Source organism: Loxodonta africana, chromosome 25, assembly GCF_030014295.1.
Source record: "Loxodonta africana isolate mLoxAfr1 chromosome 25, mLoxAfr1.hap2, whole genome shotgun sequence".
Lineage (NCBI taxonomy): Eukaryota > Metazoa > Chordata > Mammalia > Proboscidea > Elephantidae > Loxodonta > Loxodonta africana.
The window spans coordinates 9,460,076-9,532,164 of NC_087366.1; the positions used below are offsets into that span (position 1 = coordinate 9,460,076).

The 72,089-nt window shown below is 37.9% G+C and overlaps 1 long non-coding RNA gene and 1 pseudogene across 2 annotated transcripts; both read left to right on the forward strand.

Moving 5' to 3' along the window:
- Positions 1 to 19,550: 19,550 nt before the first annotated feature.
- LOC111750920 (uncharacterized) lies at positions 19,551 to 41,698 on the forward strand. Of its 2 annotated transcripts, none has more exons than XR_002785969.2 (3): positions 19,551 to 21,608; positions 34,254 to 34,388; positions 37,493 to 39,333. It is a non-coding gene; the product is annotated as an uncharacterized LOC111750920 (long non-coding RNA). The 2 variants fall into 2 exon arrangements; XR_010319369.1 differs by lacking the exon at positions 19,551 to 21,608 and adding an exon at positions 40,383 to 41,698 and having other exon boundaries at positions 29,894 to 34,388; positions 37,493 to 37,652.
- Positions 41,699 to 50,129: 8,431 nt separating this feature from the next.
- Positions 50,130 to 60,637, forward strand: LOC135228649 (elongin-A-like; annotated as a pseudogene).
- The last annotated feature ends 11,452 nt before the right edge of the window (positions 60,638 to 72,089 follow it).

A 72,089-nucleotide genomic window follows, 5' to 3' on the forward strand; every position in this document is an offset into this window, starting at 1 on the left:
AGCTCCCATACATGCAAAATTGAGACCAGTGCTTTGCTTCAGTCATTCAGGCAGCCCACAGACAGGCTAGAATAGACACACACAATAATTTGCTAATAAGGTCTGCTCTACTTCTAGATCCGGAGACCAGGATCCCTCTCTGGAAGCGTGTGCTGGTACTGCTTTAACACTGCCACACCAGGCCTAGGAAAGGGTGAGGTGTGGGGGGGTAGAAAACCAAAGTTTTCCAATGTTTATGTGTTCTCCTTTTTCTTTCTTTTTATTCAGCTTCTGCTTAGTTCTGGAAGCCTTTCACTGGTTTCTAGAATTTTGGCACTATTGATACTGCCAGTTTCTACTTGGGATTTTTTTTTTTTTTTTGGAGTTTTTGTGACAAAATAAGAGCATGCTGTTGTTTATAGTGCCATCTTGCTCTGAATTTTACAATATATATATTTGTTAAGCCGTTTTGACAGTCTTTGTTGGATAGTCACTTTAGCTTTCAAGGTAACCCTGCTTTTAATGTTTTCTTATTTCATATTGGTACTGACTCTAATTTCCCCTGCATTTGTTGTGATTATTTGTTAGACTGTCTTAAGGTAGAAGTGGTCTTTGCAGTGTTTTCAAGTGGTGATTTTAGTTTATTTCAAATTAATTCTCACTTAACTGCATGTGATCTAAAACATGTTATCTATGACATCAGCATAAGTGCATTAATCTTTTAAAACATACTTTAAAATATACCTTATCCAAAATCTACTTGATTTTGAATGGAAGAGTACTCCAAATATTTATTCCATCATACTGCCAAATGTATAGATATCTTCTTTCCACTTCTAGTTGTGTGACTCAGGAAAACATACTTACGCTTCACTTTACTCATGTCTGAAATAGATAAAATAATAAAAATAAGATCTACCTCATAGGGTTGTTATAATTATTAAATAATTTGCTATATGCAAATTTCTTACTTTTAGAGCATAGATATACTCCATTTTGTATCTTACGGGATCAGTTATTACAAAAAAATTAAGAGGAAATGGCCTTGTCTATGGATTTTGAAAACAGTTTCTTATTGCTATAGTTATTCCTCTATCTACAAGCACTCACTGTAAATTCAGTTCAGAGCTGAAGCTTACGAAAGCATAGCTCTTCTTCAAGGCATGATCTTCAAAAGACCTACCGGAGCTCATTATGAGTATGAATGCTTTTTTCTATACTCTTTGCCCCCACTCCCTCAGGATACTCTACTGGTTGTGGATTTTGTAGATCACTTTGGGTTATGACTGGTAGAAAATATTTAGACAAGTGACTAAAAATGACTACTTTGCTCTTCCAGATAACTTATTTTATGTTATTAATGTATTTTTTTAAATGTTAAATACTTCCTAACATTCCTAATAACTGGGTTTTCCATTTAAGTTCTTCATGTTTATTTATCCATTGGGTGTCAGAAGCATAACCTCTGTGTCTTTATCATTTTGATGATTTACTTGATTTTTAACCTAAGGGATGGAAACTCTATGATTTTATGAGGATGCTAGAATTAAATTGTCTCCCACAAAGTCCCCACAGGTATGAGATACAAGATTCACTTGGGGGCTCTATTGTAGGAGTATCCATTGTTTTGTCCTGTAACAGATAGAACCAGACTAATTGGGATTAAAATGCCTGCCACCATTGTGATAGATAATTATCAAAAACACACTTCCAAAATAAAATATATAAAAGAATATTGAATAACAAAAAGAAAGTTGATGAAACCCTAACACTTTTACAAAATTAAATAAGATAGCTTTTTTAATCACGAACTTCTGTCTCTGTACAATTAAATTAAAAATCAGCAAAAAAAAACCTCTATTAATGTCAAAGACTTAAATATTTTTCAGAAGTCATTTATCTTTTATATTTACTACCTGTTATTATCAGGTTTTATAATATTCCTATTAATTAAATATTTTAATTATATAAAAACCATTTAAAAAAAAAAATCACCATTAAGTCAATTCTGACTCATAATGACCCTATAGGACAGAGTAGAACTGCTCCATGAGTTTCTAAGGCTTTGTAATCTTTATGGAAGCAGACTACTATATTTTTCTCCTACACAGCAGCTGGTGGGTTGGAACCACCAATCTTTCTGTTAGCAACCAAGTGCTTAACCACTGCAACACCAGGACTCCTTTTATGTCATATATTAAATATGAATGCTCAAATAATAAGAGTACTCCTTTAACACTAACATTATACTGAATATTGAGTGACCATTTACAATGACTCAGAAGAAATTTGTGCATATGGACATTAACAAACATCAAATATTATTTTATTCTAGTTGGGGTTATACCACTATGGGAATATAATGCTCAAGTAAAACACCAAATGAAAAACAGGAAATTAAACTACTGTTTTATTGAATATAGAGGATTTTACAAATCTCTAAACTTAAAAAAATGCATTTCATTTAATGTTAGTATGATATGTTTTTCCATTTATGTAGGTCTCTTTTGGTGTCTCTCAGTAGTGTTCCATAGTTTTCTTTGTGTAGTTTTACTTTCCTGGTTAGGTGTATTCCTAAGTGTTTTACCCTTTTATGGGCTATTATAAATGATATTGTTTTCCTGATTTCCTTTTTGAAGTTTTCTTTGTTGGTATATAGGAATCCAACTGATTTTTGTGTGTTGATCTTGTATCCTGCTACCCTGCTGAATCAATTTGTTCCCGTATTTTCCTTATGAAATCTTTGGAGTTCTATATGTATGGTATCATATCATCTGCAAATAGGGATAGTTTTGCTTCTTCCTTTCCAGTTTGGATGCCCTTTGTTTTTCTTGCCTTGTTTTTCTAGCTAGGATTTCCAGCGCAATGTTAAATAGAAGTGGTGTTAAAGGCATGCTAACCTTGTTCCTGTTATCAGGCAGAATGCTTTCAGCCTTTCTCCACTAAGAATAATGTCAGATACCCTTTATTATGTTGAGGAATATCCCTTCTATTCTGATTTTATTGAGAGTTTTTATCAGGAATGGGTGTTGGACTTTATCAAATGCCTTTTCTCCGTTGATTGAGATGATCTTATGACTCTTTTCTCTTGTTCTATTTATGTGGTGGATTATGTTGGTTAATTTCCTAAGGTTGAGCCATCCTGGTATGAATTTCACTTGGCTGTGGGGTATTATTTTTTCGATATGATTCTGAGTTCTATTAGCTAGAAACTTTACATCTATACTCATGAGATATATTGGTCTGTAATTTTATATATATATGGCAACCCTGGCAGCATAGTGGTTAAGTGCTATGGCTGTTAACCAAGAAGTCAGCAGTTAGAATCCACCAGGTGCTCCTCGGAAACTCAAAGGGCCAGTTCTTCTCTGTCCTATAGGGTCGCTGAAAGTTGGAATCAACTTGACGACAGTGAGCTTGGTTTTTGGTTATATATATATATATTTGGTGGTGTCTTTGCCTGGCTTTAGTATCAGGGTTTTGTTGGCTTTATAGACTGAAGTTGGGAATACTCCTTCCTTTTCTATGCTCTGACATAGTTTGAGCAGTACTGGTATAAGCTCTTCTCTGAATGTTTGGTACAATTCTCCAGTGAAACTATTCAAGTCAGGGCTTTTTTTTTTTTTTTTTTTGGTTGGGAGTTTTTATTACCATTTCAGCCTCTTCCCTTGTTATGGGCCTGTTCAGATTTTTTACCTCAGTTTGTGTTAGTCTAGGTAGGTAGTGTGTTTCTAGAAATTTATCCATTTCCATTTCCCCTGGACTCTAATATTTGTTGGAGTACATTTTTTCATAGCATTCTGTTACAATCCTTTTTATTTCAGTTGGGTATGTTTTAATGTCTCTCATCACATATTTTACTTGGGTTACTTTCCTGTTTTCCTTTTGTGAGTTTGGCTAATGATTTGTCCATTTTGTTGATCTTTTCGAAGAAACAACTTCTGGTCTTGTTGATTCTTTCTATTGTTTTTCTGTTCTCTATTTCATTTATTTCTGCTCTCATCTTTATTATTTCCTTCCTTCTGGTGACTGTGGGGTTCTTGTTCTTTTTTTTCATTTGTTCAAGTTGTAGGGCTAATGTTTTGATTTCAGCCTGTTCTTCTTTTCTAGTGTATGCATTTATTTCTAAGAATTGACCTCTGAGCCCTGCCTTGGCTGTGTCCCAAAAGTTTTGGTATGATGTGTTTTCATTCCCATTTGATTCTAGGAATTTTTTTTATTCCTTCTTTGATTTCTCCTATATCTCAGTTGTTTTTAGGCAAGGTGTTATTCAGTTTCCACTTCTTTGATTTTCTTTCCCTTGCTTTTCTAGTTATTGATTTCTACTTGTATGGCAGTGTGATCAGAAAGAATGCTCTGTATGATTTCGATGTTTTGGATTTAATTGACAGTTGCTTTTTGGCCAAAAGTGTGGTCTATTCTGGAGAGTGTTCCATGTGTGTTGGAAAAGAATGTATACTTCCTGCTGTTGGGTGGAGTGTTCTATATAAGTCTATGAGGTCGAGTTGGTTGATTTTGGCCTTTAGAGCTTCTGTGTCTTTGTTGAATTTCTTTCTAGATACTCTACCCTTCACCAAGGGTCATGTTCTGAAGACTCCTACTATTATTGCGACCCCGACAATTTAGTGCTCTAAGAGTTTGTTTTATGTATTTTTGAGCCTCGTTGTTGGAGTGCATAGATATTTATTAGAGTTGTCTTCTTTGTGGCTTGTCCATTTACTCATTATATAATATCCTTCCTTGTCTTTATGGTCGATTTTGCCTTAAAGTCTATTTTATCTGAAATTGGTATTGCCACTTCTATCTATTTTTTCGTTATTGTGCGCTGTTTATATTTTTTTCCATCCTTTGATTTTTAATATTTGTAAGCCTTTGTGTCTGTTCTGTTCTATTTTGTTTTTTTCCATTGTGCCATTCTCTGTCTCTTTGCAGGTATATTTGAGCCATTTACAATCAGTGTCATTATTGATCAGTATGAGTTTATTGCTGTCATGTTGTTGTGTTTTTTTTTTTTGTGGTAATGAGTTTTTCCTTGTTCCTCTTAATCTCCACTGCTGTGTTTGTTTTGTTTGTGAATTTTCTTTTCTTTTGTTATTCTAGATTTTGTGTTTACTGAGTCTTTAACTTTTTTCTTTTTTATTCTGATAAGCAGGTTTGTTAACAATCTATGAGGTTGCCTTGAAATCTACCCTTATCTTCCTAAGTTTGAAAAAATCTTCTATTACTTGATAATGTCTTGACTTCCTCTCTACTTGAAAGTTCTATACCTACATCATTTTTCCCCTTTTCATTATTTTGACTTTGTTGTCAAAATAAAACAGACTGATGTCTCTGTTTCCCTGTTCTAAGTCTTTTAGCTTTTTTTATTTTTAAGAGGTCTTTACCTGGGTTGTTATCTGGCTGATGCTGTCCTGCATCCTAGACTCCAGTTGTTGTCTTCTGATGTTGGTTCTTTAACTGACTGATTGCCAATGAGTCGACTCTGACTTGTAGCAACCCTATAGGACAGAGTAGAATTGCCCCATAGGGTTTCCAAGGAGTGACTGGTGGATTTCAGCTACCAATATTTTGGTTAGCAGCTGAGCTCTTAACCAGTGTGCCACCAGGTATCGTCTCTAGCTGAAGGTCCCCCTTTAATATTTCTTGTAAGCTTAGTTTGTTTTGTATGAATTTCTTAGTTTCTATTTCTGTGGAAAAGTCCTAATTTCACCATCGTATTTGAGAGGGTGGATTTTTTTATTGCAGGATATATTATTCTTGGTTGGCATTTCTTTTTTTATTTCAATGTTTTTATATATGTCACCACTTTAACTTCTTTTTTAAAAATAATTTTTATTGTGATTTAAGTGAAAGTCACAAATCAAATCAGTCTCTCACACAAAAACCCATATACACCTTGCTACACACTCCCAATTACTTTCCCACTAATGAGACAGCCCGCTCTCTTCCTCCACTCTCTCTTTTTGTGTCCATTTTGCCATCTTCTAACCCTATCCACCCTCTCATCTCCCCTCCAGGCAGGAGATGCCAACATAGTCTCAAGTGTTCACCTGATCCAAGAAGCTCACTCCTCACCAGCATCCCTCACCAACCCATTGTCCAGTCCAATCCATGTCTGAAGAGTTGGCTTTGGGAATGGTTCCTGTCCCAGGCCAATAGAAGGTCTGGGGGCCATGACCACCAGGGTCCTTCCAGTCTCCGTCAGACCATTAAGTCTGGTCTTACGAGAATTTGGGGTCTGCATCCCACTGCTCTCCTACTCCCTCAGGGGTTCTCTGTTGTGTTCCCTGTCAGGGCAGTCATTGGTTGTAGCTGGGCACCATCTAGTTCTTCTGGTCTCAGGTTGATGTAGTCGCTGGTTCACGTGGCCTTTTCTGTCTCTTGGGCTCATAATCGCCTTGTGTCCTTGGTGTTCTTCATTCTCCTTTGATCCAGGTGGGTCGCGACCAATTGATGCATCTTAGATGGCTATTGCTAGCATTTAAGACCCCAGACGCCACTCTTCCAAGTGGGATGCAGAATGTTTTCTTAGTAGATTTTATTATGCCAATTGACTTAGATGTCCCCTGAAACCATGGTCCCCAGACCGCTGCCCCTGCTATGCTGGCCTTCAAAGCATTCAGTTTATTCAGGAAACTTCTTTTTTTTTTTGGTTTAGACCAATTGTGCTGACTTCCTCTGTATTGTGTGCTGTCTTTCCCTTCATCTAAAGTAGTTCTTATCTACTATCTAATTAGTGAATGCCCTCTCCCACCGTTCCTCCCTCCCCCCTCTCGTAACCACAAAAGAATGTTATCTTCTCAGTTTAAACTATTTCTCAAGTTCTTATAATAGTGGTCTTATACAATATTTGTCCTTTTGCAACTGACTAATTTCACTCAGCATAATGCCTTCCAGGTTCCTCCATGTTATGAAATGTTTTACAGATTCCTCACTGTTTTTTATCAATGAGTAGTATTCCATTGTGTGAATATACCATAATTTATTTATCCATTCATCAGTTGATGGGCACCTTGGTTGCTTCCAGCTTTTTGCTCTTGTAAACAGTGCTGCAGTGAACATGGGTGTGCATATATCTGTTCATGTAAAGGCTCTTATTTCTCTAGGATATATTCCAAGGAGTGGGATTGCTGGATCGTATGGCAGTTCTATTTCTAGCTTTTTAAGGGAGCGCCAAATTGAATTCCAAAGTGGTTGTACAATTTGACATTCCCACCAGCAGTGTAGAAGTGTTCCAATCTCTCCACAGCCTCTCCAACATTTATTCTTTTGTGTTTTTTGGATTAATGTCAGCCTTGTTTTTTTTTTTTTTTTTGGAGTGAGATGAAATCTCATTGTAGTTTTGATCTGCATTTCTCTAATGGCTAACGATCGTGAACATTTCCTCATATATCTGTTAGCTACCTGAATGTCTTCTTTAGTGAAGTGTCTATTCATATCTTTTGTCCGTTTTTTAATTGGATTATTTGTCTTTTTGCAGTTGAGTTTTTGCAGTATCATGTAGATTTTAGAGATCAGGCACTGATCAGAAATGTCACAGCTAAAAGCTTTTTCCCAGTCTAGGTAGTCTTTTTACTGTTTTGGTGAAGTTGTTGGATGAGCATAGGTGTTTGATTTTTAGGAGCTCCCAGCTATCTAGTTTCTCTTCTACATTCTTTATAATGTTTTGTGGACTGTTTATGCCATGTATTAGGGCTCCTAACGTTGTCCCTATTTTTCCTTTCACAATCTTCATCGTTTCAGATTTTATATTTAGGTCTTTGATCCATTTTGAGTTAGTTTTTGTGCATGGAGTGAGGTATGGTTCTTGTTTCATTTTTTGCAGATGGATATCCAGTTATGCCAGCAGCATTTGTTAAAAAGACTGTCTTTTCCCCATTCAACTGTTTTGGAACCTTTGTCAAATATCAATTGCTCATATGAGGATGCATTGATGTCTGGATTCTCAATTCTGTTCCATTGGTCCATGTATCTGTTGTTGTACCAGTACCAGGCTGTTTTGTCTCCTGTGGTGGTATAATAGGTTCTAAAATCAGAGAAAGTAAGGCCTCCCACTCTAGTCTTCTTTTTCAGTAATGCCTTATTTATCCAGGGCCTCTTTCCCTTCCCTATGAAATTGGTGATTTGTTTCTCCATCTCATTAAAGAATGTCGTTGGGAGTTGGATAGGAATTGCATTAAATGTATAGGTTTCTTTTGGTAGAATAGGCATTTTTATAATGTTAAGTCTTCCTATCCACTAGCAAGGTATGTTCTTCCACTTATGTAAGTCTCTTTTGGTTTCTTGCAGAAGTGTACTGTAGTTTCCAATCACCTTCTTGCCTGAGTAGTTTCTGTCGAATAATCAGAGCTTGGACTTATTGGTTCTCCTTTTTATGCGATTTGTCATTTTTTCTCTATCTGCTCTCAAGATTCTTTCTTTGTGTTTGATTTTGGCAAGTGTGATTATGCTACATCTTTATGACTTTGTTTTGGGATGTATCTTATATGGGGTTCATTGAGCTTCTTGAATGGTCAGCTTTTCATGATATTTGGAAAGTTTGCTGCCAACAAATCTTCAACAATATTCTCTGTGTTTTCCATATTCTCCCCCATTCTGGAGCTGCAAACATGCACAAATTTTTGCTGTTGAGTGTGTTTCACATAATTCTTAGATTTTCTTCAGTTTTCTTTATTCTTTTCTCTGATTTTTCCTTAAACAAAGTGACATACATATATTTGTCTTCAGTCTCACTGATTATGTTTTCTATCATTTCAAATTTGCTCCTAAAACCTTCTATTGAGTTGTCCATTTCTGAAAATTTGTTGTTTATCTTTTGGATTTCTAGTTGCTGTTTTTGTCTGATTTCTAATTGTTTGTATATTTTGACACTGACAAGGACTTTTCTCCAGAGCCAGCACAGAAGGTCTTCCCCTAGAGCTGGCACCCTGAATTTGAAATTCTAGCCTATTAGGGTGTGAGAGAATAAATTTCTGTTTGTTAAATTCATGCACTTATGGTATTTCTGCTATAACAACACTAGATAACTAAGACAGAATTCGGTGCTGAGAGTGGGGTGCTACTTTAACAGATACCTAAAATGTGGAAGCAGGTTTGAAACTGAATGGATAGAGGCTGGAAAAGATTTGGAGTGCCTAATAGTAATTTTTTTTTTAATAGTAAATAGTAAAAAAAAAAAGAAAAAAAAAATTTTTAATAATAGTAAAAGTCTAGATTGCCTTGAAGAGATGGTTGATGGAATTATGGACATCAGACAATTCTGGTGAAGACTCAAAAGGAAATGAGGTGAGCTGTTACACTGATGATGGTGCAGATGGTGAGAAGGAGCATCAGAGAAACAGCAGCAGCAGAGAAACAGCAGCAGCAGAAAAACAGCAGCAGCAGAGTCAGGAGACCAAAGTGACACAGTGCTGGAGCTTCCTCATTGAGCAAGGAAGCTAAGTGCTTTTGCACAGGGGGCTTCATGGAGGAGTGCGGTGCCTCTGGGCAGTTATTGGTTGGGCTAGACTTGCCAACCCATGGAGTAAGACAGCTGAACGCCTTCTGGACAAAGTCTACTGATGGTGTGGAGTGCCTCCAGGCACTTATTGGTGGACCTGCAGAGCTTTGGGACACTCACTAACCCTAGCAGGAAAAATGTGAGCAGCAAGTTCTGGGGGCCTGAGAGCCCAAGAAACCAGGAAGAAGCTGAAGAGACAGGGAACACAGGAAGCCAGTCTGCCTCAGGCTCAAAGGGTATGGCCACAAGTTCTGGGGTCTCAAAGGGTGGAGCCATGGCCTCTGGTATTTATAAGGGTGGAGTCACCACTCAGGTGGACTAGAAGAATGGTGCCCCTAAAGCCGAGACAGCAGAGTTGCCATTCCAGTGGGCCTGGAAGGCAGAACTGGAGCCCAGAGCTGAGGGGCCTCCACTCAGAATTCTGAGAGTGTGACCAATACCTGGAGTCTGGAGGGCAGGGCCATTATATAAATGGTCTCAGAGAACAGATGATTATTTCCAAGCCTTGAGGGCTAATGTAATGTGTTCTGCTGACTTTCTTAATGCCTATTATCTCTTCTTTCACTTCAATATCTTCCATTTGTAATGGAAATGTGTAGCTTGTGCTTGTTCCACCATGGCACTTTGGAAGCAGATAACTTGTATTCTAGTTTTCACAGATGAAGAGGAATTTTTGGATTTTGGACTTGGAGTTGATTTAAGACATTTGCTATAATATTGTCTTAGTCATTTAGTGCTGCTACAACAGAAATACCACAAGTGGGTGGCTTTTACAAAGAGAAATTTATTCTATCACAGTCTAGTAGGCTAGAAGTCCAAATTCAGGGCATTAGCTGAAGGGGAAGCCTTTCTTTCTCTCTGTCAGCTCTGGAGGAAAGTTCTTGTCATAAATCTTCCATTGATCAAGGAGCTTATCCATGCAGGAACCTTGGATCCAAGGGAAGCACTCTGTTCCTGGTGCTGCTTTCTTGGTGGTATGAGATCCCCCACTTTCTGCCTGCCTCCTTTTCCTTGTATCTCTTGTAAGATAAAAGGTGGTGCAGCCCACACTCCAGACTGGGTCAGGGTTTTGACCTTAGTAAGGGGGTTACAATTCCACTCTAAGCCTCTTTAACATAAGATTACAATCACAAAATTGATACACACATTTTTGGAGGGACATAACTCAATCCATGACAGATATGATGGGATGAGAGCATTTTACATGTGGCAAGGACATGAATTTTAGGGGGCCAAATGGTGGAATGTCATGGATTGAATTGTGTCCCCCAAAAATATATGCATCAATCTGACTAGGCCATGATTCTGGTATTGTGTAATTGTCCACCATTTTGTCATCTGATGTGATTTTCCTAAGTGTTGTAAACACTTCCTCTATGATATTGATGAGATGGCATTTGCAGCAGGACTCAATCTACAAGATTGGATGGTGCCTTGAACCAATCCCTTTTTTTTTTAAATAATTTTTATTGAGCTTTAAGTGAACGTTTACAAATCAAGTCAGTCTGTCACATATAAGCTTATATACACCTTACTCCATACTCCCACTTACTCTCCGCCGAATGAGTCACCCCGCTCCCTCTTTCCAGTCTCTCCTTTCGTGACAATTTTGCCAGTTTCTAACCCTCTCTTACCTCCTATCTCCCCTCCAGACAGGAGTAGCCAACACAGTCTCAAGTGTCCACCTGATACAAGTAGCTCACTCTTCATCAGCATCTCTCTCCTACACATTGTCCAGTCCTTTCCATGTCTGATGAGTTGGATCTGGGAATGGTTCCTGTCCTGGGCCAACAGAATGTTTGGGGACCATGACCACTGGGATTCCTCTAGTCTCAGTCAGATCATTAAGTCTGGTCTTATTATGAGAATTTGGGGTCTGCATCCCACTGATCTCCTGCTCCCTCAGGGGTTCTCTGTTGTGCTCCCTATCAGGGCAGTCATCGGTTTTGGCCAGACACCATCTAGTTCTTCTGGTCTCAGGATGATGTAAGTCTCTGGTTCATGTGGCCCTTTCTGTCTCTTGGGCTCATAGTTATCGTGTGTCCTTGGTGTTCTTCATTCTCCTTTGCTCCAGGTGGCTTGAGACCAATTGATGCATCTTAGCTGGCCGCTTGTTAGCATTTAAGAACCCAGACACCACATTTCAAGGTGGGATGCAGAATGTTTTCATAATAGAATTATTTTGCCAATTGACTTAGAAGTCCCCTTAAGCCATAGACCCAAACCCCCGCCCTTGTTCCACTGACCTTTGAAGCATTCAGTTTATCCTGGAAGCTTCTTTGCTTTTGGTCCAGTCCACTTGAGCTGACCTTCCGTGTATTGAGCATTGTCCTTCCCTTCACCTAAAGTAGTTCTTATCTACTAACTAATCAGTAAATAACCCTCTCCCTCCCTCTCTCTCTCCCCTCCTCGTAACCACAAAAGTGTGTGTTCTTCTCAGTTTATACTATTTCTCAAGATCTTATAATAGTGGTCTTATACAATATTTGTCCTTTTGCCTCTGACTAATTTCACTCAGCATAATGCCTTCCACGTTCCTCCATGTTATGAAATGTTTTCACAGATTTGTCACGGTTCTTTATCAATGCCTAGTATTCCATTGTGTGAATATACCACAATTTATTTAACCATTCATCCATTGATGGAGACCTTGGTTGCTTCCAGCTTTTTGCTCTTGTAAACGGAGCTCCAATAAACATAAAAAAAATTGCATATATCTGTTCGCGGGAAGGCTCTTATTTCTCTAGGGTATATTCCGAGGAGTGGGATTTCTGGGTTGTATGGTAGTTCTATTTCTAACTTTTTAAGAAAACGCCAGATAGATTTCCAAAGTGGTTGTACCATTGTACATTCCCACCAGCAGTGTATGAGAGTTCCAATCTCTCCGCAGCCTCTCCAACATTTATTATTTTATGTTTTTTGGATTAATGCCAGCCCTGTTGGAGTGAGATGGAATCTCATCATAGTTTGAATTTGCATCTCTCTAATGGCTAATTTTAATGGCTAATGATCGAGAGCATTTTCCATGTATCTGTTAGCTGCCTGAATATCTTCTTTAGTGAACTGTGTGTTCATATCCTTTGCCCACTTCTTGATTGGGTTGTTTGTCTTTTTGTGGTTGAGTTTTAACAGAATCATATAGATTTTAGAGATCAGGCGCTGGTCGGAGATGTCATAGCTGAAAATTCTTTCCCAGTCTGTAGGTGGTCTTTTTACTCTTTTGGTGAAGTCTTTAGATGAGCATAGGTGTTTGATTTTTTAGGAGCTCCCAGTTATCTGGTTTCTCTTCATCATTTTTGGGAATGTTTTGTATTCTGTTTATGCCTTGTATTAGGGCTCTTAACGTTGTCCCTATTTTTTCTTCCATGATCTTTATCGTTTTAGTCTTTATGTTTAGGTCTTTGATCCACTTGGAGTTAGTTTTTGTGCATGGTGTGAGGTATGGGTCCTGTTTCATTTTTTTGCAAATGGATATCCAGTTATGCCAGCACCATTTGTTGAAAAGACTATCTTTTCCCCAATTAACTGACACTGGGCCTTTGTCAAATATCAACTGCTCATATGTGGATGGATTTATATCTGGTTTGTCAATTCTGTTCCATTGGTCTATGTGCCTGTTGTTGTACCAGAACCAGGCTGTTTTGACTACTGTGGCTGTATAATAGGTTCTGAAATCAGGTAGAGTGAGGCCTCCCACTGTCTTCTTCTTTTTCAGTAATGCTTTACTTATCCGAGGCTTCTTTCCCTTCCATATGAAGTTGGTGATTTGTTTCTCCATCACATTAAAAAATGTTATTGGAATTTGGATTGGAAGTGCATTGTATGTAAGATGGCTTTTGGTAGAATAGACATTTTTACTATGTTAAGTCTTCCTATCCATGAGCAAGGTATGTTTTTCTACTTGGGTAGGTCCTTTATAGTTTCTTGTAGTAGTACTTTGTAGTTTTCTTTATATAGATCTTTGGTAAGATTTATTTCTAAGTATTTTATCTTCTTGGGGGCTACTGTGAATGGTATTGATTTGGTTATTTCATCTTCAATGTTCTTTTTGTTGATATAGAGGAATCCAAGTGACTTTTGTTTGTTTATCTTGTAACCTGAGACTCTGCCAAACTCTTCTATTAGTTTCAGTAGTTTTCTGGAGGATTCCTTAGGGTTTTCTGTGTATAAGATCATGTCATCTGCAAATAGAGATAATTTGACTTCTTCCTTGCCAATCCGGATGCCCTTTATTTCTTTGTCTAGCCTAATTGCTCTGGCTAGGACCTCTAGCACAATGTTGAATAAGAGCAGTGATAAAGGGCATCCTTGTCTGGTTCCCGTTCTCAAGGGAAATGCTTTCAGGCTCTCTCCATTTAGAGTGATGTTGGCTCTTGGCTTTGTATAGATGCCCTTTGTTATGTTGAGGAATTTTCCGTCAATTCCTATTTTGCTGAGAGTTTTCATCATGAATGAGTGTTGTACTTTGTCAAATGCCTTTTCTGCATCAATTGATAAGATCCTGTGGTTTTTGTCTTTTGTTTTATTTATATGGTGGATTACATTAATGGTTTTTCTAATATTAAACTAGCCTTTCATACCTGGTATAAATCCCACTTGGTCATGGTGGATTATTTTTTTGATATGTTGTTGAATTCTATTGGCTAGAATTTTGTTGAGGATTTTTGCATCTATGTTCATGAGGGATATAGGTCTGTAATTTTCTTTTTTTTTTTTTTTTGATGTCTTTACGTGGTTTTGGTATCAGGGATATGGTGGCTTCATAGAACGAGTTAGGCAGTATTCCGTCATTTTCTATGCTTTGAAATACCTTTAGCAGTAGTGGTGTTAACTCTTCTCTGAAAGTTTGGTAGAACTCTGCATAAAGTCATCCGGGCCAGGGCTTTTTTTGTTGGGAGTTTTTTGATTACCGTTTCAATCTTTTTTTTTTTGTTATGGATCTATTTAGTTGTTCTACTTCTGATTGTGTTAGTTTAGGTAGGTAGTGTTTTTCTAGGATTTCATCTATTTCTTCAAGGTTTACAAATTTGTTAGAGTACAATTTATCATAATAATCTGATATGATTCTTTTAATTTCAGTTAGGTCTGTTGTGATGTGGCCCATCTCGTTTCTTATTCGGTTTAATTGTTTCCTTTCCTGTATTTCTTTAGTCAGTCTGGCCAATGGTTTATCAATTTTGTTAATTTTTTCAAAGAACCAGCTTTTGGCTTTGTTAATTCTTTCAATTGTTTTTCTGTTCTCTAATTCATTTAGTTCAGCTCTAATTTTTATTATTTGTTTTCTTCTGGTGCCTGATGGATTCATTTGTTGCTCACTTTGTATTTGTTCAAGTTGTAGGGACAGTTCTCTGATTTTGGCTCTTTCTTCTTTTTGTTGTGTGCATTTATCGATATAAATTGACCTCTGAGTACTGCTTTTGCTGTGTCTCAGAGGTTTTGATACGAAGTGTTTTCATTTTGTTGCATTCTATGAATTTTTTTATCCCCTCCTTAATGTCTTCTATAACCTAGTCTTTTTTCAGCAGGGTATTGTTCAGTTTCCAAGTATTTGATTTCTTTTCCCTAATTTTTCTGTTATTGATGTCCAGTTTTATGGCCTTATGGTCTGAGAAGATGCTTTGTAATATTTCTATGTTTTGGATTCTTCAAAGGTTTGTTTTATGACCTAATATGTGGTCTATTCTAGAGAATGTTCCATGTGTGCTAGAAAAAAAAGTATACTTTGCAGCAGGTGGGCAGAGTGTTCTGTATAAGTCTATGAGGTGAAGTTGGTTGATTGTAGCAATCAGGTCTTCTGTGTCTCTGTTGAGCTTCTTACTGGAAGTCCTGTCTTTCTCCGAAAGTGGTGTGTTGAAGTCTCCTACTATAATTGTGGAGGTGTCTATCTCACTTTTCGGTTCTGTTAAAGTTTGTTTTATGTATCTTGCAGCCCTGTCATTGGGTGCATAAATATTTAATATGGTTATGTCTTCCTGATCAATTGTCCCTTTTATCATTATTTAGTGTCCTTCTTTATCCTTTGTGGTGGATTTAACTTTAATGTCTATTTTGTCAGAAATTAATATTACTATTCCTTGTCTTTTTTTTCTTATTGTTTGCTTGATATATTTTTTTCCATCCTTTGAGTTTTAGTTTGTTTGTGTCTCTAAGTCTAAGGTGTGTCTCTTGTAGGCAGCATATAGACGGATTGTGTTTCTTTATCCAGTCTGAGACTCTCTGTCTGTTGGTGCTTTTAGTCCATTTACATTCCGCGTAAATATATATAAGTATGTGTTTAGTGCTGTCATTTTGATGCCTTTTTATGTGTGTTGTTGACAATTTCATTTTTCCACTTACTTTTTTGTGCTGAGACTTTTTTCTTTGTAAATTGTGTGTTCCTCATTTTCATAGTATTTGACTTTATGTTTGCTGAGTCATTATTTTTTTCTTGGTTTTTATTTTGAGTTATGGAGTTGTTATACCTCTTTGTGGCTACCTTAATATTTACCCCTATTTTTCTAAGTAAAAACCTAACTTGTATTGTCCTATATCGCCTTGTATCCCTCTCCATATGGCAGTTCTATGCCACCTGTATTTAGTCCGTCTTTTTGATTATTGTGATCTTTTACATATTGACTTCAATGATTCCCTGTTTTGAACGTTTTTTTCTTTTTAAAATTAATCTTAATTTGTTTTTGTGATTTCCCTATTTGAGTTGATATCAGGATGTTCTCTTCTATGACCTTGTGTTGTGCTGGTTATCTGATATTATTGGTTTTCTGACCAAACAATTTCCTTTAGTATTTCTTGTAGCTTTGATTTGGTTCTTGCAAATTCTCTAAGCTTGTGTTTATCTGTAAATGTTTTAATTTTGCCTTCATATTTGAGAGAGAGTTTTGCTGGATATATGATCCTTGGCTGGCAGTTTTTCTCCTTCAGTGCTCTATATATTTAATCCCATTGCCTTCTTGCCTGCAAGTTTCTGCTGAATAGTCTGAACTTATTCTTATTGATTATCCTTTGGGGGAGACCTTTCTTTTATCCCTGGCAGCTTTTAAAATTTTCTCTTTATCTTTGGTTTTGGCAAGTTTGATGATAATATGACTTGGTGATTTTCTTTTAGGATCAGTCTTAAATGGGGTTCGATGAGCATCTTGGATAGATAGATATCCTTTCGTCTTTCATGATGTCAGGGAAGTTTTCTGCCAACAGATCTTCAACTCTTCTCTCTGTGTTTTCTGTTATCCCTCCCTGTTCTGGGTCTCCAGTCACACTCAAGTTATTCTTCTTGATAGAGTCCCACATGATTCTTAGGGTTTCTTCATTTTTTTTTAATTCTTTTATCTATTTTTTTTTCAGCTATATTCGTGTCAATTCCCGTGGTCCTCCAGATCTCCCGCACTGCATTCTAAGTGCTTGAGTCTGCTCCTCTGACTTCCTATTGCATTGTCTAATTCTGTAATTTTATTGTTAATCTTTTGAATTTCTGAATACTGTCTCTCTGTGGATTCTTGCAACTTATTAATTTTTCCACTATGTTCTTGAATAATCTTTTCAAGTTTTTCAACCACTTTATCAGTGTGTTCCTTGGCTTTTTCTGTAGATTGCCTTATTTCATTTTTGAGGTCATCCCTGATGTCTTGAAGCATTCTGTAGGTTAGTTTTTTATATTCTGCATCTGGCAATTCCAGGATTGTATCTTCATTTGGGAAAGGTTTTGATTCTTTAGTTTGGTGAGTTGTAGAAGCAATCATGGTCTGCTTCTTTATGTGGTTTGATATCGACTGCTGTCTCCGAGCCATCACTACGATATTGTAGTGATTTATTCTATATTTGCTCACTGAGTCTTATCTTGTTTTGTTTTCTTTCAATATACGTAGATGGGCTACTAGGTTGCGCTGTCTTGATTGTTGTAGCCCTTGAATCACTTATGTCTCATTAACAGCTGGTTTGTGCTGTTACCAGATATATAAGCCTAAGAGTCCATTCACTATTCAAGAGTAGAATCTGATTTGGGGCCATCAATAGTGTGGTTGTGACTGTCACCCATCCACGTAGAGAAGTATTGGTGATAGTTGTGTGCACCAGATTCTAGTAGCAGCAGGGTTTCCCACTCTAGGGAGGGCAGGTTGCTGACAGGCTTCCCCCAAATGCCAGCGAGGTAGGTGTGTCTCTTTTGCTAAAGCACTTTTGTGGGTGGGCTCTGCAGCTGTACCTTAGGGCCCCAATGCAAGTACCTCTACTGATTGGTAGGTGTAACCCTCCTTAGACCCCTAAGGCAGGAGGCTAGGTGGTCTGGGGGGAGCTTCAGCCCTCAGTTCCCTGTTGTGGGTCAGTGAGGGCTCTGTTGAATAGGCAGAGATATCAGACCTGGGAAATTTGTGTTTCCAGTAATCCGCTTAAACAATTACAGTCAGATCCCTATTAGAAATGCCTTTGCATTATAATAGCCACCTTGTTCCCTGATCACATATGTTTGGCTGGAGCTGGTTCTGTGTTTTTTAGTCCTATTAGGGAAGGATTTTTGGTCCCTGGGTTTTTTGTAGCTGCTTCTCTCAGGCCAGGAGAATGGGTTAGGAAAAGATCAAAAAAAAAAAATAAATAAATAAAAAAAGGAAAGAAAAACTGCAGCACACTTCTCTCTCTGGCTCAGGAAATTTCAACATTAATGAAGCTGCCTGGGAACGGGAGGGGAGATTTCATATAAATAGGAGAGAGTAGCACCCTGAAATATAGACAAAGTTACTTATCTTGCTTAGGATAACTCTTTTATCTGAGATTCCTGAGGGGCTCATTGACCGTGTGTGCTTGCTGGGTAGAGATTGTCCCCGAGGGTCAGGCCCGCGTCCCATGCTTGCGCTGTCTCAGAAGCCATGGTCAGTTCCTCCGCTCCCAGTCCAAAGCCCAGCGCCAAGGTTCCCTGGCTGGGATGCCGCACTCCCGGCTCCAAAAACAGTCACTGCCTCCTGGTGACTTCTCCTCCTGTTAGCCGCGTTGCTGCGCAGCCTGCGTGCCCTGGCTGGGCTTCCCCCGAGGTCACTTCAGGGGGCTAGGGCTGCATCTCGTGTTTGCGCCATCTCGGCATGCCTTGCTCAGCTCCCCTGCACCTAGTCCAAAGTCCGGCGCCAAGGTTTCCTGACTGGGACGCTGGCTCCAGGCTCCAAAAACAGTCGCTGCTTCCTGTGGTTGTTCGTTCTCAGTCTCTGTCACTCAGGTCAACTCTTTATATCTGTGTTTGATGGTCAGGGTTCATAGATAGTCATGTATGTGATCGATTCACTTGTTTTTCCGAGTCTTTGTTGCAAGAGGGATCCAAGGTAGCTTCTATCTAGTTAGCCATCTTGACCCTGCCTCGAGCCAATCTTGATATGAAAGATATGAAAAAGAGGTGAGAAGAGAGACATAGGGAGTATAATTCATCCTTTGGACCCAGGGTTCCTATGCAGAGATGCTCCTAGGCCAAGGGAAGATTGTTGATGAGAAACTTTCTCTAGAGCCGACAGAAAGAAAGCCTTCCCCTGGAGCTGGTGCCCTGAATTTGGACTTCTAGCTTCCTAGACTGTGAGAGGATAAATTTCTGTTTGTTAAAGCCATCCACTTGTGGTATTTCTGTTATAGCAGCACTAGATAATGAAGATAGACTTTTTGTTCTTTTATTATTTTCCTGAATTCTTCTATTGCTTTTTCTGTGTTTTCCTTGATTTTCACTATGTTTTTGCTGGTTTTGTGTGTATTTTCCTTGTTCCCTTTCCTAATCCCTTGGAGAGACTGACATATCAGTCTTTTGAACTCCATATCATGCAGTTCCACTGCCTTTTCTTCTATCTTAAGGTTATCTGATTCTTTATTTTGGTCACTCCCTAGAGCCATCTTGTTCTGATTTTTGTATGTTTTATTCTCTTCATTTATTGATTGTGTGTTTCTTTCTGCCTTTTTTTTTTTTTAAACGGCAGGGTGGCTGGGTGGGCATGCTTTGCTGCTTGCTTGTCTGTGGGCATGATAGCTCTCAGCACTTTGTCCAGGTGGGCAGGGGAGCCGCAGGCAGGGTAAGCCCACTTCGATGTACACTGGTTTGGCTTGGTGGCTTAGGGTGGGCTGGGAGGGAGCTGTCTGCCTTCTGATGTTGGTCCAGCAGTGTAGGAGTGTTAAAAGCCCCTCACCTGATGGACAGGGGTATTGGACAGGGAGTGATACGGGCTTGCTTCCTGCCATTCAGCAGCTTGTTAAGTGGCAGGCAGGGAGGGGTGATACAGGTCCTTTGTGGCAGTAAGTCTGAGCACTGGGAACACTCTAGCTGTGGCAGTGCAGCAGGGGCTGGCAGGGTGATGTGGTGTGGTGGCATATGGCACTAGGTGGGTAGGAGAAAGATAAGAAAAGAGAGAAAGAAAAAAGGTGTGGTGTCTTCAGTAGCTGACATGTGGGGACATGGTGGTCCTGGGGGCCATTAGGAAAGGAGGTGCTGTGGTGTATGGGGGAGAAATAAAAGAAAGAAAGAAAAATTAAAAAAAAATAATAAGAAGGATAATGGCTGCCTGATGGGGTAAGTGGGTGGGCAGTTCAGACCTGGGGTAGCTGTGAGCCAGGGGACTGGTTACACTCTATCCGTGTTGGTGCTGTGGGAGCTAGTGGGAAGGGGGGGGGGGATGTGGCATATAGGGCTAGTTGAGAGGGAGAAATAAAAGAAAGAAAGAGAAAATAAGAAAAGAAAAACAGAAAAAAAGAAGTGGCAGCATGGTGAGGACCCATGAGTAGTGGTGGGTGGACCCAGAGGCTGGTGGAGGTGACATACAGGGCTACATCAGAGGGAGAAAAAAAGAAAAAATTGTGGCACAGCAAGATCTTGTGGATGGGGATGAGGCAGACCTGGGGCAGCATTCAGTCGGTACATCAGGGGCTCCCTAGCTGTGGTGGCATGGCAGGACCTGATAAGAAAGGGAGGAGGTGGCATATATGGATAGATGGGAGGGAGAAATTAAAGGAAGAAAGTAAAAAAAGGTGGCTCAATGGGGGCCAGCGAGTGGGTGGGTGGACAATGGGGACAGACAGGAAGGGAGAGGAGGTGACATACAGGGATAGTGAGAAGAAGAAAGAAAAGAAAAAGAAATGACTGCACAGTGGCAGCCAGTGGGTACCGGTGAGGTGGACCCAGTGCAGCAATAGGCCAGTGTGCGGTGGCTCTCTAGCCAGGTTACTGCAGTGGGAGTTTGCAGGAAGGAGGAATGATGGAGTATTGGGCTAGGTGGGAGTGTGAAAAAAAGGAGGAAAGAGAATTAAAAGAAAAAAAAGTAAACAAAAATGGTGGCTTGGTGGGGGCTGGCAAGGGGGGACTGGGCAGACCTGGGAGCTGGTAGGACTGAAGGGGAGGTGGTATATCAGGCTAGGTGGGAGAGAGAAAGAAAACAGAGAAATGGAAATAGAAAACAAACAAAATTGCTCTGTGGTAGAAGCCAGTGGGTGGGGGCGGGGTGGATCTGGGGTAGTTGAGGACTGGTGGCTCTCTAGTTGCAGTGGCATGGTGTGGGCCTGTGGGAAGGAGGGGTGGTAGTGTACAGGGCTAGGCAGGAAGCAGAAAGAAAAGGATGAAAGAGGGGGGAAAAAAAGCCATGTAGCAGGACGGTGTGGAGCAGGCCTGGTCGTGAGATCATATTTTGGACCCCAATGGTGGAGGCTGCTGGGTTGAGGGGGGAGGGTTTCTTACTTTAACTCACCAGAAGGGCGAGGGTTGGGAAAATGTGTTTCTCTGTTACCAGGTTTTCTGTCTCCTGTTGGGAGCTCTATGAATTGTCTTCCTGTACTCCCTCTCTGGGGTTGTTACTACCTCTTTTCCAAGATGACAATTCTATGCTGTGTTAGTTGGCAGGGGACCTCCACTCCATATCTCTCTTCAATCTCTGTTTTTCATCAGTTCTCCTTCCATTCAATGTTTGATCTAGTTATCACTTCATTTGATGCTTAGGGTTCCAGGACTGATGTTTGTATCTGTTTTACTTAGTTTTTCAGATCTTTGTTGCAGAGGGATGGCATGGTGTGTCTATCTCGAGCACCATGTTGACTCCGCCTCCCAGAAATATTTTATCTAAGTAGCATCATGACCTCAGAGACTGAAGAACCAACACATTGAAGAGTCATCAAGTATTTGGAAACCAAACTTGTGAGTTTTCAAGCTAGTGTCCTTCACTGGAAACTTACTTTGAATGAATTATTAAGTAGGAGCCCTGCAAATATTTGCATAGTGAAACAAATCTTCAGATGAACAGGACCTTATTCAGGCTATTTGAAAAATTCAATGGTGCTTGTTTTCCTTAAGTCAAGAAAGCTATAAAAAAAAAAGCAAACCCACTGCCGTCGAGTCGATTCCGACTCATAGCGACCCTATAAGACAGAGTAGAACTGCCCCATAGAGTTTCCAAGAAGTGCCTGGCGGATTTGAACGGCCAGCCTGTTGGTTAGCAGCTGTAGCTCTTAACCACTACGCCACCAGGGTTTCCCAAGAAAGCTATAGTAGCTAGAAACAAACCAAAGAGTTTTATGGATTTTTTTTAAGTAATGTCAAATTTTATGCAGTTCTATATCTTTTAGCAATGGTTTTATTTTTATTTTTTTTATCTTTTAGCAGTTTGGCTGAGCTAACTAAAGGTCAACTTAATGTTTGGAATGCATGAATTTTGCTGATTTGACCCTCCCTATTTTTTAATTTAATTTTTTTATTTTAAGAGAAAACCTGTGAGTCACAAGCGGTAAAACCATGTCAGTGGTCCCATGGAAGTCAGTAAAATAAACACAGTATAGACATAACATTTATAAGTAAAAATTTAATTACTGTCCAAATGACAATTTTAGATGAACATGCTAAGAACACAGGTTAAAGAGAAGGAAAAAGACCAGAATCCTTTCTAGGTGCAAGCTAATTTCAAAGTCACTTAAATTTATTTGTTAGAGTTAAAGACCATTGTCAGAATATTCTGAGGTGACTCCTGACATTGTATTGTCAGATATTTTACAAGCCCATGATGTAAAAACCCAGTAAAAGTTTAACATTGCTCTTGAAGAGTGTAAAACTCAGGTCCTTAGTTGTGCTGAAGGAAAGCAGAGAAGCCTTATTCTCTGTGCAGATTCTCTATGAATGTAGGTATAAAAGAGATGGTTCATTTCAGGGTCAGCAGAGAGAAAAAAACAGAGAAATGAGTCTTCTTTCTTCTACTTTCCATTTCTTTTTTCTTTCTTTATTTTATTTTTCCCATTAAGTTAAAGTAAAATGTCTTCTCATATTTCAGGATAGGTTCCTAAAAAAAAAAAAGGAATGCAGATATTAAAAAGACATTTTTAGAACATCAGAAAATTTAAAAAAAGAATAGTCATCTACTTTCTGTTAAAATGGATAAGAGAAAATGTTCTGAATAATTCCTCAGGGAATTTCAAATTGGAAGAAAGCAAATGTTGCATTAAATAATGAAATTCAGATTTTTTTTTTTAGTTTTTATTGCATCACATTTTGATTTAGTTTTTAATATAAAAGTAAGGTATGATAATTTATGTCAATCAAATATACTTTATTCTACTGATTTTTGCAGTGAGAGTGCCAAAAGAATGATTAAAGACTTTTAGTAAGTGTTCAGGATATTCCAAGACGATATGTAACTAGAATGTGGAAAAAAAAAAAAAACTCTTTAATGCTGAAAAGTATCCAATTACATAAGTGTTTGGGGGCAAAATAAAAATGCAATGCTTTTATTATAAGAAAATATTTTTAAATATTTTTTTTTCCTATTCACCTGTCTAAGATGTTAGCAAATAAAAGACTCTTGGTCTGCTTTTATTTGTGGACTTTTTTTTGAAGGATGCTATCATTTTTAAAGTGCTAGTGAAAGCTAAGAAGGAAGCATGGCATAAAATAATTTCTTTTTCATAATTAATTGAACGTAAAGAAACCAGAAAGAATAATATAGAATTTATTTCATTAATACCTATCTTCTATAAATTTGAGATCATTCATTGATTTTAAAAAATTTGAAAATATTCTTTAATCAACACATATTGGCAATCATCACTGTGACCTTAAAAACTTAAACAGATATGCAGGATTATCGCCACAATATAAAAGCAATTATTATGAAGAGTGTAACATTGCCAAATTATTTTATATGTATATATATTTGGCAGAAATATAAAGAGCAGATTTTTGTTTTCCTTTTCCCACTGTTCTCATTGTTTGTTATTGTTGTTATTGTGTGCCATTGAGTCGGTTCTGACTCATAACAACCATATAGGACAGAGTAGAACTACCCCATGGGGTTTTCTAGGCTGTAATCTTTATAGGAGCAGATTGCCGGGTCTTTTCTCTTGCAGAGCAACTAGTAGGTTTGAACTGCTGACCTTTTGGTTAGCAGTGCTTAACTGTTGAGCCATCAGGGCTTCTTCGTATTGTTTAAATATTGTTTTATTTCCTTGTGATATTTTCATTTCTTTTCCCTCCCTGTGTTGGTTAAGATTGTGTGTCAACTTAGCTGGGCCATAATTGTCAGTATTTTGGCAGTCATATAATGTTGTGATTGCTTCCCTGTTGAGATTTGATACGTGATCACCCCCATAATGGGATCTGCTGTGAGTAGCTAATCAGTTGAAAGGGAATTTCCTTGGGCGTGTGGCCTGCATCCAAGTATAAACAGACCTTCAGGCTTTTGTCTGCTCTAGATCCTGCAGCTGGCTCCTGTTCATCTGACCTCCGGTTCTTGGGACTTGAGCTAGTAGCTTACCTGTGGTCTTGCCTGCGATCTTGGGATTTATCGATCTTCACAGCCTCTGAGCAAGAGCCCTGCTCTCTGACCTGCTGATCTTGGGTTTGCCAGCCCCTGCAGTTACGTGAATCAGGGGGAACCTCTATCCTGATCCACAGACTTGGGACATTCCAGTCTCTACAATCACGTGAATCATTTCCTTGGTATAAACCTCTTTATATATTCGTACACTTTACTGGTTTTGCTTCTCTGGAGAATTCAGCCTAAGAAACTCCTTTTTCTTTTTTTTTTAGATACATCACTTAAAGGTATACGTGTCTAAAGCATATATGCTCTCCTTAAAGAAAAAGCTTTAAAACACATATATGTTTCTTAAAGAAAAATTACAGAGCAAACACTTGTTCGATTGCCACACAAGTCAAGAAACAAAACTTTGTCAGCATCCCAAAAATCTTTAGTACCTAAGTTCTCTTTTAGTCCTCATTCCCTTCCCCCATGTTGTTGTTGTTGTTAGGTGCTGGCAAGTTGGTTCTGACTCATAGCGATCCCATGCACAACAGAACAAAACACTGCCCGGTCCTGTGTCATCTTTACAATAGTTGTTATGCTTGAGCCCATTGTTACAGCCACTGTGTCAGTACTCCTCATTGAAGGTCTTCCTCTTTTCCGCTGACCCTGTGCTTTGCCAAGCATTATGTCCTTCTCTGGAGACTGATCCCTCCTGACAACATGTCCAAAGTAGGTAAGATGCAGTCTCGCCGTCCTTGCTTCTAAGAAGCATTCTGGTTTTACTTCTTCCAAGACAGATTTATTCATTCTTCTGGCAGTCCATGGTATATTCAATATTCTTCCCCAACACCACAATGCAAAGGCATCAATTCTTCTTCAGGCTTCCTTATTCATTGTCCAGCTTTCACATGCATATGATGCGATTGAAAATACCATGACTTGGGTCAGGCTCACCTTAGTGTTCAAGGTGACTTTTTTTGTTTTCAATTTTTGTGAATACGAACAATTACATTTTTAACAGCATTGTAATTCCAGTTGCATATGTCAAGAGGTTTTCTCCAGCATTTAACTGGATCTGGAATTTTTGAGTTTTACAATTATTATAATACAATTAGCCTTCAACTTTTTCAGAGTAAAAACAAACAAAAACAACTGTTTTCTAAAATGGTTGCATCAATTTACACTCCCACCAGCAGTTTAGGAGACATTCCATTTTTTTATGTCTTACTAACATTTACAGAATTTATAGTTTTACTATTATTAAAAAAACCAAATTCATGTTGTGGAGTTTATTCTGACTCACTGCAACTCTATAAGACAGAGTAGAATTGCCCTGTAGAGTTTCCAAGACTGTAAATCTTTAGGCAAGCAGACTGACACATCTTTTTCTTGCAGAGTGGCTGATGGATTCAAACTTCCAACCTTTTGATTACCAGCTGATCACTTTAATCACTGGGCCACCAGGGTTCCTTTTTTATTTTTCTATTATAATAGGTGTGAAAATTTCTTAATTGTTCTGGTAATAGACATTTCCTGATTACTCATAGGCTCGCCTTTATTTCATCTATTTATTATCCGTTAGGAATGCTTCTTTTGTCAAGGTAAGTTTTTACATCTAATTGTTTTTTTGGCACAAAAATCTTTTTTGTTTGTTATTGATAGGGCTATAACATTTTTTTTTTTTTTTGGTAGTGTTTTCATATTCTAGCATATTCCACTTTTACTACCAACTTTTATGTATCCTTAAGAATTGCTAGTGGATGGTTGGATATAGAACTCTATTTTTTGTTTGTTTGTTTGTTTTCCATAACTTCACTATTTTTCTTTTCAAATTGATGTTTAAAAATGTTTAGATCATTTATATTTAACATAAGTAGAAATTTGGGGGTCATATCTACCATCTTATTTTTGGCTTTTCATTTATCTTGCATCTTCTGTTTCTTTTTCCTTCCTTTCTTGCCTCTTCCTGGGACCAAATGAGCTCTTTATCTTTCTATTTTACATTGTTCACAAGTTTGATATTTTCATAGTCCCTTTCTCTCCTAGTGGTTACAAAAGAACCTTCAACATGCTTACTTAATGTATCATTGTTTAAATTTAATCAAAATCTTTTATATCCTTCCCCAAAATACTTAGCTTATAGAACATTTACTCTTATTTATCTCATCTTATATAATTTTGTTTTGTAATACTAGCCTTTCTTTTAAAATCCAAAAATATACTACGAATACTTTTTAAAATACAGTCAATAGCCATAGGCTGACTCAAATATTTACCACATACTTTACTTCATTCCTTCTTTTACCTCAGACTTTCTATCTAGTGATATTTTGTTTGTCTGAAGGATCTTTATAATTTTCTTCCTTCCTTTCGTCTTCATTGCTTTCTTTTTGATATATATACTAGTGTTAAATTTGTTTATTTTTGTAGTCTGAAATTGTATTTACTTTGAGTTTCTTTTAAATTATGTTTTTCCTGGTTATAGACATCTCACTAACAGTAACTTTCTTCTAGTCTATTGAAGTTTTAATCTCAATCTTTCTGGACATTCAGTGGAAGTTATAAAACTTCAGCTGTCCATCTGGCACTAATTTTTGTGGCTGCTTAAAATATCTTCTCTTTATATTTTATGTTTTTTCTTACTCTGTGGTTTCTCTAAGTCTGGAATGTTTTATTTATCAATCTCAGGATTTGTTCAGCTGCCTGAGTTTTGGTTTCTGTGTTTCATTTTGTCTGCAACTCTGATTAGACTTTCTCTTACTTTCATATATCTGCAATCCCTTTTATATTTCCACCACTTTGTCTCTTAGGAATATATTTTGAAAAATTTCTTTCTATTTATTTTTCTGTACACTATTTTTCTCCTCAACTATGCCTAATCTATGATTACCTATTTATACATATATTTTCCCATTGATATATATTTCTAAAAACTTATCTCTCTCATCCACAATCTTTATGGTCATTTTTTTGCTTCCATTTCCATAAAAATGTTTTTAAACTTGAATTTTTATTTTTAATAATACACTTTAATAATTGTTGTTGTTGTTAGGTGCCGTCAAGTCAGCCCGGCCCTGAGCCATCCTTAAAATCATTGTTATGCTTGAGCTCTTTGTTGTAGCCACTGTGTCAATCCAGTTTGTTGAGGGTCTTCCTCTTTTCTGCTGACCCTATACTCTGCCAAGCATTATGTCATTCTCCAGGGACTGATCCCTCCTGACAACATGTCCAAAGTATGTAAGATGCACTCTTGCCATCCTTGCCTCTAAGGAGCATTCTGGCCACACTTCTTCCAAGACAGATTTGTTCGTTCTTGTGGCAGTCCATGGTATATTCAATATTCTTCAGCAACACCACAATTCAAAGGCGTCAATTCTTCTTCGCTCTTCTTATTCATTGTCCAGCTTTCACATGCATATGATGTGATTGAAAATACCATGGCTTGGGTCAGGCGCACCCTAGTCTTCAAGGTGACGTCTTTGCTCCTCAACACTTTAAAGAGGTCCTTTGCAGCAGATTTACCTGATGCAATGTGTCATTTGATTTCTTGACTGTTGCTTCCATGGGTGTTGATTGTGGATCCAAGTAAAATAAAATCCTTGACAACCTCAATCTTTTTTCCGTTTATCATGATGTTGCTCATTGGTCCAGTTGTGAGGATTTTTGTTCTCTTTATGTTGAGGTGTAATCCATACTGAAGGCTGTGGTCTTTGATCTTCATTAGTAAGTGCTTCAAGTCCTCTTCACTTTCAGCAAGCAAGGTTATGTCATCTACATAACGCAGGTTGTTAATGAGTCTTCCTCCAATCCTGATGCCCTGTTCTTCTTCATATAGTCCAGCTTCTCGGATTATTTGCTCAGCATACAGATTGAATAGGTATGGTGAACAGGTACAACCCTGATGCACATCTTTCCTTTCTTTAAACCAATCAGTATCCCCTTGTTCTGTACGAACAACTGTCTTTTGATCTATGTAAAGGTTCCTCACGAGCACAATTAAGTGTTCTGGAATTCCCATTCTTCACAATGTTATCCATAATCTGTTATGATTCACACTGTCGAATGCCTTTGCATAGTCAATAAAACACAGGTAAACATCCTTCTGGTATTCTTTGCTTTCAGCCAGGATCCATCTGATATCAGCAATGATATCCCTGGTTCCATGTCCTCTTCTGATACCGGCTTGAATTTCTGGCAGTTCCCTGTCGATATGCTGCTGTGGCCGTTCTTGAATGAGTTTCAGCAAAATTTTGCTTGTGTGTGATATTAATGATATTGTTCTATAATTTCCACATTTGGTTGGTTCACCTTTCTTGGGAATAGGCATAAATATGGATCTCTCCCAGTCAGTTGGCCAGGAAGCTGTCTTTCTTGGCATAGATGAGTGAGCACCTCCAGTGCTGCACCTGTTTGTTGAAACATCTCAATTGATATTTCATTGATTCCTGGAGCCTTGTTTTTTGCCAAAACCTTCAGAGCAGCTTGGGCTTCTTCCTTTAGTACCATTGGCTCCTGATTATATGATGCCTCTTGAAATGGTTGAATATCAACTAATTATTTTTGGTATAATGACTCTGTGTATTCATTCCATCTTCTTTTGATGCTTCCTGTGTTGTTTAATATTTTCCCCATAGAATCCTTCACTATTGCAACTCGAGGCTTGAATTTTTTCTTCAGTTCTTTCAGCTTGAGATACACCGAGCGTGTTCTTCTCTTTTGGTTTTCCATCTCCATTTCTTTGCACGTGTCAGTGCAATACTTTGTCTTCTCGAGCTGCCCTTTGAAATCTTCTGTTCAGTTCTTTCACTTCATCAATTCTTCCTTTTGCTTTAGCTGCTCGACGTTTGAGAGCAAGTTTCGGAGTCTCCTCTGACATCCATCTTGGTCTTTTCTTTCTTCCCTGTCTTTTCAATGACCTCTTGCTTTCTTCATGTATGATGTCCTTTATGTCATTCCACAACTTATCTGTTCTTCAGTCACTAGTGTTCAATGCATCAAATCTATTCTTCAGATGGTCTCTGAATTCAGGTGTGATATACTCAAGGTCATATTTTGGCTCTCGTGGACTTGCTCTGATTTTCTTCAGTTTCAGCTTGAATTTGCATATGAGCAATTGATGGTCTGTTCCATAGTTGGCCCCTGGCCTTGTTCTGACTTATGATATTGAGCTTTTCCATCATCTCTTTCCACAGATGTTGTCAATTTGATTTCTGTGTGTTCCATCTGGTGAGGTCCATGTGTATAGTCACCGTTTATGTTGGTGAGAGAAGGTATTTGCAATGGAGAAGTCATTGGTCTTGCAAAATTCTATCACTCGACCTCCGGCATTTTTTCTATCACCAAGGCCATATTTTCCAACTGCTGATCCTTCTTCATTGTTTCCAACTTTCGCATTCCAATTGCCAGTAGTTATCAATGCATCTTGATTGCATGTTCGTTCAATTTCAGACTTTAGCAGCTGATAAAAATCTTCTTTTTCTTCATCTTTGACCCTAGTGGTTGGTGCGTAAATTTGAATAATAGTTGTATTAACTGGTCTTCCTTGTAGGCATATGGATATTATCCTATCACTGACAGCGTTGTACTTCAGGATAGATTTTGAAATGTTCTTTCTGACAATGAATGCAACACCGTTCCTCCTAGAGTTGTCATTTCCAGCATAGCAGGCTATATGATTGTCCAATTCAAAATGGCCAATACCAGTCCATTTCAGCTCACTAATGCCTAGGATATGGATGTTTATGCATTACATTTTATTTTTGATGATTTCCAATTTTCCCATATTCATACTTCATACATTCCAGGTTCTAATTATTAATGGATGTTTGTAGCTGTTTCTTCTCATTTTGTGTCATGCCACATCAGAAATGCAGGTCCTGAAAGCTTTACTCCACCCACGTCATTAAGGTCGACTTTAAGGAGGCAGCTCTTCCCCAGTCATCTTTTGAGTGCCTTCCAACCTGGGGGGCTCATCTTCCAGCACTATATCAGAAAATGTTCTAGTGTTATTCATAAGGTTTTCACTGGCTAATACTTTTCAGAAGTAGACTGCTGTGTCTTTCTTCCTAGGCTGTCTTAGTCTGGAAGCTCAGCTGAAACCTGTCCTCCATGGGTGACCCTGTTGGTATCTGAATACTGGTGGCATAGCCTTCAGCACCACAGCAACATGAAATCTCCCACAGTATGATGAACTGACAGACACAAATTAGCATATGATAATATAATATGTGATTTTTGGGGCTTCTATTTCTACTTTTTCTTGAATATGCTTATTGTTCCCATTGTTACTGACTATTGTGCCATCTCCTTGTATGTCCAGTAACTTTTATTCTAGGATGTCAATTTTAATAGGAAATATTTGTGAGATAACTTATTGATGTTTCGGAAGTACATTCATTTGAAAAATGTTTGCCTTTTTTTATATAATGGAGCCAGGATTCCTGAGTGGAGCAAATGGTAAGCACTCAACTACTTGTCCAAAGGTTAGAGGTTCACATCTACTCAGAGGCACCTAAGAAGACAAGCCTTGAGATTTGCTTTCAAAGCATCAGCCTTGAAAACCCTATGGAGCAGTTCTGCTCTATATACATGGGGTCACTAAGAGTCAGAATCAACAGCAACTTACAATGACCACAAAGTAATTCCTAATTTTTGAAGTTTTTAAACTAAATTTCAGTTTGAGGTTTCCTAGAAAACTGGTTGGAATAAATTTTTGTGGAAGTAATCAAGAGAATCAGCATGTGGTTACAACCTCTGGGTAGGGCTTTAGATTTTGTTCTTATTCTGTCCAGGGCAGGGCCAAATTTCTTGTAGTCTAAGGAATGTGGGGGATGTGGAGCAGGTTTACCACTGATGCACCTCGACTCTGAAGATTTAGCTTTTTAGGATCCCTTATCCTATTTACTTTCATTTCGATGGAATATTGGCTTTTTTTTTTTTTTCTTTTGAGATCCTCAATATCATAAAAGTATAAAGCTATCTAGTTTTGACAATACTGCTTCAGTGTTCTTCATCCTTCCCTGGCTTCCTTCCTGCACTCAGATATTAGACTGATCTTTTCTTACTCCTTACTGAACTCTCTCTTCCCCCAAATCTTTGGTAATCTAATAAGAAAAGTTATATTTTTAGTTGATTTAGAAAGCAGGATTTCAAAAATCCCTAGCCATTCATGATGCCAGAAATCTTTAGCACTTTTTTTTATATTCTTATATATGTATTCAATCATATATATAAAACAATATATATGATTGAATACATATATAAAAGAAAACAAAAAAACAAACCCATTGCTGTCGAGTTGATTCCGACTCACAGTGACCCGATAGGACAGAGTGGAACTGCCCAACAGAGTTTCCAAGGAGTGCCTGGTAGATTTGAACTGCTGACCTTTTGGTTAGCAGCTGTAGAACTTAACCACTATGCCACCATGGTTTCCTAAATACATACAAAAAAATTTTTTTTTTTTTACATATAAAGGGTAGAATAATTAATATTCAATGTCAGTTCACTTTAATGTCCTTATTGTTTATTTTAGTATTATAAGACTTTAAAGCTCATCTCAGACATGTTGAGAATTAAATGAGCTTAAGTCCTCAGAGAACAAAGGTCCTAGGACAAACAGCCATCTTGAAGAAAGACAGGTGTCTGCAAAGAGATACAAAACTTGAGCATTTCACGACTGAGGCAGAAGACTCCTGACATCATATAGTGAAACCTGTGAGAGCTGGAACTCGACAGGACTCCCTTGTTTTTCTGGATCTCACAAGTTTTCTGCCTTTGACAGGGTGTAGTCTTCCACTCTTTTATTGTTCTCTGTTAGTAGAAAATATTTGACTTGCCCTTCTCTGATGAGTTTCTGCCTTACACAGGTTCCTGCTTTCATGGGTTTTACTGTTTAAATACTAAACTAAAATTTTTGGTGAATTGTTATGGGTAAGCCAAGTATGGGTTAGCCAGACGGAATGTAAAACTCCTGGGGATCACACTCATGGAAGGATTCCGACCCTTTTTCAGGCTTTTCCTCCAGGAACTTCATCATATTCTCACAGAGGAGATCAGGGTGAACCCAGAGAAACCCCCTCACCTCCCCACCGCACACCCCCGGTGCTGGTGTGGAAAACAAAAAATGCCCACTGTGAAACCTGGCCAGATTCTTCTGCCTAGCGTGGCTCTGAGAATTGACAAGACAACAACAGTTTTTGTTTTTGTTTTTGTTTCTTAGTGGAATAAAAGGCTTACTCTGTAGGGAAGGTTTAATCTTCCCCAGAAGACCTGGGAGAAGGGAACTTCATCCAACCCCAGCCTCCCTGTCTCACAGGAGTAAAAAAAGAGTCTTAATCTGCAGGGGAGGACATCAAGGCCATAGACTGAGAACACAGGAGGACAGGCACTACAGCTGAGGAAGGGAAGAGGGAACAGGGGGATAAAAGCTCTAACCCTGGAAAGGGGCAGGAATACATGTGAAGTCCATAACCTTAAAGCATTACAAAGACTGAGTCTTAATCAGAAGATTAGAGAAATTCCTGTCCCCTTCCACACATACCTTCATGCTAACCAGCCTCCAGTAATAATAATAGATTGAAGCTGAGAGCTGCAAGAGATTTTCTTTGAGAAACAACACATAGGGATGACCCAACGCCAAGAGTAAAAATAAGGTTACTAGAGGAATTGGAAGTCTCTGATGTTCACAGATACAAGAGACATCAAACACAGTTCAATTCTTCCCTGGAGTGGTGGGAACATAATTCTCCACACTAAAAATTTATTTACCTCATTATATGCTGCCCTATACAAAATGTCAGTCAATAAAAAAAAATTATATATATATATATATATGGTTTGCCAGAATGAAAGAAAAAAAGAGTCTGAAGAGACAGAAGAACAATTTTTACAATTAGACTCAGATATGATACAGATGTTGGAATTATAAGACAGAGGATTTAATATAACTGTGATTAATATCTTAAAGTCTATGACAGAAAAGTTAGGCAACATGCAAGATAAGATAGGTAATTTTAAGAGAGAGATGGAGAGTATAGCAAAGAATAGTTGGAAATGCTAGAAATAAAAACACAATACAAGACATGAAGAATGCTTTCAATAAAGTTCATCAGCAGATTTAACAAAGCTGAGGAAAGAATAAATAAACTTAAAAGCAGGTCAATAAAATTTCCCGAGGTGATATACAAAGAGAGAAAGAAAGAGGGAAAAGAGTGAAACAATAAAAAACAAAGTATCCTAGAGCTGTGACAATATTGAAAGGTATAACATATGTTTGATTGGAATGCAGAAATAAAGGAGAATAAAGCTCAAGAAATATATATATTTTTAAAATGGCTAGAAATTTACCATAATTAGTGACAGACACCAAGCCACAGATCTAAGAAGCCCAGAGAACACCAAGCACGATAAATTGCAAAGAAAAACAACAGCAACACAAAAGACCTATATCTAGGCGTATCATGTTAGAATTGCAGAACACTCAAGAAAAAGAAAATATTTTCAAGGTAGCAATTGTGAGGGGACATCTTAACTACAGAATTCTACATTTATAAAAATTAATAATATTCAAAAGTGAAGAAGACTTTTTCAGGTGTAGAAAATCAGAGAAAATTTATCGTCAGCCAACCACCCTATAAGATAAGTCAAGGAAGGAAATTCTTCATATAGAAGGAATATGAATGAGTAACATCAGAAACTTGGATCTACATAGAGAAATGAGGAACATTGAAAATGGAATAAATGAAGGTTATGTATATTTTGCATGTATGTGTATAAATATACATATATCCCACACGTGTGTGTGTATAATACACACATATAAAGATATGTGTGTGTATATATATAGGCTTTTAAAGATAGCTGACTGTTTAAGGCAATAACCGTAATGATGTATTGGCTGTTTATATATATATATATACACATATAAGAAGAACAGGGACACAAGAGATGAGAGGGAAGGATTTATAATATTATTTTAATATTATAAAAGTATGTACAAATGGAAATGTAATTAGTTGATATTTTATTAACTAATAAATTTGTTTCATCAGTAAACATTCACGTTAAACAGAAGAGTCGATTCCTATTCCTGTGTGCCATTTATTCCTAATCTCCAGAAGATAAGTAAGTTTGGAACTGAGCAATGAAAGCAAAGGCAGTCTACCAACATTCAAGTGTTTGTGCAGGTAATGTTTCATTAAATTTAATGTTGATTATAAGGTTTGGCCTGTACTGTAATCCTGAAGACTATCTACTACAGCACCAAGACATTATTAACTGCCTTTTAGGACGCTCTCCTGATTTTCTACTTGATCTTATAAATATGCACAAAAATAGTTTCACACAAGTAGTGTTGAGGAAGATTCCCCATTTTCTATGCCTGCTCATGTGGTTAATGTCATAGAGAAGAGAATTATATAAATGATGCTGTGAAAGGTAATGCTAAATAAAGGAAAATGGCAGATCTTTTTGGAGTGTGTTATAAAGCTATCTTTAATAAAAATTATCCATAAAGGCTTTTTTAATGAAAGCACAGGAAAACGTATCTCAAAAATAGTATGTCCTATGTATACACTGGTGGCGTAGTGGTTAAGTGCTACGGCTGCTAACCAAAAGGTCAGCAGTTTGAGTCCACCAAGTGCTCCTTAGAAACTCTATGGGCCAGTTCTACTCTGTCGTATACAGTCGCTGTGACTCAGAATCAACTTGACGGCAATGGGTTTGGCTTTTTGGTTTATGTACACACAAATATACAACATAGAAGCAGGCAGCTATCCATTTGTAAAAGCAATCCTAAACTATATTTTCATATAAATTTAGAGAGAAAATTTGCAGCCATTAATAGACAAAATCCCATTTCTCTGGGTAATTATAATCACTATCTTTATAAAATAAAACGAGAAAAATTATCCTTGTCAAAGTTTCTTTTTTTTTTTTTTCCCCTCACTCTGGTGATTTGCTAACAACTAACATTGTTATTTTCCTTCATCTAATTTAATAAGGAACATTAATCATATATTAGTTGGTTCTTTAGCTTAACGCTATTTGCTTCAGTCCACAAACAAACCAGCTATGGCTTGAAGTTGTTAGCACTGGAATTCTATTAGGAGATAGCATGTATCTTGTCATTCATATTAGCTCAGTTAATTACATTTGATTTTTTGTTTTTCTGTTTAATGAAAAATATACACTGTTATATACAGGACTTGCATAAGGCAAAACAGTTAAGCAAAATAAAATGTGTGTTTAATTTTCCCCTGTTCACTGGTTGTCTCTTATATTTAGAAAGAATCCTACATAAGGGTTCTTAAATGAAATGATTGATTCCAATGATGGCTTTTCAAGCATCGCAAGTTAACAGCTTGAGAGTTCGGGACAGCTGAACCTTTCATAAGACAGCTGTCTGATGTAGTTGTACATTGATTGACTACACATATACAATAACCTGAACAAACTAAAGTTGCTAATGTGACTCAAGGTGAAACCGGATCCATATAGTCAATATATGAGAATGTGAAGGTAATAGGAGAAATTAATGGTTTCTAGCATGATTTACCAAGTAAATCATATGAGAGAATAAGTTACCCCTTTATGTCAGTATGGTAGAAAATAAACCTTGAATAACCCTCCTATGAGAACATTTAGATGTAGTTTTGCACTGTCACAAAAGAAATTTGCAGAGGCTAAAATAATGCAAAAGCAGGAACTGTAATCAAGCAACAAACATAGTTTTTACTAGAGATTTTCTATTTGACCCTGGAAACAATGAAAGTCTGTTTTGATGATTGCCTAAGTTTTAGTGGACAGAAGATAAAGCCGAAGGTGGGAAGTCTGGTAGTAAGTGATCATATAAACATGAGTGGCAAGCTACAAGGTTCTCAGTGTACTAGTGAATGAGAAATGAACCTAACTTGCAATTAAAAAAAAAAAAAAACTCTCTTAACTTTAATAGTGGGAGAGAAAAGAAACACAAACAAACAAAAACCTCTCCAAAGAATTCAAAAGCAGATGCTGGTCGTACTGTGTACTCTTAAAATTTTCAAGTTGAAAATTTAATTTACAGTATTCCCTCATTGGAAGTTCCTCCAGGCAACTGAAGAAGCAAATGCAAACCATCTTTGGAAGAATGAATTTTCAAAGGGGTTTCAAAGCATTTGACGGATAAAGTTCCAAGGAACATGGGTTCACAATTAAAAATAAATAAATAACATAGAAATGAATGGCCAAACAAAAATGGATCATAGTGCCAGAAGTGATGACCAGCAGGGAAAAAAAGCAATGGGCTCAATCAATAAGGATTTAGATAGTGAACTTCTCAGATACAGAATATAAATTATCTATAATTTTTTATTTAAAGGAGTAGAGGAAAACATGTTACTATGCAAAAAGACCAAAAGACTGATAGGAGTTATACTTTGCTTCATAACAAGCTACTCTGGAATTTAGTAGCTTAAATCAAAAACCATTTATTTAACTACCAAAACAAAACCAAACCCGCTGCCGTTGAGCAGATTCCAACTCACAGCGACCCTATAGAACAGAGTAGAACTGCCCCATAGAGTTTCCAAGGAGCACCTGGCGGATTTGAACTGCCCACCTCTTGGTTAGCAGTCCTAGCACTTAACCACTACACCACCAGGCTTGCCATTTAACTACACAGAGAGTGAATTCCAGAGATGCGGGGAGCATCTCCCTCAATTACGCAGCAGAGTATATACAGGTGAGGAAAATACCTGAAGCCAAGGATAGAACCTTCTGGATTACAAATGAGGGCCAGAAATAACTCTTGTTTGTACCAGCTGGACAAACCTCCTCATTCATGGGGCACTGGGGAGACTACTTGGAAGGATCTTGCCTAAGTAACCAGTTGCCTGTCACTGAGGCCTTCTTGACTCACGGTGACCTCACGTGTATCAAAGAGTACAACTGTGCTCCATGTGGACTTCAATGCTGACTTTTCGGAAGTAGATCCCTGGGTCTTTCTTCTGAGGTACCTCTGCGTGGACTAGAACCTGGAACATTTTGGTTTGCAGCCAAACGCTTTAACATTTTCCACGTCCCAGAGACTCCCTTGCTTCAGTTAACCCAACCAAACCATTGTTGCAGTTCTGTGATTCTGACACATAGAGACCCTGTGGGGTAAACAAGAGGTGCCCCATAGGATTTTCAGGGAGCACCTGGTAGATTCAAGCTGCCAACCTTTTGGTTATTAGCCATAGCTCTTAACCACTAAGCCACCAGATTTTCACCTTGCTTCAGTAAAAAAAAAAAAAAATTTTTTTTTTTACAGAGGGGAATAATTAGTCCTAGACTAAACACTATTCTAGTCTGGCCTAGCCATTTGTGAAAACAAGACCCCAGTGGAGCAAACTTTTCAAGCATCTCACTTCATCCCAGAGCAAAGTTCAAGAATATTTATATAAACACGAAAATATCCAGCCCCCAATAAGGTAAAATTCACAATGCCTGGCATCCAATTGAGAATGCTAGTTACTGTAGTCAAGGTATTATAAATGGTAACATTTAAGTACGTTATTTTAATTGGCTGTTTGACTATTAACCATAAAATGTTATGTGATATGATTTGAGAAGCTACATGGAATGTGAAAATCCAATGTCTGAGAGAGCTTCATTCTTTTTTTTTTTTTCCTCAGTTATATATGTGTATGTGACTTAAGCTAAAACAATGTATGATAAATCAAAAGCATGAAATAAAAATAAGGAAAATGTTTCCAGATAGGACTGGCAACATTGAAGTCATGTAAACATTTAGACATATATATGAATAGTTTCAGATATGCTTGCAATATCCCTTGCAAAATATTTCTTCTGAGAGGTATGATATATACTGTAAAAACAAGGTGGGAAGGAAGGAGAAATGGAAAGACAAAAGAAAATGGTAGAGTTTATATCCTTGGATTAAGTTAATAAAGGCTGAGTAGGAATAGCAATATAATTAAATGCTTCATATATTACAGAGGGACATAGGCATTATAAACATGTTATAGCCTTAGATGAATGCTTAGTATCAGGTAAAATGAGAAGTATTCTTTTATCCCATCTCATTGTATAAAACATTAAAATAAATAGAAAATAAATAGCACAACAATCATAGAATAACCTTGTGCAAATGAATGCTAGCACCCAGGAATGAATTTAAAGGGAGTAAGTAATATAAATGGAGAAAGAGATATTCATACTACCAATAGCAAATACGTACCCAACTTTCAAGTAGAAGATTAGATTTTAGTCTAGATAAACAAACTAATTTATTATAAATCTAGAAATGTCATATTTAGTAAAATAGCTGAAAAACAAGAAAATATTAAAAATAAATGTATTTCATATAATTGATTATTTATTAGAGATATAAAATCTATTTCACAGTATAAGTCAAAATGCCCCACAAACTTCCTAAACATGCGTTGGACTGATATAATGAAAACTCTACAAATATATCAGAAATAAAAAATTATGATATGTGGAAGGACATATCATGGGAACATTGAATATTGTCAAGATGGCAACTCTTCCTGAACACTGTATAGTTTCAATTAAATTCTCATCCTAATATCATTGGATTAATGTCATCTAATAAATTATAAAAGTCTTATCAACAAGGGAAAACTATTATCATTTTAAAAAAATAGACATTCTTAGCTTTAAAAGCATTTTATATTTTCTTTAATGATTAGTGCTTATTGTTTCCTTTAAAATAATCCTTCCTTACTGCGAAGTCCATCTTTTACAGTAAAAGTTCATTGCTTTACCCTTCACATTTAGATCTGCAATTCATCTGGAATTGATTTTTGCTTGCAACTTGAGACTGTGTTTAAGATACATGTTTTTTCCCATATGGATATCCAATATACTAGGCATTGCTTATTGAAAAGAATGTATTTTTACCACTAAATTTCACTGGAGATTTTGGGTTTAAAAAATTTGATCAATAAAGATATGGTCTAGGGTTTCCTTGTGGGAAAATTTTTAATAATGGACTCAAATATTCTGATAGATATTGGTCAATTCTTCCCAGCTTCTCACTTTTCTGGGCCACATATTTTGAGTGAGCAAATGCCTTATGGGTTTACGTAGCACCAAATATTGTGCTTAGTTATCTTAGCTTTTTTTTTTTTTTTCTCTACAGTTGTGGCCCCACAATCTCCCATAGCCTTGATAACTCATCAGTGCTTTCAGAGAAAATTTTTAGTACTTTATATATAGACTTCCAGTTTTATTTATTTATTTATTTGGAGAAAGGATAGTCTGAATATGCTAATTAACCTTTACTAAATGGAACCTAATGCATTTTTTATTATATTATCTTTAAAATAATTTATACTATTTGAGAAGCCCTGGCAGCTCATCTGCTAACCAAAAGGTCAGTGGTTTGAACCTACCAACTGCCCCACTGGAGAAGGATGTGGCAGTCTGGTTATGTAAAGATTTACAGACTTGGAAAACCTATGGGGCAGTTCTACTCTGTCCTATAGAGTCGCTCTGAGTCAGAATTTCACTTGAAGGCAGTGGAAGTTACTGTATCAGTCAGCATCTAACCAGGATTCTGAAACCACACAGTAGTTTGAATAGGCAAAATTTAATAAAAATGTTGTAGTTGTAAGATGCCATAGAGTAGTTCTGACTCATAGTAACCCTATGTACAACCGAACAAAACACTGTACAGTCCTGTGACATCCTCACACTGGTTGTTATACTTGAGCCCATTGTGGCAGACACTATGTCATTCCATCTCCTTGAGGGTCTTCTTTCTTTTTCACTGACCTACTTTACTGCATTCTTCTTCACATAGTCCAGTTTCTAGGATTATTTGCTCGGCGTACAGATTGCATAAATAATGGTGAAAGGATACAACCCTGACACACACCTTTCTTGACTTTAAACCACATAGTATTCCCTTGTTCAGTTCGAAAGACTGACTCCTGGTCTATGAACAGGTTCCTTATGAGCTCAATTAAGTGTTCTGGAATTCCTATTCTTTGCAATGTTACCCATAATTTGTTATGATTTACACAGTCAAATGCCTTTGCATAGTCAATAGAACACAGGGAAACATCTTCATCTTTCTGTTAAGAACTGCTTTCAGCCAATATGCATCTGACATCAGCAATGATACCCCTCTTTCCATGTCCTCTTCTGAATCTGGCTTGAATTTCTGGCAGTTTTCTGTTGATGTACTGCTGCAACCGCTTTTGAGTGATCTTCAGCAAAATTTTACTTGCCTGTGATATTAGTGGTATTGTTCCATGACTTCTACATTCCATTGGATCATCTTTCTTTGGAACGGGCACAAATATGGATCTCTTCCAGTTGATTGGCCAGGTAACTGTCTTCCAAATTTCTTTAATAAAAAAATTATTAACAATTATTAGGGATTAACTGTGAAAGGGATTAACTGTAAAAAGAAAACTCTAAAGAATACTCTGAGATTACAGGAGAGAAAGGAAGAGGACATAAACTTAGAAAGGGACCTCTTTCCCCAAAGGCAGAAATTCGGACCTCATTAGAGGAGGTAGAGTTGCAAATCACTGAATGAAGGAGAAATGTGCTGGGTTACCCCCATCCCAGAGCTAGTTCGTAGTCACCAACCATTTACAGAAAGTCAAGAAAATTTGGCGTGGGACTTACATGTGTTTCACCGTGATGCCAGTGGTCCTAATAGACTGGTGGGCAGGGAACTGAAGTCCAGACTGACAAGCAGGAAACCTCCCACTGAAGAGCGGGCAGGCCAGCCCCTTTGGCAGAAATCTACGGGCCAGCAATCCAGAACCCATTCTCTTCTCCTCCATTGGAATGCAGTAGACTTAGGCTGCAAAATCACCCCTGGGGCAACCATGAAACCCATTGGCACCTGCCCACAGGGGAACAGCTGAAATTCCATGTGGAAAGTCATCTACTGAAAACGGATGGTGATAATCACCTCTGGTCCCCTGCATGTTCTCCTGGTAGCTAAGAGTAGAATAAAGGAAAACAAGCATACCAGCGACAGGATGAGAATCTCTTCTTCCTGCAGTTTCCCTTCAGGATCCTTCACTGACAGAGCTTACTATCCTGCCAGCTGCAAAGGAGAAAGGCTTATAAGGTCCAGCTCCGTTATTACAGAGCAGGATATGAACGGTAGATTTGTAGCTGAGAGAAAATTCGTTGGTAACTTATACTTCTGGTGAACTAATTACCCATCCATAATATTTCCAAGATTTTCTTTTAATCTCATGTTGAAATGAAAAATTGAGCTTTAAAAACATTTCATTATATTCTACAGGAAAAACTATAAGTTCCCCTGAGGTACATATTAAAATTCATTACATTAATCTATTAACTTTTTTTAAAATAATTTTTATTGTGCTTTAATTGAAAGTTTACGAATCAAGTCAGTCTTTCACACAAAAGCCCATATACACCTTGCTAAAACCCAAAAAACCAAACCCAGTGCCGTCTAGTCGGTTCGACTCATAGCGACCCTATAGGACAGAGTAGAACTGCCCCATAGAGCTTCCAAGGAACACCTGGCAGATTCAAACTGCTGACCCTTTGGTTAGCAGCCGTAGCACTTAACCACTATGCCACCAGGGTTTCCTAACACCTTGCTACACACTCCCAATTACTATCCCCCTAATGAGACAGCCCGCTCTCTCCCTCCACTCTCTCTTTTTGTGTCCATTTCACCAGCTTCTAACCCCCTGCACCCTCTCATCCCCCCTCCAGGCAGGAGATGCCAACATAGTCTCAAGTGTCCACCTGATCCAAGAAGCTCACTCGTCACCAGCATCCCTCTCCAATCCATTGTCCAGTCCAATCTATGTCTGAAGAGTTGGCTTCAGGAATGGTTCCTGTCCTTGGCCAACAGAAGGTCTGGGGGCCATGACCACTGGGGTTCTTCTTGTATCAGTCAGACCATTAAGTCTGGTCTTTTTATGAGAATTTGGGGTCTGCATCCCACTGCTCTCCTGCTCCCTCAGGGGTTCCCTGTTGTGTTCCCTGTCAGGGCAGTCATTGGTTGTAGCTGGGCACCATCTAGTTCTTCTGGTCTCAGGATGATATAGTTGCTGGTTCATGTGGCCCTTTCTGTCTCTTGGGCTCATAATCGCCTTGTGTCCTTGGTGTTCCTCATTTTCCTTTGATCCAAGTGGGTTGAGACCAATTGATGCATCTTAGATGGCTGCTTGCTAGTGTTTAAGACCCCAGATGCCACTCTTCAAAGTGGGATGCAGAATGTTTTCTTAATAAATTTTATTATGCCAATTGACTTAGATGTCCCCTGAAGCCATGGTCCCCAGACCCCTGCCCCTGCTACGCTGGCCTTGGAAGCATTCAGTTTATTCAGGAAACTTCTTTGCTTTTGGTTTAGTCCAATTGAGCTGACCTCCCTGTATTGTGTGCTGTCTTTCCCTTCACCTAAAGTAGTTCTTATTTACTATCGAATTAGTGAATGCCCCTCTTCCACCCTCCTTCCCTCCCCCCTCTCGTAACCACAAAAGAATGTTTTCTTGTCCATTTAAACTATTTCTCAAGTTCATATAATAGTGGTCTTATACAATATTTGTCCTTTTGCAACTGACTAATTTCACTCAGCACAATCCCTTTCAGGTTCCTCCACATTATGAAATGTTTCACAGATTCATCACTGTTCTTTATCGATGCGTAGTATTCCATTGTGTGAATATACCATAATTTATTTATCCATTCACCGGTTGATGGGCACCTTGGTTGCTTCCAGCTTTTTGCTGTTGTAAACAGTGCTGCAGTAAACATGGGTGTACATATATCTGTTCATGTAAAGGCTCTTATTTCTCTAGGATATATTCCAAGGTAGTTCTATTTCTAGCTTTTTAAGGAAGCGCCAAATTGATTTCCAAAGTGATTGTACCATTTGACATTCCCACCAGCAGTGTATAAGTGATCCAGTCTCTCCACAGCCTCTCCAACATTTATTCTTTTGTATTTTTTGGATAATGCCAGCCTTGCTGGAGTGAGAGGAAATCTCATTCTGGTTTTGATCTGCATTTCTCTAGTGGCTACTGATGATGAACATTTCCTCATATATCTGTTAGCTACCTGAATGTCTTCTTTGGTGAGGTGTCTATTCATTTCTTTGGCCCATTTTTTAATTGGGTTATTTGTCTTTTTGCAGTTGAGTTTTTGCAGTATCATGTAGATTTTAGAGATCAGGCACTGATCAGAAATGTCATAGCTAAAAGCTTTTTCCCAGTCTGTAGGTAGTCTTTTTACTCTTTTGGTGAAGTCTTTGGATGAGCATAGGTGTTTGATTTTTAGGAGCTCGCAGTTATCTAATTTTTCTTCTACATTCTTATGATGTTTTGTATACTGTTTATGCCATGTATTAGGGCTCCTAAGGTTGTCCCTATTTTTTCTTCCATGATCTTTATCGTTTTAGTCTTTATGTTTAGGTCTTTGATCCCTTTTGAGTTAGTTTTTGTGCATGGAGTGAGGTATGGGTCTTGTTTCATTTTTTTGCAGATGGATATCCAGTTATGCCGGCACCATTTGTTAAAAAGACTATCTTTTCCCCATTTTAACTGTTTTGGAGCCTTTGTCAAGTATCAGCTGCTCATATGTGGATGGATTTATGTCTGGATTCTCAATTCTGTTCCACTGGTCCATATATCTGTTGTTGTACCAGTACCAGGCTGTTTTGACTACTGTGGCAGTATTATAGGTTCTCAAATCAGGTAAAGTAAGGCCTCCTACTTTGTTCTTCTTTTTCAGTAATGCCTTATTTATCTAGGGCCTCTTTCCCTTCCATATGAAATTGGTGATTAGTTTCTCCATCTCATTAAAGAATGTCAGTGGGATTTGGATCGGAATTGCATTAAATGTATAGATCGCTTTTGGTAGAATAGACATTTTTATAATGTTAAGTCTTCCTATCCACGAGCAAGGTATGTTCTTCCACTTATGTAAGTCTCTTTTGGTTTCCTGCAGAAGTGTACTGTAGTTTTCTTTGTATAAGTCTTTTACATTTCTGGTAAGATTTATTCCTAAGTATTTTATCTTCTTGGGGGCTACTGTAAATGGCATTGATTTGGTGATTTCCTCTTCGATGTTCTTTTTGTTAGTGTAGAGGAATCCAACTGATTTTTATATGTTTATCTTGTATCCCGATACTTTACTGAACTCTTCTGTTAAGGATTCCTTAGGGTTTTCTGTGTATAAGATCATGTCATCTGCAAATAGAGATACTTTGACTTCTTCCTCGCCAGTCTGGATGCCTCTTATTTCTTTATCTAGCCTAATTGCTCTGGCTAGGACTTCCAGCAGAATGTTGACTAAGAGTGGTGATAAAGGGCATCCTTGTCTGGTCCCCGATCTCAATGGGAATGTTTTCAGGCTCTCTCCATTTAGGGTGATGTTGGCTGTTGGCTTTGAATAAATGCCCTTTATTATGTTGAGGAATTTTCCCTCTATTCCTATTTGCTGAGAGTTTTTATCATGAATGAGTGTTGAACTTTGTCAAATGCCTTTTCTGCATCAATTGATAAAATTATGTGATTCTTGTCTTTTGTTTTCTTTATGTGGTGGATTACATTAATTGTTTTTCTAATGTTGAACCATCCCTGAATACCTGGTGTGAATCCCACTTGGTCATGATGAATTATTTTTTTCATATGTTGTTAATTTCTATTGGCTAGAATTTTGTTGAGGATTTTTGCATCTACACTCATGAGGAATATAGGTCTATAATTTTCTTTTCTTGAGATGCCTTTACCTGGTTTTGTTATCAGGGATATGGTGGTTTCATAGACTGAGTGTGGTAGTATTCCGTCCTTTTCTATGCTCTGAAATACCTTTAGTAGTAGTGGTGTTAAGTCTTCTCTGAGAGTTTGGTAGAACTCTGCAGTGAAGCCTTCTGGACCAGGGCTTTTTTTATTGGGCGTTTTTGGATTACCTGTTTAATCTCTTCTTTTGTTATGGGTCTATTTATTTGTTCTACCTCTGTTTGTTTTAGCTTAGGTAGGTAGTGTGTTTCTAGGAGTTCATCCATTTCTTCTAGGTTTTCAAATTTGTTTGAGTATACTTTTTCATAGTAATCTGATATGATTCTTTTAATTTCAGTTGGGTCTTTTGTAATATCATCCATCTCATTTCTTATTCAGGTTATTTGCTTCCTCTCCTGTTTTTTTTTTTTTTTTTTTTCTTATCAGTTTGGCCAGTGGTTTATCAATTTTGTTGATTTTTTTCAAAAAACCCAGCTTTTTGTCGTCTTAATTCTTTCAATTGTTTTTCTGTTTTCTATTTCATTTAGTTCAGCTCCAATTTTTATTATTTGTTTTCTTCTGGTGCCTCTGGGTTTCTTTTGTTGCTCTCTTTCTATTTGTTCAAGTCGTAGGAATAATTCTTTGATTTTGGCCCTTTCTTCTTTTTGAATGTGTGCATTTATTGATAAAAAGTGGCTTCTGAGCCCCACGTTTGCTGTGTCCCAAAGGTTCTGATAGGAAGTGTTTTCATTCTCATTGGATTTTCTGAATTTCTTTATTCCATCCTTAATGTCTTCTATAATCCAGTCTTTTTTGAGCAGGGTATTGTTCAGTTTCCAAGTGTTTGATTTCTTTTCCCTGCTTTTCCTGTGATTGATTGCCACTTTTATGGCCTTATAGTCAAAGAAGATGCTTTGTAATATTTCAATGTTTTGGATTCTGCTAAGGCTTGCTTTATGACCTAATATGTGGTCTATTCTAGAGAATGTTCCATGTGCACTAGAAAAGAAAGCATACTTGGTTGCTGTTGGGCGGAGTATTCTGTATATGTCTATGAGGTCAATTTGGTTGATTGTGGCATTTAGATCTTCCGTGTGTTTATTGAACTTCTTTCTGGATGTCCTGTTCTTCACTGAAAGGGGTGTGTTGAAGTTTCCTGCTTTCATTGTGGAGCTGTCTATCTCACTTTTCACAATGTTGATAGAGTTTGTTTTATGTATCTTGCAGCCCTGTCATTGGGTGCCTAAATATTTAATATGGTTATATCTTCTTGGTGAATTGTCCCTTTAATCATTATATAGTGTCCTTCCTTATCCATTCTGATGGATTTAACTTTAAAGTCTATTTTGTCAGAAATTAATATTGCGACTCCTGCTCTTTTTTGATTGTTGTTTGCTTGATATATTTTTTTTCTATCCTTTGAGTTTTAGTTTGTGTCTCATTGTCCAAGGTGTGTCTCTTGTAGGCAGCATATAGATGGATCTTGTTTTTTAATCCATTCTGCCACTCTCTGTCTCTTTATTGGTGCATTTAGTCCATTGACATTCAATGTAATTGGCTTAACCAAAGGGTTAGCAGTTTGAATCCGCTAGGCGCTCCTTGGAAACTCTATGGGGCAGTTCTACCCTGTCCCATAGGGTCGCTATGAGTTGGAATCGACTCGATGGCACTGGGTTTTTTCTTATGGATAAGTATGAATTTAGTGCTATCATTTTGATGTCTTTTTTGTGTGTTGTTGACAGTTTCTTTTTCCCACTTGATTTTATGTGCTGAGTAGATTTTCTTTATATATTGTCCTTTCCTCATATTTGTTGTTGTTGATTTTGTTTCTTCTGAGTCTGTATTTTTCCCTCGTATTTTATTTTGATGAGTAGGATAGTTTGTCTCCTTTTTGGTTACCTTGTTATTTACCATTATTTTTTCCAAATTTATAACCAACTTTTATTTCTTTGTATCGTCATATCTTCCTCTCCATATGGAAGGTGTATGATTACATTTCTTATTCCCTCTTTATTATTTTAATATTGTCTTCTTTTACATAATAACATCGCCATTACCCTGTGTTGGGCTTTTTTTTTTTTTTTTTTTAATCTTGCTTTGCTTTTTTTTTTTTTGATTTCCCTGTCTGGGTTGACTTCTGGTTGCTCTGCCCAGTGTTCTATTCTTGGGTCGATAACTGATATTATTGATTTTCTAACCAAAGAAGTCTCTTTAGTATTTGTTGTAGTTTTGGTCTGGTTTTTACAAATTCCCTCAACTTGTGTTTATCTGGAAATGTCTTAATTTCACCTTCATATTTAAGAGACAGTTTTGATGGATATATGATTCTTGGCAGGCAATTTTTTTCCTTCAGTTTTTTGAATATGTCATCCATTGCCTTCTTGCCTGCCTTGTTTCTGCCGAGTAGTCTGAGTTTATTCTCATTGGCTCTCATTTGTAGGTGACTTTTCATTTATCCCTCACTGCTCTTATAATTGTCTCTTTATCTTTGGTTTTGGCAAGCTTGATTATAATATGTCTTGGTGACTTTCTTCTAAGATCTAACTTATGTGGGGTTTGATGAACATCTTGGATAGATATCTACTCATCTTTTGCAATATCAGGATAGTTTTCTGCCAACAAATCTTCAAGAATCTTCTCTGTATTTTCTGTTATCCCCCCCCGTTCTGGTACTCCAATCACTCATAGGTTATTTCTCTTGATAGAGTCCCACATGATTCTTAAGGTTTCTTCAGTTTTTTTTTAATTCTTTTATCGGATTTTTCTTCAAATATATTAGTGTCAAGTGATTTATCTTCGAATTCAGAAATTCTAGCTTCTACTTGCTCAATTCTGCTCCCCTGACTTTCTATTGAGTTATCTAATTCTGTAATTTTATTGTTAATCTTCTGAAATTCTGAATCCTGTCTATGGATTTTTCCAGCTTTTTAAACTTTTCATTATGTTCCTGAATAATCTTTCTAATTTCTTCAGTTGCTTTATCTGTGTTTTTCTTGGTTTGTTCTGCATATTGCCTCATTTCCTTCTGGATGTCTTGAAGGGTTGTGTATATTCAACTTTTGTCTTCTGCATCTGGTAATTCCAGGAATGCACTTTTATCTAGAAGATCCCTGGATTCCTTGTTTTGAGAGCATGTTGAGGTGATCATGGTCTGTTTCTTTATGTGACTTGATATTGATTGTTGTTTCTAAGCCATTTATAAGTTATTGTATTAGTTTATGCTTGCTTACTGTGTCCTAGCTGCTTGCTTTGTTTTGTTTTTGTATACCCCATGGGTTGGTTGAGTGAGCTAGCTTGATTATTTTCATCTTTGGAGCTCTGATGTCCTGTTCCCAGCTGGCTAGAGCTTTTCATCAGGAGTCTATTCAGATTTCTTGTATGAATTCTGCTCTGGTTTCCAGATAGCTGATTATCAAGTGTGTGCTACAGGCTCTGTCCTACAGTCTTAGAGGGGCAGGGGTGATTGGCATATATACCAGTATCAGATTGCAGCAGGAGGTCACTCTCTGAACAAGGCAGGGGTTTGAGAACCCACCCCCAATTGTCTCTGAAGAAAATGTGTCTCTGTTCCCTGGAGCATGCTGGTGGGTGGGTTCTGCAGAGGGACCATGGACACCCAAAGTTTTTGGTTGCAAGGACTGGTAGGCATCAGTTATCTTTAGACCCCTGTCGCAGGTGGCTGGGTGACCTGAGTGGAGCTACCAGTCCTTAGGTCCCTGATGTATGTAGGTGAGGACCTTGTTTAATAGGCAAAGAAATGTCAAAAGTCAAACACCCACCTCTCTACCGCACACCTGAATTGGTTGGAGTTTGCCAACAAGGGCCTATTTTCCCAAAATAGGCCCACACAGGTCCATGCAGAAGGGAAAGGTGCTCAAGGTCCACGGAGTTTTTATGCCTGGACAGGAGCCGCTTCTATCCTGATCTCCTCCGGTTAATGGAGCTAACAAATCATCTTTTCCCCCCAGTTGCAGTTTCTTCCTTCCCCAAGGCTAGGAGGATGGCTCTAGGTGCTCACCAGCATCTATCTCATGCCCAGGGATTCTGCTGCTGAACCTGGCTTAGGGGTAGGGGGACGCGGTAAAATATACGCAAGTACTTAGCTTTTGCCAGGAGCCCCATTCTCCTCAGGTTCCTGAGGTGTGAGTGGGCTGTGTGTCTGGCTGCTTCTCCTTGAGGAAATGCAGCCGAAGGCTAATACCAGCCCGTTGCCGCTGCGGCTGCTTCTCCGGGAATGGTACCTGAGGGCTCCCCATGATTCAGGTTTGGTAACTCCTCTCCACTTCTGAATCACCTCTTCCTCCCCCTGCACCTCAGTTCGTTGTCTCAGCTTGCCTTTGATTATCAGGGCTCCCAGCTTGTCACAAATATACTCATTTCACTTGATTTTTTGGGTCTTAGTTGTAAAGAGGGCTCGACGGAAGCATCTGTCTATTCTGCCATCTTGGCTCTGCCTCAGAGTCAGTCTATTAACTTTTGAATAGTTCACAGACTTCTGTTAGTAAATCTTTGCCACCAGCAGCAAGGTATGCCTTTCCATTTTTCTTCTCTTCATGTGGGTACGGTATCTTTTATAATTTGATTCCAATTTTTTTTTTTAAATTAACATGGCTTGTTGTTATTGTTAGTTTTGACACCATGGCAACCCCATGTGTGCAGAGTAGAACTGCTCCATATGTATACAGCATGGTATTATTTGTTCTCATTTATGATTCTAATTGGCTATTAATTGTATAAAAATCATTGTTGGTTGGCTTTGGTTATTATTCATCTTTCATGTATTTTATCACTTTTCTTATGTTTGTTGTTTTTAATTTAAAAGTTTGCGGTGACTAAAAACTGCTAAGTAAAGGATTCATCTGTAAATTCCAACTATTCTTTCTTCAGAGCTCGTTATTTTTCTTGCCACATAACATTAATTAGCCCTTAAAAAAAAATATTGAGTAGTAGTGGTAATAGATTAGATTACTCTTTTGTTCTTGATTTTTATGGGAATTTTATATTGTTCAACCATTTAATAAAATTTTTGTCATTTGCTTCTGGCAAATACACTATATAACATTTAAGGAAATATTACTTCATTTCTTTTTAAATTAAGGTTTTATAAGAAAAAAGTGTTTATTTTAACAAAAGGTTTTTTTTAGCAATTTTAAAAATATATGTTTTCTCTTAATTTCTCAATATAATGGGATGTGTTAATACATTTTCCAATTATTAATTTTTATACAAAGAAAAATTATTTTATTGTAGATAATTTATTATAAATAAATTTTTATTGCAGAATTTTTTTTAATGATTTTTAAATTGTTCTTGCTTTACCAAATTTATTTTCCAAAATACGTATTATTCTCACATGCATCTCCTAGTTCCATCCTCCATGACTCTTACTTTTATTGCCATGGTCTCATTTGCTTAGTATTTTTGCTCTGTTTTGAGCAATCTCTTCTATTTCACCTTCCGGAACATGGAGTTTATTCTCAGCAGGGTACTCCATTTTAAGTTTTTTATTGTTTCTACCATTATGATTTTTCTCATCAAGGAAAAAAAAAATCTCATTTATGTTTTATTTTCTTGGGAGTAGTCGTGATTTTTTATATGTTCTTTTATCTCCTCCATTAATTTTTTTTTCAATGTGAACAATCTGTTCTATTAATTCAGCTTTGTATCCTACTTATAATATTCTACCTATTTAATTGTGTTTAATTCTAGTTAGGGTACTAGTGAGGTGCACCCCTTACCCATTCCTTCCCTCTCATCTCGTATAGGTCATTCTTCTAGATTGTCTCTGGAGTTGTTACCTAGAAAGAGGTGGACAATATAGTAAAAATCTTTGTTTTCATGGCTGGATAGTAAACAATATGCAAGTTCTGACCTCTGTGGTGAGACTTCCTTACCAAGCACTTCTGTTATCCTGGATTTTTAGTAGGTGGTGGATAGAGCAAGTCCTATCATCTCAATTAGAACGGCCACACAAATTCAATTCATTCTATAGTGGAATTTTTCTGATAACTGCTCTACCAGGAAATATTTGTGGACCCAGAAAGAAGTAATGTCAGTAGTGAACAAGGAAACCCATCTTCTTAGGATGAGGGGTCCCGTGAAGAAAGCACCCTTTCGCACTTAGCCTTTAGGCAGCAGGGGAGTGAGTGGTCTGTTCTGTAGCTTCCTCCAGTGAAAAAACAGTTTTCTCTCCAATGGGATTCTCCGTTTTGGCCTTAAAACTGTATCATTCCCTATATGTGATCTTTCCTCTGTAAAACTCATGGCTTCAAATGGCTTTAGATTCCTTTGACTTTCCACCAGTAGCGCATGTTATTTTAATTATTGGTGCAATCATAGAAAAGTTGGGTTAAAAAAAAAAAAAAAAACCCTCAGGAAATTATGCCCCAGCAATGATCATAGGAAGGAAATAAATCCACATGAATGGAAATCTCATATATGAAATCACGTCCTATGAATACTGCCTACTCTATAGTTAATATTTATTGATGACAATTTTTTTTTTTACAGTGGTTAAGAAGTAATAACAAATTGATTAGTGCAAAGGCATAAACATAGACTGTATGCCTAATCTGTTTCTAAAAAATATTATAACGGTACTAAAGGACAAAAAACAAACCAAATAAATAATTACTATGTTTATGATAGTGCACAAGAACTACAGAAGAATGCTCACAGAATTTACTTGCTAATATTTACTGCATGAATACCACTAGCTCTTTTCTCTCTAAGTTATGTTACTTTTTATGAAGTGTTGGATTCATACCCTGTCACAAATCTCTTGTGTTGAGATATAGGTGCTGTGCTATTTTCTAAATTTTGACTTGCTGACTTGTTTTGCTTTTTTAAATTTTTCATTATTATAACTTGTCTTCACTCAGTGATACCATGGATTGTATTTTCCAGTCTTATAATAAAGATGTCTAACTGGTGTGTCTGCAGAACTTGCAGTAATCACTAATCTTCCGTTACTAGATGTATGTAATCATATTTGTGGCTACAATCTTCTTCTAGAAAATGTTTCAATATACCAGATGCTGTCTAAAAATCCATCTAAATGGATTTTGTATTCTCTTAGGGAAATCAGAAAATTGTCAAGCCTATATTTTGTTTCTTTTTTGACAATGTTACCTTCAAACACAGAAGTAAATAGAGCACTTTTTCTCTGGAAATGTAACTCTATGTGATGTGCTAAAACAATAATTCTCTCTTCTCAAATTAATAAACTGATGAGAATTCTTTTGTCTTACTCTGTTGCTTTATATTGATTATTGTTTTATTTGTTGCTTTACACCGAGTAAAGTATACAATTTCCAATAGTAACATACTATCTCAATTTGTCAGAAGCAACATTTTTCTTCTTCCAAAATGCATTAAACTGTAGCATTTAGTTTTATGCAATTGTACACAGAAGGTTTTGCAGATTCATTCTTCTAATTTTTAAAGATTACTATCCTTGGCTTATGTTATATTATAAAATTCATCTTCAATATTTAAATACTTCTTTAATTTTTGATTTAGCATAGTATTTTGTTATTTTTTGAAAATTCATTAAATTTCAGTTCTGTAAGATTATGGTGCTCAAAATAGTAGGTTAGTAAGAGGATAAAATTTTAATTTGACTATCTTCCAATTTAGTGTGTCTCACTTTTTTTGTTGTTGCTGTCACCCCACTAAGCAACCTTTTTTCCCCCTTAATTTCTCTCCTGCCACTCATGATTGGCATATATTTGTTTATGCCATTTATGTACTGTGGGCCTATACCAAAACCAAAAACCCACTGCTGCCGAGTTGATTCTGACTCATAGCGACCCTAAAGGACAGAGTAGAACTGCCCCATAGAGTTTCCAAGGAGTGCCTGGTGGATTCAAACTGCCAACTTCTTGGTTAGCAGCCATTGTACTTAACCACTACACCACCAGGGTTTCCAATATAGAGAACCACAAACCACTGTAATACCTAAGTTGTTTTCACTATCCCAAAAGCAATTTGCACCTGCTTATCAGTGACATCACCCCTGTTGTGAATGTATTCCTGGGACAAAACCTGTTGCCATGGAGTCAATTCCAACACATAGAGACCCTACAGGACAGAATAGAACTGGCTCATAGAGTTTCCAAGGAGCACCTGGTGGATTTGAACTGGGACCTTTTGGTTAGCAGCCTGAGATCTTAACCACTATGCCACCAGGGTTTTCTGCCTGGGACAAAGAAATCTAATATTTATGCTAGAATATCTCCCCATAAGGGCCTCAGGGTTTTCACAGAAGTTAATTCTTATGATCCAGGCTTTTCCATTATCTCACTTACACACAAATATCTTGTTTTAATGATGGTTCCCTCAAGAGTTTTCACTACAGTTAGACCCATATTACAATATTATTATATTATCCTATGACATGTGAAATGAGGGATATCATTGCTGATATCAGATGTATCCTGGCTAAAAGCAGAAGAGAGCAGAAAGTTGTTCACCTGTGTCTTGTTGACTATGCAAAGGCATTCAACTGTGTGGATAGTAACAAATTATGGATAACATTGTGAAAAACAGGAATTCTAAAACAATTATGCTCATGAGGAACTTGTACATAGGAGAAGAGGTGGTCATTTGGACAGGAAAAGAATACTGTCTGGTTTAAAGTCTGGAAAGATGTGTGTCAGAGTTGTATCCTTTCATCATACTTATTCAGTCTGTATGCTGAGTAGATAATTTGAGAAGCTGGACTATATGAATAAGAACACGGCATTAAGATTGGAGGAAGACTAATTGACAACCTGCAATATGTAGATGATACAACCTTGCTTGTTGACAGTGAAGAGGACTTGAGGCACTTACTGATGAAGATCAAAATCTACACCTCTATGGATTACACCTCACCATAAGGAAAACAAAAATCCTCACAGCTGGATCAATAAGAATCATGATGATAAATGGAGAAAATACTGGAGCTATCAAGAATTTCATTTTACTTAGATCCACAATCAATGCCCAATAGAAGTAGCAGTGAAGAAATAAAATGATGTACTGTATTGGGCAAATATGCTTCAAAAGAAATTTTAAAAGCTTTAAAAAAAAAAAAAAAAACAAGCATGTGACTTTGAGTACTAAGATGCACCTGATCCAAGCCATGGTACTTTCAATCACCTCATATGCATGAAAAAGCTGGACAATGAATAAGGAAGATAAAAGAAGAATTGATACCTTTGAATTATTGTTTTGGCAAAGAATATTGAACATAGCATGGGCTGCCAGAAGAATGAACAAATTTGTCTTGGAAGAAGGACAACCAGAATCCTCTCTAGAAGAGAGGATGGCAAGACTTTATCTCACGTAGTTTAGATATGTTTATCAGGAGGGATGGAACCCTGGAGAGGGACATTATGCTTAGTAGAGAGTGAGTGAAAGAGGAAGTCTCTCGACAAGACAGAATGACATAGTGGCTGCAGTGATGGGCTCACATAGAAATGATTGTGAGGATGGCATAGGACCAGGCAGTTTTTCATTCTATTGTACATAGTATCACTATGAGTTGGAACTGAGTCGACAGCAGCTGACATCAACAACCTTATGACATGCTATTCCAAAAGCATGTCAAATCTTAACAATAGTCTACTGAAGATACAGTATAACTAAAAGGTGAAATTAGCTCATGTGGTTAGAATACACAACTGGAGGAAAAGAAGACCACACAGAAGCATATGCACAAATGTGTTGCTTTTGGTTTTAGAAAATTTTGATTATATAATATATATACAATCTTTCATCCCACTTATGTACATCTCTTACCAATCCTCCTGTTAGGTGTAGTTTTTCATGTATTAATTTATAATTGCATTTCACATATGAAGGATACCAAAAACCAAACCAAACCCGTTGCTGTCGAGTCAATTCCAACTTACAGTGACCCTATAGGACAGAGTAGAACTGCCCCAGAGGGTTTCCAAGGAGTGGCTGGTGGATTCAAACTGCCGACTTTCTGGTTAGCAGCCATAGCTCTTAACCACTATGCCACCAGGGTTTCCCTATGAAGGATAGTGATCCTTAATGTGTTATATATGTTTTTAGTCATGGTTCCCAAATTCATTTGTAAAATATACCATCGTGGTGAGCTGTGGCATTCCTTTAACTTAAATATGATTAAGTTAATCAATCTATTTCTGTGGGACTATTTTGTTGTTTTTTTTAATTAGTTTTTTGATCTCTCATTTCTAAATCAGATAATTTTTTATCTACATTATAGTATGCATGGTTTCATTTTGCATCTTGGAATATTTAATCTGACAATTATTTTCGTTTATGATGTGCTGGAGGGATGGTGTAATTGTGTGGTCTGTGATATTTTGGACAGTGTATTATTGTGTGCCCTAAGTCAAAGGAGCCCTGGTGATGCAACGATTAAGTGCTCAGCTGCTAACTGAAAGGTCAACAGTTCGAACCTACCAAAAAGAGTTTCACAGGAGAAAATACCTGGTGATTTACTCCCTGGAAGATTGCAGCATGGGAAACCCTGTGGGGCAGTTCTACTCTGTTACACAGGGTAGCTATGAGTTGGAATCGATTCTACAGTCCACAACAGAAGGACATTTAGGACAATAGTAAAAGGATAAAGCAGGACCAGATTTCATGTGATGGCATGTAAGCTTCCACTACTTTCAAAAATGTATGTGACAAGTTAACAAAAATCTTTTTATCAACAATCAATGTACTCCACATATAGTTGTGTTTATTCATTTGCCTAGCCATACATTTGTATATTTACCAAATATTTATCAATTACCTGTTTTTATAAGGAAAATATTTTTTTAATTCAGAAGTCTTAAGAACTTGTTAATTATAATTGTCAAAATTTCATGATAGGCATGTCCAGATTTTTTTTAGATTAATTTTTTTCCCTATTTATTGAAATGCCTTTCAAATATAACCTGACTTCAATAAATGCATATGTCTTTATAGGGGATGGCAAGAATTTAAACAATTTTTTGGAAACCTAAATTATTTTACTTTTAGTCATAGATTAATTCAGAACCATAATATTCGCAATAATCTTCACACTCTTAATTTTTTTGTTTTGCTAAGAATTCATAACATTAACTATTTTTAGTTGTAAGAATTATTTAATCTTGAAAAGTAAATTTTTTTTAAGAACTGATTTTGATATGTATATATGTATATTTTGAAACACAATAAAGGAAAAAAAAATGTGATGAAAACCTCCTAGCAATAGGATTATGATGTCAATATATTGAACCACAGGAAATGTCAGGAATAGTTTTTATTGATGAGAGTCAAATATGCATGCTCTAATAGTTTTTATATAATAGATTGTTTTGATCTCATACCAGAATAGATAGATTGTTTTGCTTTTGAAGTTCTATATTTGGAAATGGTTTACTTCTCAAATATAAGGTGATGTTACATTGAGATTGAAAGCGCTGGTGAGGGTCATTAATGCCTATGATGGGTTGATACACTTTCATAATTCAACAGATTTTATAAATTCATAGATGTGAATTCAGCAACAAAAAAAGGCTATTTCTTTGTCATTTATGCTACCAACTCATGTTTTGGGATGTAATCTCACTGAATCTCATTTGCCTCATTATTAATAGCACTTTCTATTTACCCCTGGCTTGGGCGGGCTGTGAGAATTAATGAGACTAAATCCCCTCCTAAAACTTTTTAAAGAAAAGACATTTCCTAACTTATTGCTAGCCTACTTAAAAAAAAAAAAAACGGTTGACAGATACACCATGAAAGAAAACTGTTGGAGGATGGTCTGCCTCTACATCTTGCAGCTGAGCTGCCAAAGCAGAGAACTTGCTCTCTCCTAGTCCCTTCTTGTTATTATAGATGCCTTCTTCCTTTTTTGGGGCACACATAGTTTCTTCCTCTGTCTCTTGCACATGCGTGGACAACATACGACACTTAGCCAACCCCACTCTTCTGTATCTTTTCCCAGCAAGGAAGGAACGGGGTCTCTGGTTTGACCACAGCCCAAAAGAAGTGTGTGTGGAACATCTGCCCAGTGCCGGCCTTAAGGGGGAACTTACTGGCTATGGGAGACCAGGTCCCACAACTGAAGGTGATCTCATGCCATTTGTTCTCTGAGTAAAGTGTTTGTACCATCCGTTGTTAGACCATATGATTTGAGTCTTTTTTTGGTGACCTCAAACCTTGGTATGACAAAAACGATATTAGTTTTAGATAAGGTCACACTCAGAGCCAGATCAAGCACCTAAATCAGGACACCAAGTATTATTAGCACTCCAACATTTTCACTGCTCTTTGTGCTCTTTCAGTACTTACCATCTCCAAGCTTACACTGTCCTGTGTATATTTTGATAAATATATTAAGGCCTTTCTGTTGGGAATAAACCTAGAAAAAGAATTACTACGTCATAAATTTTCACAAGCTCAGCTTTAATAGACGATTCCAAACAGTTTTACAAAATGACTTTACCAACTTGCACTCTCACTAGCAAGGATTGTGAATTCTGGTTGTTTCTCATCCTGGGCAGCAATTTTTTTTTTTTTTCTCATCCTGGGCAGCAATTAGTATTTTCCCACCATTAATTTTTGTTATCTTATCACACTGCTTCTCTTCTTAGAGATTATCTTTACCTGTAATATATATTTTCCTTGTTTATGTTTTCCAACTTGACTGTAAGCTCCATGAGGACAGACACTTTTCAGTTGAGTTAATTCCTATATATACTGTTTTGTGAAGTGACACATATAGTATGAATTCAAAAAATATCTGTTGAATGAAAAAATATATGTACCTGATTTTACTAGTTTTTATATATGCAGAAAGACTGGGGGATCAAGGAGATGTGATATCTGCCTTAATTAGTCTTTTTCTTGACCTTCCTTTGAATAGCCTCTAAAGTGCCATTAAAAACTGAACATATGTGCAATCATGTGAACCATCAGAATCTTTCTTAAAATTAATATAACACATTCATTATACTGTCTCATAAAAAATTCTTAAGAAAAGTGGACAAAAGGCTGATATATCTTGGTAGATAGATTGATTTAAAATATGTGTAGCTTGGGATGCACGGCCGAGCCGCGGTCCAAGGATGAGACCTGAATCCAGCTCCAGCTCCAGCGAAGAGCAGCACCAGAGACAGCGATGGTAGCAGAGTAAGCACTCCAAGTTGTGGAGAAGCTGCAGGCGTGCCTGGCTGTGAACTCCGACTCCAAGAAGTTATTGATACATTTGAAGAAACTCTCCACATTGACTATTACAGTAGACGTTCTTGCGGAGACTGGGTTTGGGAAAACAGTAAACAGCTCGTGAAAACACAAGTGCATGGGAAGCTTTGCCAAACATTTAATGGCCCTGTGGAAAGAGCAGGTTCCTGTTGAAAGGAACACTGAGCTTGACAAACAGCACTTTGAGAAGGTATTTCCCAAAAGTGCTCCAGGAATGCTCTTCTGAAGGAGGAGGAGTTGAAGGTGGACTACCAAGAAAACTGGAAAGCCTTTGGTAGCCGATCCTACAGCCCTGATCACAGACAGAAAAAAAAAAAAAAAAGATAACTCTCAAAACATGAGAGACCTCACAAAGTCTCTCACATTCATGAGAGAATGGACAAGAGAAAGAGTGCCACAGAGTCTCACCAGCTTGTTCTTCAGACCACAAATCTTCCGATTAAGGCCATGTTCAGTCTCCTCCATCTTCTACCAGTCTTCATCAGATAGGTGTGGACCACTTCAGATCCCAGGAGGAGGACCATGAACACACTGTTCCATGCCAGAAGCCTGGAAAAGGCCACAGTAATGCCTTTCAGGACAGTCTGGGAGTCAGCCGAGGACACCTGGGTGAACCCAGAGTAAAGGGGTGGTGACTCAAAGCGAGGAGCATAAAGCCTCCCACAAGGAAAAATGTCTGTTGGATGCCAAGGGAGATGAAAAGTCTTCCGTTCTGAGCAGGGAGAAATCACCCAAGGCCGTTTCCAAAGAGGAAAGCTGAAGGCCGCTCTCAGGCAATAACACAAAGGAGAAATCACCCTCCAGTGGTGTCAAGAAAGAGGGAGCAGCATCAAGAAAAAGTTTTTGCCTGCCTTAGAGGTTGCTTCAGACAGACACCTTAAAAAACCAAAGCACAAAGACGCATAGAAAACCAAAAGAGACAAAAATAAGCTAAGTTTAGACACTTTAGACATAAGAAAGGGGGCAGGAGACCTAGTGCCCAAGCTAAGAGAGAAGGTTTCCAACAATCTTAAGACTCAGGAAGAGAAACTAAAAACTTCCAATCTGAATAGAAAATCAGCAAGCTTCCTCCCTAAAGCTAGAGAGGCAGGTATGGATGATGAATCTGAGCAGCCCGCCATGTCTTTTGAGTCATACCTCAGCTATGACCAGCCCTGGAAGAAAAAGAAAGATCGTGAAAACTTCACCCAAGGCACTTGGAGAAAACGGACTTAAAAAAAAAAAAAGTGATTCTAAAAGCACTGGTAAAAACTTGGACTTGGTTCAGAAATTACCTAAAGTGAATGAAAAGAAATCAGAGAAGTTGCAGCCGTCTGGAGCCAACTCAGCCAAACTGAAAAATGTCCCCACCGATGTGTTGCCAGTGTCGCCAGACCTCCTGTTACCCATGATGCTGGCCAACTATCCTCCATTTCTTTCCTTTGAGTTGATATTCTCCTTGCAGCCAAAGCAAAAAGCACTCTCTTTACCCCAGGAAGAGGAAAAAATCCAATTTACTGACCACAGAATGAATTCTAAGATGCAGGTGTATTTTGGTTCCAAGTGTGCCCATCTCCCCAAAATGATGACCTTGCACCAGCAGTGCATCCGAGTACTGAAAAAGCAACATCGATTCAATCTTTGAAGAGGGAAAAGTCCCATATTTTGTCCTTGAACCTATTTTAGAGAGGTGTACACCTGATCAACTATATCTCAATGAGGAGTACAATCACATATTAATTGAAAAAACAAATCAGTTATGGAAAATTCACTGTCACTGAGGCTTTAAGGAAGAAAGGCCAGAAGAATATGAGTCATGGTGGGAGATGTACCTGTGGCTTCAGGATGCCCAGGGGCAGCAGTTACAAATAAAAAGTTACGAGTACTGACAAGCAACAATGGCCTTTTTCAACTCTGTGGCCAAGCTGCCTTGTGATATCTGAAGGAGGCAGGAAAAATTCGGAAAACTAGACGCAGCTATCCCTGAGAGAGTCAAGATCAAGTCAGATCTGTACACCACGGGAAGCAGCCAAGCTCCTCCAGCAGTGGCAGCAGCAACAGCTTTAACCCCTCCACAGTGGAGCCAGCCTATGATGGCCTGAGCACCAGCAGTACCCACTTGGAGACAGTGGTCAGCAGCTCTGTCTCCTTTGATCCTAGGAAACTGGCTGTGAAGAAAATTGCCCCAATGATGGCCATGAATTTAGAGATTCCAAGAACAAATTCTCTGGCCGATAGACTGAGGACTTGCCTGGGAGACGGAATTGGGGAGAAGGAAATATAAGGGCAGTGAGGGTTGGGAAATGGAACTTCCCAAGTTGACCAGAATATTTTGTTCTGTGAAACCTTTTGATCTCAGATCCTGCAGTTTTCAGGTGCCAAACCTGTGAACTTATGTGCCACAAGCACTGCCTGGAGAATCCATCAGAATTCTGAAGAAGCTGTGAAGACTCAGTCTTCTGAGGATTTTAAGGTCAATTATACTTTTGTTGTCAACTAGTCTCTTTGTAAAGTATAAGACATATTTTTAATTAATAAATATTGGCCTCAGGTTATGTTAAAAAAAAATGTCTAGCTTGGGAAGTTTGAATGCAATTTAAATCTAGAAAAAATTCCAAAATATAACTAAGAAAATTGGTTTATTTTACAAGTATGCTCCCATTTTTAGAAAGAGATTTCTTACATAAACTGTATTATTCTGGCCAAATTAAAAAAAAAAAAAAAAACAGTACTATTCTTTCCCTGGTTATAGAGACCCTACAGGACAGAGTAGAACTGCCCCATGTGGTTTCCAAGCAGTGCCTAATGAATTCAAACTACCAGCCTATTGGTTAACAGCCATAGCTCTTAACCACTATGTCACCAGGGTTTCCATTGTGTATATACATAGTATGTATGTCTAATAACATTATATGATATAATCTTCTCATTCACAGTCCTTTTGTTTAACAATGATTACTGTTTTTTACTTCCAAAAGAAACAATTCTAAAGTTTGACAGCTAGTTGTTCTAGTTAGTTGCCATTGATTCCTATTCATAGTGACCTCATGTGTGGACTGCTCCACAGAGTTTTCAAGATGGTGACATTTGGAAGCACATTCCCAGGCCTGTCTTCCAAAGCACCTCTGGGTGCTTTGAATTGCCAATCTTTCATCTAGTGGTCAAGTGCTTAACCTTTTGCGCCACCAAGGTACTACCTAGGCAGCTAAAGTGAGCCATAATTTTGCTCAAATATTTTAGGCTAGCTCTTGTCTTTTCTCATAACTACATGCGTTCGGAGATAAAGTGGCTATTTTTTGTAAGACTCAAATCCTGGCATCAAGAAGGACTAAGCCACTACAGCCTTCATAATTTAATGTATTATTGACATAATTTATGAACTAGTATTCAGGGTTCAGAGATCTAAGAACTTTTGTTGGAAAATATTGCCAAGATGGTGAAATAGTCAGATGCTTCCTGTGGTCCCTCTTTCAACAGAGACTTGAAAAAACAAGTGAATCAATTATATGTGACAATCTAGAAGCCCTGAACATCAAAGACAAAGTTAAGGAGTTTGACTGAGCAGCAGGGGGTGGGAGAGACAGTTCAGAAGCAGCAAAGAGATGCTAGACATGAGCTAGTCAGAACCCAACGGACAGGATAGGCTGGTGCATGTGGGCTGAGGCAAGCAGTAGCACTCAGAACACATTTTACCGCGTCGAGAGAGACAGGGCAGTGAAGAGTCTGCACAAGCCTCCAGAGACAAGGGAAGCAATGCTGAATCTGTGAAAGTTAAGTGCAAGCATCTAACCTACTGTGCGGGATCAAAATAACCCTTTTCCCTCTGGGACCTTAGTAGCAAAGGAGTGCCTCTTTTCCCCTCACCTACCCTGTGTGCTCCAATACCAGTCTAGCTGTATTCAACAATTGCCACGCCCCCAAGCCAGAAATAGAGCCTATCGTGCCCAAATCGGTGTCCTGGGTTTAGGGGAAAATCAAACAAACAAAAAAAACCCGCTAACTCCCATAAGCTGGGTACTCAAGACTAATAGCACCCAAACTAGTCTCTAAAAAACACCACAACCCCTAAGGTGGAAACTCAGGGCAGGCACTGCCCCTTTATCTAAGCACACTTATAAGGGGTCCACAGGCTTCAGATGCTTTTTCCCCTGCCTAGACCTGTGTGGGCCTATTCAACAGCATAGGCTCTCATTAGCATAATACAACAGGGTATATACCTGAAGCCGATTTTCAACGGGAACAACTAAGGGGAAGTGGCAGATTTGTGAGATTTGACACCACGTTGCCCATTAAGCAGGATCCTCACCAACCCACATCAGGGGCCTGATGGCTGGCGACTTCACCCATTCCACCTAGCCACCCATGACACTGGTTCAAGAATAAGTGGTGCCTCCCAGTCCTTATAGCCAACAGCATTAGGTGCCCAAATCTGGCTACAAAAACTCACCCATCTGTGTGCTGTAGGGGACAGGAACATAGCTTCCACCTAGGCATTCAGGGGCAGCCATAAACCCCCAACATGCTTAGCCCAAAATCCCCTACTGCGGCCAGATACCTGTGCCTGCTCCAATCACCCCTACATAGCCCTGCCTCTCTAGGACTGTAGGTGAGAGCCTGCACCACACATTTGATAACCAACTACCTGAACACCTGAGCTGAATCCACACAAGAAAATAAATATACTCTTGGGTTCACACAGCTAGTAGCAGTTCTAACCACCTGGTGACAGAATGTGAGAGCTTCAAAGACACCAATAACCAAAGTAGCTCATACACCCAGCCTATTTGGACATATCAAAAAAAAAAAAAAAAAAAGGACACAGGCAAACATACAATAAGTAAATATAAAAAGTTACTGATGACTCAGAGACAACGGTCAATTTCAAATCACATAAAAAGGCAGATCATGATTGCTCCAGTGAGTGACCAAAACCAATAACCAGGAAACCTCCAGAGGAAGATAAAATCTTAGAGTTACCAAAGGGAGAATTCAAAAGATGAATATACGGAGCTCTTCAGGAGATCAGGAAGGAGATCAGGCAAAACTCAGGCCAAGCCAAGGAACACACAGACAAAGCGATAGAGGAACTTAGGAAAGCTATACAAGAGGAAAATGACAGGTTGCTAGAATCCACTGAAGACATGAAATAGAAATCCAAAAGATTAAAAATAAAATTTCAAAGGGAGAGGGGAAATTCATTAACTATGTAGTAGACAAGAATCATTTTTGGTGAAGGGAAGGACAACACACAATACAAGGGAAGTCAATACAACTGGACTAAAGCAAAAGCTAAGAAGTTTCCTGAACACATACAATCACTACGAGGGACAGAGTGGCGTCTGGAGACCATGGTTTTGGGGGACATCTAGGACAAGTGACGTAACAAAGTGTTTAAAGAAAATGTTCTGCATCCCACTTTGGTGAGTGCCATTGGGGTCTTAAAAGCTTGCAAATGGCCATTTACGATGCATCCACTGGTCCCAACTCACTCGGAGCAAAGAAGAATGAAAAACACCAAAGACATGAGAAAATATTAGCCCAAGAGACAAAATGGCCGTATAAACCAGAGGCTTCGTCAGCCTGAGAGCAGAACTAGATGGTGCCAATGATCGCCCTGACAGGGAACGCACCAGAGTGCCCCTGACAGAGCAGGAGAAAAGTGTGGAGCAGAACTCATATTTCACATAAAAAGACCAGACTTAATGGCTTGACTGAGACTGGAGGAACTCCACAGCCATGGCCCCCACACATTCTGTGAACCCAGAACTAAAACCATTCCCAAAACCCAATTTTCAGGCAAAGATTGGGTTGGGCTATAAAACATAAAATAATACTCATGAAGAGTGTGCTTCTTAGTTCAAGCAGATACACGAGACCAAATGGGCAGCTCCTGCCTGGAGGCAGGATGAGAAGGCAGAAAGGGACAGGAACTGGTTGGATGGACACAAGAAACTCAGGATGGAACTGGGAGGTGTGCTGACACATTATAGGGATTGCAACTAACATCGCAAAACAATATGTGTATAAATTTTTGTATGAAAAATTAACTTGAGCTGTGAACTTTCACCTAAAATATAATTTAAAAAAAGAAAATAAAGTATTTCCCTGTGCGCATGTGACATTAACTTGTTGAATCTCAAGTGGCAGTTCAAAATTCTAACACTGTAAAATAAACCACAGCTAAACTCTATGGGGCAGTTCTACTCTGTCCTATAGAGTCCCTATGAGTCGGAATCGACTCAACGGCACTGGATTGGGTAAGATTACTACTTACAAAAAGTTTAATTTTGATTTTTATGCTATAAATAAATAGTAAATGTGGACCTTAGATTAACTAAATGAGAAATAAAACTCATTTACTTTCCAGCTACAGTGGTACTTTTCTCTGTCCTATTTGTATAGTGCTGAACAATATTCAACCAAATGTAATATTCAGACCAAAGCTTGAACCATATACCGCACATGAAGGCTCAGGAAGATTTTATTAATCATACTGGAAAGCTCTCAGGTTTACTAAAGCAGTATGTATTACATAATAGGAACTTCCTTCAATTATTTTTATTATTGTCTCTAATTTTCCAGAAGGGATATAAAATATATGCAGATATTTGGCTGTTGAGATAGCAGGAAGGGGCCTCACGGCATTCAAAGTGATATCATACTTGTTCTTGATTTTGCTTTGGAATAATCAGTCTAATCTTCCAAAAGGTCACAACCTTGCAAACCTGATAGAGTAGTTCTACTCTTGGAGTCAGCATGAGTCAGAACCTACTAGAGGGCAACTGAGGACAACAACATCTATCTCTAATCTGTCCTATATAATTCTACGAGATAAGTGTTTTTAAGAAATATATTAGGTGGTTTATAAAACAAAATTTTTTAAGATACGTGTAGTAACCTATTCACTTTAAAGAGCCTTTACTTCCATTTAATACTCAAATATGTTATCTCTATGGCTTCATTTCAAAGAAGTATGGAATAAAGCAATATATCTTTTAAATAAACACTCTTCCTCAAAAAAAGAAATAAAAACAAAACAAGCAGTTAATTGGAGTCCTAGAAATAATTAACATATATCTTAGGTATTGTCTTTTTTTTTTTTTACACTTCCCACTGTTATTACAAATTTTCATCTCAAGAATTTTGTTAAATTGCTCTGCCCTGGCATTTTGTTGCACAGAGGAATAATTTAAAAGTCATATCAAAGGAGCTCTGAAATTATGTTTTCTATTATGAACATTTTCTTTTTATACAACATAATGTTTCTTTAGTCTTTTAAAAAAGCATGATAACAGAATATATTACAATACTCAGAGAGGATTATTGCTACAGACATCACTTGTCAACTAATTTTTTTTTATTGTGCTTTAAGTGAAAGTTTACAAACCAAGTCGGTCTCTCATACAAAAACTTATGTACACCTTGCTATGTACTCCTAGCTTCTCTCCCCCTAATGAGACAGCGCGCTCCTCTCCACCCTGTATTCCCCGTATCCATTCAGCCAGCTTCTGTCCCCTTCTGCCTTCTCATCTCCCCTCTAGACAGGAGCTGCCCACATAGTCTCATGTGTCTATTTCAGCCAAGAAACTCACTCCTCACCAGTATCATTTTCTGTCTTATACTCCAGTCCAATGCCTGTCTGAAGACTTGGCTTTGGGAATGGTTCCACTCTTGGACTAACAGGTGGCTCAGGGACCATAACCTCCGGGGTCCCCCTAATCTGGTCTTTTTAGAAGAATTTGAGGTCTGCACTCCTGCCCCATTAGGGATTTTCTGTTGTGTTCCCTGTCTGGGCAGTCATCAGTGGTAGCCAGGCATCATCGCTGATGTAGTCTCTGGTTTATGTGGCCTTTTCTGTCCCTTGGGCTCATATTTACTTTGCATCATTGGTGTTCTTCATTCTCCTTTACTCCAGGTGGATTGAGACCAATTGATGCATCTTAGATGGCTGCTTGCTAGTGTTTAAGACCCCAAGCGCAATTCACCAAAGTGGGATGCAGAACATTTTCATAAAACATTTTGTTATGCCAGTTGACCTAGATGTCCCCTGCAACCATGATCCCCAGACACCTGTCCCTGCTATTCTGGCCTTAGAAGGGTTTGATTGTTTTCAGGAAACTCCTTTGCTTTTGGTTTAGTCCAGTTGTCCTGACCTCCCCTGTATTGTGTGTTGTCTATCTCTTCACCTAGAACAGTCATAGTCTACTATCAAATCAGGGAATAATCCTCTCCCTTCCTCCCCACCCTCTTAACCACCCAAAGAATATTTTCTTCTTTGTTTAAACTTTTTCTTGAGTTCTTATAATAGTGGTCTCATACAATATTTTTCTTTTTACAACTGACTAATTTCATTCAGCCTAATACCTTCCAGCTTCCTCCAGGTTATGAGATATTTCACAGATTCATCCTTGTTCTTAATAGTTGTGTAGTATTCCATTATGTGAATACACCATAATTTATTCATTCATTCATTCATTCATGGTTGCTTCCATCTTTTTCCTATTGTAATGAGTGCTGCAGTGAACATGGGTGTGCATATATCTGCTCCTGTGAGGGCTCTTATTTCTCTAGGATATATTCCGAGGAGTGGGACTGCTGGATTGTATGGTACTTCTACATCTAGCTTTTTAAGGATGCACCAAATAGATTTCCAAATAGGTTGTACCATTTTACATTCCCATGAGCGGTGTATAATTGTTCCAGTCTCTCCACAACCTCTCCAATATTTATTATTTTGTGGTTTTTGGATTAATGCCAGCCTTATTGGGGGTGAAATGAGATCATTGCACTTTTGATTTGCATTTCTCTAATGCCTAATGATCCTGAGCATTTCTTCATGTATCTGGTATTCTCCTGAATATCTTCTCTGTGAAGTTACTATTCATATCCTTTGCCCATTTTTTAATTGGGTAATTTGACTTTTTTTCTTTAATAATTTTTATTGTGCTTTAAGTGAACGTTTACAAATCAAGTCAGTCTCTCACCCAAAAACCAATATACACCATGCTACAAACTCCCAATTACTCTCCCCCTAATGAGACAGCCCGCTCTCTCCCTCCACTCTCTCTTTTCATGTCCATTTTGTCAGCTTCTAACACCCTCCACCCTCTCATCTCCTCTCCAGGCAGAAGATGCCAACATAGTCTCAAGTGTCCACCTGATCCAAGAAGCTCACTCCTCACCAGCATCCTTCTCCAACCCATTGTCCAGTCCAATCCATGTCTGAAGAGTTGGCTTCGTGAACGGTTCCTTTCCTGGGCGAACAGAAGGTCTAGGGGCCAAGACCACCGGGGTCCTTCTAGTATCAGTCAGACCCTTAAGTCTTGTCTTATGAGAAATTGGGGCCTGCACCCTACTGCTCTCCTGCTCCCTCGGGGGTTCTCTGTTGTGTTCACTCTCAGGGTAGTCATTGGTTGTAGCCGGGCACCATCTAGTTCTTCTGGTCTCAGGATGATGTAGTCGCTGGTTCATGTGGCCCTTTCTGTCTCTTGGGCTCATAATCTCCTTGTGTCCTTGGTGTTCTTCATTCTCCTTTGATCCAGGTGGGTTGAGACCAATTGATGCATCTTACATGGCTGCTTGCTAGTGTTTAAGACCCCAGATGCCACTCTTCAAAGTGGGATGCAGAATGTTTTCTTAATAGATTTTATTATGCCAATTGACTTAGATGTCCCCTGAAACCATGGTCCCGAGACCCCTGCCCCTGCTACGCTGGCCTTGGAAGCATTCAATTTCTTCAGGAAACTTTTTTTTTTTTTTGGTTTAGTCCAATTGTGCTGACTCCCCTGTACTGTGTGCTGTCTTTCCCTTCACCTAAAGTAGTTCTCACCTACTAATTAGTGAATGCCCCCTCCCACCCCCCTCCTTCCTCTCTCTCGTTACCACAAAAGAATGTTTTCTTCTCAGTTTAAATTATTTCTCAAGTTCTTATCCTAGTGGTCTTATACAATGTTTGTCCTTTTCCAACTAATTTCACTCAGCCTTCCAAGTTCCTCCATGTTATGAAATGTTTCACAGATTCCTCACTGTTCCTTATCGATGCATAGTATTCCTTTGTGTGAATATACCGTAATTTGTTTATCCATTCCCCCTTTGATGGGCCCCTTAGTTGCTTCCATCTTTTTGCTATTGTAAACAGTGCTGCAATAAACATGGGTGTGCATGTATCTGTTCATGTAAAGGATTGTATTTCTCTAGGATATATTCCAAGGAGTGGGATTGCTGGATCCTACGGTAGTTCTATTTCTAGCTTTTTAAGGAAGTGCCAAATCGATTTCCAAAGTGGTTGTACCATTTGACATTCCCACCAGCAGTGTAGAAGTGTTCCAATCTCTCCACAACATCTCCGTCATTTATTCTTTTGTGTTTTTTGGATGAATGCCAGCCTTGTTGGAGTGAGATGAAATCTCATTGTAGTTTTGATCTGCATTTCTCTAACGGCTAATGATGGTGAACATTTCCTCATGTATCTGCTAGCTACCTGAATGTCTTCTTTAGTGAAGTGTCTATTCATATCTTTTGCCCATTTTTTAATTGGGTTATTTGTCTTTTTGCAGTTGAGTTTTTGCAGTGTCATGTAGATTTTAGTGATCAAGTGCTGATCGGAAATGTCATAGCTAAAAACTTTTTCCTAGTCTGTGGGTAGTCTTTTTACTCTTTTGGTGAAGTCTTTGAATGAGCATAGGTGTTTGATTTTTAGGAGCTCCCAGTTATCTAGTTTTTCTTCTACATTCTTTATAATGTTTTATATACTGTTTATGCCATGTATTAGGGCTTCTAACATTGTCCCTATTTTTTCTTCCACAATCTTTATCGTTTCAGATTTTATATTTAGGTCTTTGATCCATTTTGAGTTAGTTTTTGTGCATGGAGTGAGGTATGGGTCTTGTTTCATTTTTTTGCAGATGGATATCCAGTTATGTCAGCACCATTTGTTAAAAAGACTGTCTTTTCCCCATTTCACTGTTTTGGGGCCTTTGTCAAATATCAACTGCTCATATTTGGATGCATTTATGTCTGGATTCTCAATTCTGTTCCATTGGCCCATGTATCTGTTGTTGTACCAGTACCAGACAGTTTTGACTACTATGGCGGTACAATAGGTTCTCAAATCGGGTAAAGTAAGGCCTCCCACTTTGTTCTTCTTTTTCAGTAATGCCTTATTTATCCAGGGCCTCTTTCCCTTCCATATAAAGTTGGTGATTTGTTTCTCCATCTCATTAAAGAATGTCGTTGGGATTTGGATCAGAATTGCATTAAATGTATAGATAGCTTTTGGTAGAAAAGATATTTTTACAATGTTAAGTCTTGCTATTCACAAGTGAGGTATGTTTTTCCACTTACGTTAAGTCTCTTCTGGTTTCTTGCAGAAGTGTACTACAGTTTTCTTTGTATAAGTGTTTTACATTTCTGGTAGGATTTATTCCTAAGTATTTTATCTTCTTGGGGGCTACGATAAATGACATTGATTTGGTGATTTCCTCTTCAATGTTCTTTTTGTTGGTGTAGAGAAGTCCAACTGATTTTTGTATGTTTATCTTGTTTCCCAATACTCTGCTGAACTCTCCTATTAGTTTCTGTAGTTTTCTGGAGGATTCCTTAGGGTTTTCTGTGTATAAGATCATGTCATCTGCAAATAGAGATACTTTGACTTCTTCCTTGCCAATCTGGATGCCCCTGATTTCTTTATCTAGCCTAATTGCTCTGGCTAGGGCTTCCAGCAGAATGTTGAATAAGAGTGGTGATAAAGGGCATCCTTGTCTGGTTCCCTATCTCGATGGGAATGTTTTCAGGCTCTCTCCATTTAGGGTGATGTTGGCCGTTGGCTTCAAATAAATGCCCTTTATTATGTTGAGGAATTTTCCTTCTATTCCTATTTTGCTGAGGGTTTTTGTCATGAATGAGTGTTGAACTTTGTCAAATGCCTTTTCTGCATCAATTGATAAGATCATGTGGTTCTTGTCTTTTGTTTTATTTATATGATGAATTACAGTGATTGTTTTTCTAATGTTAAACCATCCCTGAATACCTGGTATGAATCCCACTTGGTCATGGTGAATTACATTTTTCATATGTTGTTGAATTCTGTTGGCTAGAATTTTGTTGAGGATTTTTGCATCTACATTCATGAGCGATATAGGTCTTTAATTTTCTTTTCTTGTGGTGTCTTTACCTGGTTTTGGTATCAGGGATATGATGGCTTCATAGAATGAGTTTGGTAGTATTCCGTCCATTTCTATGCTCTGAAATACCTTTAGTAGCGGTGGTAAGTCTTCTCTGAGAGTTTGGTAGAAACCTGCAGTGAATCCGTCCAGACTAGGGCTGTTTTTTGTTGGGAGTCTTTTTATTACCTGTTCAATCTCTTCTTTTGTTATGTGTCTATTTAGTTGTTCTGTTTCTGTTCCTGTTAGTTTAGGTAGGTAGTGTGTTTCTAGGAATTTATCCATTTCTTTAGGTTTTCAAATTTGAGTATAGTTTTTCATAGTAATCTGATATGATTCTTTTAATTTCAGTTGGGTCTTTTGTAATATCTCCCATCTCATTTCTTATTTGGGTTATTTGCTTCCTCTCCTGTTTTTCTTTTGTCAGTTTGGCCAGTGGTTTATCAATTTTGTTGATTTTTTCAAAAAACCAGCTTTTGGTCTTGTTAATTCTTTCAATTGTTTTTCTGTTTTCTATTTCATCTATTTCAGCTCTAATTTTTATTATTTGTTTTCTTCTGGTGCCTCTGGGTTTCTTTTGTTCTCTTTCTATTTGTTCAAGTTGTAGGGATAATTCTTTGATATTGGCCCTTTCTTCTTTTTGGATGTGTGCATTTATGGATATAAATTGGCCTCTGAGCACTGCTTTTGCTGTGTCCCAAAGGTTCTGATTGGAAGTGTTTTCATCCTCATTGGATTCTCTGAATTACTTAATTCTATCCTTAATCCTTCTATAATACAGGCTTTTTTGAGCAGGGTATTGTTCAGTTTCTAAGTGTTTGATTTCTTTTCCTGTTATTGATTTTCACTGGTCAGAGAAGATGCTTTGTAATATTTCAATGTTTTGGATTCTGCTAAGGCTTACTTTATGACCTAATATGTGGTCTGTTCCAGAGAATGTTCCATGTGCACTAGAAAAGAAAGTAAGCTTGGTTGCTGCTGGGTGGAGTGTTCTGTATATGTCTATGAGGTCAATTTGGTTGATTGTGGCATTTAGATCTTCCGTGTGTTTATTGAGCTTCTATCTGGATGTCCTGTCCTTCACCGAAAATGGTGAAGTCTCCTACTAGTATTGTGGAGTTGTGTATCTCACTTTTCAATGCTGATAGAGTTTGTTTTATGTATCTTGCAGCCCTGTCATTGGGTGCACAAATATTTAATATGGTGTATCTTCTTGGTGAATTGTCCCTCTAATCATTATATAGTGTTCTTCCTTATTCTTTCTGATGGATTTAACTTTAAAGTCTGCTTTGTCAGAAATTAATATTGCCACTCCTGCTCTTTTTTGATTGTTGTTTGCTTGATATATTTTTTCCATCCCTTGAGTTTTAGTTTGTTTGTGTCTCATTGTCTAAGGTGTGTCTCTTGTAGGCAGCATATAGATGGATCTTGTTTTTTAATCCATTCTGCCAGTCTCTGTCTCTTTATGGGTGCATTTAGTCCATCGACATTCAGGGTAATTAAGGATAGGTATGAATTTAGTGCTATCATTTTGGTGTCTTTTTGTGTGTGTTGTTGACAGTTCCTTTTTCCCAGTTGATTTTGTGTGCTGAGTAGATTTTCTTTATATATTGTTCTTTCCTCATATTTGTTGTCGTTGATTTTTTTTCTTCTGAGTCTGCATTTTTCCCTTGTATTTTATTTTGATGAGTAGGATAGTTTGTCTCCTTTGTGGTTACCTTATTATTTACCCCTATTTTTCTAAATTTAAAACTAATTTTTATTTCTTTGTATCGCCTTATCTTTCCCTCCATAT